The 72,089-nt window shown below is 37.4% G+C and overlaps 1 long non-coding RNA gene and 2 other non-coding genes across 3 annotated transcripts; 1 reads left to right on the forward strand and 2 right to left on the reverse strand.

Moving 5' to 3' along the window:
* Nucleotides 1–8,123: 8,123 nt before the first annotated feature.
* LOC112767869 (small nucleolar RNA R71) lies at nucleotides 8,124–8,231 on the forward strand. The gene has a single exon (XR_003185310.1). It is a non-coding gene; the product is annotated as a small nucleolar RNA R71 (small nucleolar RNA).
* Nucleotides 8,232–23,047: 14,816 nt separating this feature from the next.
* Nucleotides 23,048–23,155, reverse strand: LOC112767933 (small nucleolar RNA R71). Its single transcript, XR_003185372.1, has one exon. It is a non-coding gene; the product is annotated as a small nucleolar RNA R71 (small nucleolar RNA).
* A 16,488-nt stretch (nucleotides 23,156–39,643) lies between these two features.
* Nucleotides 39,644–40,524, reverse strand: LOC140180798 (uncharacterized). The gene is made up of 3 exons (XR_011874764.1): nucleotides 40,423–40,524; nucleotides 39,934–39,995; nucleotides 39,644–39,817 (listed from the first exon to the last, which is right to left on the reverse strand). It is a non-coding gene; the product is annotated as an uncharacterized lncRNA (long non-coding RNA).
* Nucleotides 40,525–72,089: the final 31,565 nt, after the last annotated feature.

Consider the following 72,089-nt stretch of genomic DNA (forward strand, 5'->3'; position numbering starts at 1 on the left):
CATTACGACCTCTAAAACAAAAATCTAGTACGTATAGTAGTGTGAATAAGGATTATAACTAGGAGCCTTTGTAGAAAAAGGGGTAAACAAAAATTGCAACTCGAAAGCGCAACACTCCGGTCGATAACGCAACGAGCAAAGGATAAGTTAACGCGAGATTATATATATACAAAGGAGTGTCAAAAACAGGAATATCGAGACTCAAAATCCGGTTGCAAAGATAACCGGTCCGAGCATAGCAAAATATATATATACATATAAATAAATTAAGGAAACCCCAAAGGAAACCCAAAGGGACACAAATACAGAACCCTATTCTCCAAAAATCTCCTATAAGAGGAGTCATCATAGTTTGTATTATTTAGTGGAGATAAAAGTATCTAAGCAAAACATATAAACCAAAACAGAGTCCCGAGAACAAGAATCTTCGCTAATCCAGAAGCCTCCAGCATGCTTCAGCGAGAAACCTCACGCCCTGCATCTGAAAACCACAAAATCCGCATGGGTGAGAACCAGAGGTCCCCAGCATGGTAACAGCTTCCACATATATAATACATAATAATAATAGAGGAAAGCCGAAGGCAATCCTAGAACTTCCTCCAGATAATATCAAAGCTTATAAACAAACTAAACCGTAAGTGGCAACTGACTAAGGATCCTTCAGTCTAACTAATACTTCCCTTTCCAATTCCTTCAAACCTCCCAACCACCAGCAGGAGTATAATATAGCAAACACAGTTATATCAGACAAGAGATTTACAAATAGGAACAGATAAGGCATTTAGACAATTAGCAAGTAATATGCAGTCAAATAGGCAATCTCAAACAATTCATATAGTATGCATATGATGAATGCCTGTCCCTAGTGGCTGATGATATCATCTGTCGGTTATAGAGTCAACCCGACAAGTCCTGGTAGCTAACTATTGGACTGTCCCTCTGTCGCGCATCCCCAACTCGAGTTATACTCATCATAAACTTGATCATAATCATGATCCATATCCATCACCCTCACTGGTGAATATTTACAGGGGCGAGCTCATCCTGGCCTTTCACAGTACCCGGCCACACTTACGACATAGGGTCAAAGGAGCTTCGAGTCTCAACCTGGAGCACATGGTGGCTAGCCATTGCTTCCTCCCAGGGAAACCCTCATCTCCGATGGTGGAAGTGCAAACATTCACAATTCATTCAACAGCATATATGCATTTATACTTAGCCATAATCATGGCTCCGCCGTAACACGGCAATAATCTAGCCATCCGGCTCACGGTTAAATCCATAACCAGCCAATTCATTAACAATTACGGCCCTTCGGCCCATGGCACAACTAGCACTTCTACCGCCATCCTCCGCATCTCACATAATCATCTTTGATCCTCATTGATCATTCATTTTTCCCTTGCTTCACTCGCAAGTTACCACATTTACTAGTCCCTTTGGTGCACAGAAATTGTGATTATACTTTGATTATGTAAAATTCATTGCTCTTTCTTTCCCTGGTAATGGCGCCAAAAACATGATGCCAATACCATGGTTCACAACTTCGCACAACTAACCAGCAAGTGCACTGGGTCGTCCAAGTAATACCTTACGTGAGTAAGGGTCGAATCCCACGGAGATTATTGGTATGAAGCAAGCTATGGTCACCTTGTAAATCTCAGTCAGGCGAATAATAATTGATTATGTAGTTTTCGAAAATAGAGAAGAAAACAAGGATAGAAATACTTATGTAGATCATTGGTGAGAATTTCAGATAAGCGTATGGAGATGCAATCGTTCCTCTGAACCTCTGCTTTCCCGCTGTCTTTATCCAATCAGTCTTACTCCTTTCTATGGCTGGCTTTATGTAAGGATGTCACCGGTGCCAATGGCTACTTTCGATCTCTCTCGGGAAAATGATCCAAATGCTCTGTCACAGCACGGCTAATCGTCTGGAGGCATCACCCTTGTCGTTGGTTGCATCCTATTCCTCTCTGTGAAAATGGTCCGATGCGCTGTCACTGCATGGCTAATCATCTTGGAGGTTCTCGATCGTACTGGAATAGGATTTACTATCCTTTTGCGTCTGTCACTACGCCCAGCACTCGCAAGTTTGAAGCTCGTCACAGTCATTCAATCATTGAATCCTACTCGGAATACCACAGACAAGGTTTAGACTTTCCGGAATCTCTCGAATGCCGCCATCATTCTAGCTTACACCATGAAGATTCTGATTAAGAGATCTAAGAGATACTCATTCAATCTAATGTAGAACGGAAGTGGTTGTGAGGCACGCGTTCATAGGGAATGATGATGATTGTCACGTTCATCACATTCAGGTTGAAGTGCGAATGAATATCTTAGAAGCGGAATAAGTTGAATTGAATAGAAAACAGTAGTACTTTGCATTAATCTTTGAGGAACAGCAGAGCTCCACACCTTAATCTATGGAGTGCAAAAACTCTACCGTTGAAAATACATAAGTGAAAGGTCTAGGCATGGCCGAGAGGCCAGCCCCCAAAACGTGATCACAGGATCAGAATACAATCTAGGATCCAAAGATGTCTAATACAATAGTAGAAAGTCCTATTTATAATAAACTAGCTACTAGGATTTACAGAAGTAAGTAATTGATGCATAAATCCACTTCCAGGGCCCACTTGGTGTGTGCTTGGGCTGAGCTTGAGTGTTACACGTGTAGAGGTCATTCCTGGAGTTGAACGCCAGCTTTTGTGCCAGTTTGGGCGTTGAACTCCACTTTGTAGCTTGTTTCTGGCGCTGGACGCCAGAATTGGGCAGAGAGCTGGCGTTGAACGCCAGTTTTCGTCATCTAAACTTGGGCAAAGTATGGACCATTATACATTTCTGGAAAGCCCTAGATGTCTACTTTCCAACACAATTGGAAGCGCGCCATTTCAAGTTCTGTAGCTCTAGAAAATCCATTTTGAGTGCAGGGAGGTCAGAATCCAACAGCATCAGCAGTCCTTCTTCAACCTCTGAATCTGATTTTTGCTCAAGTCCCTCAATTTCAGCCAGAAAATACCTGAAATCACAGAAAAAACACACAAACTCATAGTAAAGTCCAGAAATGTGAATTTAACATAAAAACTAATGAAAACAACCCTAAAAGTAACTAGATTCTACTAAAAACATACTAAAAACAATGCCAAAAAGCATATAAATTATCCGCTCATCACAACACCAAACTTAAATTGTTGCTTGTCCTCAAGCAACTGAAAATCAAATAGGATAAAAAAAAGAGAATATACTATAAATTCCAAACTATCAATGAAACATAGCTTCAATTAGATGAGCGGGACTTGTAGCTTTTTGCCTCTTGAATAGTTTTGGCATCTCACTTTATCCATTGAAGTTCAGAATGATTGGCTTCTATAGGAACTCAGAGTTCAGATAGTGTTATTGATTCTCCTAGTTCAGTATGATGATTCTTGAACACAGCTTCTTTATGAGTCTTGGCCGTGGCCCTAAGCACTTTGTTTTCTAGTATTACCACCGGATACATAAATGCCACAGACACATAATTGGGTGAACCTTTTCAGATTGTGACTCAGCTTTGCTAAAGTCCCCATCTAGAGGTGTCCAGGATTCTTAAGCACACTCTTTTTTTGCTTTGGACCTTGACTTTAACCGCTCAGTCTCAAGTTTTCACTTGACACCTACACGCCACAAGCACATGGTTAGGGACAGCTTGGTTTAGCCGCTTAGACCAGGATTTTATTCCTGTAGGCCCTCCTATCCATTGATGCTCAAAGCCTTGGGATCCTCTTTTTTTGCCCTTGCCTTTTGGTTTTAAGGGTTATTGGCTTTTTTCTCCTGCCTCTTGGTTTTAAGAGCTTTGGCTTTTTCTGCTTGCTTTTTCCTTTTCTTTCTATATTTTTTTTCGCCTATTTTTTTTTCTTTTTTTTTTCTGCAAGCTTTGTTCTTTGCTGCTTTTTCTTGCTTCAAGAATCATTTTTATGATTTTTCAGATTATCAAATAACATGTCTCCTAGTCATCATTCTTTCAAGAGCCAACATATTTAACATTCTTAAACAACAACTTCAAAAGACATATGCACTGTTCAAGCATTCATTCAGAAAACAAGAAGCATTGTCACCACATCAATATAATTAAACTAAGTTCAAGGATAAATTCGAAACTCATGTACTTCTTGTTCTTTTGAATTAAAACATTTTTTATTTAAGAGAGGTGATGGATTCATAGGACATTCATAACTTTAAGACATAGTTACTAACTACCAATGATCATGTAATGAAGACACAAACATAGATAAGCACATAACGTAGAAAACGAAAAACAAAGGAAATAAGAACAAGGAATGAATCCACCTTAGTGATGGTGGTGTTTCCTTCTTGAGGAACCAATGATGTCCTTGAGCTCTTCTATGTCTCTTCCTTGTCTTTGTTGCTCCTCCCTCATTGCTTTTTGATCTTCTCTTATTTCATGAAGGATGATGGAGTGCTCTTGATGTTCCACCCTTAGTTGTCCCATATTGGAACTCAATTCTCCTAGGGAGGTGTTGATTTGCTCCCAATAGTTTTGTGGAGGAAAATGCATTTGAGGCATCTCCGGGATCTCATGGTGATGAGCTTCATACGCCTCTTGAGCTCCATGAATGGGCTCTCTTGCTTGCTCCATCTTTTTCTTAGTGATGGGCTTCTCTTCCTTAATAGGAATGTCTCCTTCTATGAAAGCTCCAGCTGAGTAACTTAGATGGCAAATAAGATGAGGAAAAGCTAGCCTTGCCATGGGGGATGACTTTTCGGCTATTTTGTAGAGTTCATTAGAGATGACTTCATGAACTTCTATTTCTCCAATCATGATGGCCCGATCCACAGTAACTTCAGATCGGTTGCTAGTGGGGATGATGGAGCATTGGATGAATTCCAACCATCCTCTAGCCACAGGCTTGAGGTCCAATCTTCTTAGTTGAACCGGCTTGCCTTTGGAGTCAATCTTCCATTGAGCTCCTTCCACACATATGTCCATGAGGACTTGGTCCAACCTTTGATTAAAGTTGACCCTTCTAGTGTAGGGGCGTTCATCTCCTTGCATCATAGGCAAGTTAAATGCCAACCTCACATTTTCCAGGCTAAAATCCAAGTATTTCCCCCGAACCATTGTAACATAGTTCTTTGGATCCGAGTTCTTACTTTGATCATGGTTCTTGGTGATCCATGCATTGGCATAGAACTCTTGAACCATTAGGATGACGACTTGTTGGATGGGATTTGTTAGAACTTCCCATCCTCTTCTTTGAATTTTATGTCGGATCTCCGGATACTCATTTCTTTTGAGTTTGAAAGGGACCTCGGGGATCACCTTCTTCTTGGCCACAACATCATAGAAGTGGTCTTGATGGGCTTTGAAGATGAACCTTTCCATCTCCCATGACTCGGAGGTGGAAGTTTTTGTCTTCCCTTTCCCTTTTTTAGAGGATTCTCCGGTCTTAGGTGCGATCAATGATAATGAAAAAACAAAAAGCTTATGCTTTTACCACACCAAACTTAGAATGTTGCTCGCCCTCGAGCAAGAGAAGAAAGAATATATGAAGAAGAAAAAGAAAATATGGAGAGGAAGGGGAGGTGTGTTTCGGCCAAGAAGAGAAGAGAGGGTTGTGTTGTGTGAAAATGAGGAAGAATGGAGGGTTATATATAAGGATGGGAGGGGGGTGAAGGTTCGGCCATTTTGGGTGGGTTTGGGTGGGAAATTGATTTTAAATTTTGAAGGTAGGTGGAGTTTATGAGCTAGGTTTATTGGGAAGAGTGGATGGATGTGAGTGGTGAAGAGGTGATGGGGAAGAGAGATTGAGGTGATTGGTGAAGAGTTTTGGGGAAGAGTGTTTATGGGATTGTGTGAAAGAGGAGTGAGAAGAAGTGAGTGGAGGTAGGTGGTGATCCTGTGGGGTCCACAGATCCTGAGGTGTTCAAGGATTTACAACCTTGCACCAAATTAGGCATGTAAAATGCCCTTGCACACAACTCTGGGCGTTCAGCGCCAGGTTGGTGCCCATTTTAGGCGTTCAACGCCCATTTGTTGCCCATTTCTGGCGTTGAACGCCAGAACCATGCTTGTTCTGGGCGTTCAGCGCCAGCTCCTCTCCAGGGTGCAATTTTGGCGTTCAGCGCCCAGATGATGCCCATTTTGGGCGTTCAGCGCCCAGATACTGCCCATTTTGGGCGTTCAGTGCCAGAACCATGCTCTGTTCTGGCGTTGAACGCCAGGCAGATGCTTCCTCCAGGGTGTGATTTTTCTTCTGTTGTTTTTGATTCCGTTTTCAATTTTTCTATTTATTTTGTGACTCCACATGATCATGAACCTATAAAGACATATAACTAAGAAAAATATAGTCAGATAAATAAAAATTGGGTTGCGTCCCAACAAGCGCTTCTTTAATGTCAATAGTTTGACAGTGGGCTCTCATGGAGCCTCACAGATGTTCAGAGCATTGTTGAGACTCTCCAACACCAAACTTAGAGTTTGGATATGGGAGTTCAACACCAAACTTAGAGTTTGGTTGTGGCCTCCCAACACCAAACTTAGAGTTTGACTGTGGGGGCTTTGTTTGACTTTGCTTTGAGAGAAGCTTTTTCTGCTTCCTCTCCATGGATGCAGAGAGAGATCCTTGAGTTGTAAACACAAGGTTGTCCTTATTCAATTGAACGATCAATTCTCCTCTGTCCACATCAATCACAGCTCTTGCTGTGGCTAGGAAAGGTCTGCCTAGGATGATGGATTCATCCTCTTCCTTTCCAGTATCTAAGACTATAAAATCAGTAGGGATGTAAAGGCCTTCAACCTTTACTAATACGTCCTCTACTTGTCCATAAGCCTGTTTTCTTGAATTATCTACCATCTCTAATGAGATTTTAGCAGCTTGCACCCCATAGATTCCCAGTTTCTCTATTACAGAGAGGGACATGAGGTTTATCCCTGAACCAAGGTCACACAGAGCCTTAAAGATCATGGTGCCTATGGTACAAGGTATTATGAACTTTCCAGGATCCTGTCTCTTCTGAGGCAATGTCAGTTGATCCAGATCACTTAGTTCATTGGTGAACAAGGGAGGTTCATCTTCCCAAGTCTCAATACCAAATAATTTGGCATTCAGCTTCATGATTGCACCAAGAAACTTGGCAGTTTGCTCTTCAGTAACATCCTCATTCTCTTCAGAAGAGGAATACTCATCAGAGCTCATGAATGGCATAAGGAGGTTCAATGGAATCTCTATGGTCTCTAGATGAGTCTCAGATTCCTTTGGTTCCTCAGAGGGAAACTCCTTATTGATCACTGGACGTCCCAGGAGGTCTTCCTCACTGAGATTCACGTCCTCCTCTCCTTCTTTGGGTTTGGCCATTTTGGTAATATCAATGGCCTTGCACTCTCTCTTTGGATTTTCTTCTGTATTGCTTGGGAGAGTACTGGGAGGGATTTCAGTGATCTTTTTACTCAGCTGGCCCACTTGTGCCTCCAAATTTCTAATGGAGGACCTTGTTTCATTCATGAAACTCACAGTGGCCTTAGATAGATCAGAGACTAAGTTTGCCAAGCTAGATGGATTCTGCTCAGAATTCTCTGTCTGTTGTTGAGTGAATGATGGAAAAGGTTTACTATTGTTAAACCTGTATCTTCCACCATTGTTAAAGCCTTGTTGAGGCTTTTGTTGATCCTTCCATGAGAAATTTGGATGATTTCTCCATGATGAGTTATAGGTGTTTCCATAAGGTTCACCTAAGTAATTCACCTCTGCTATTGCAGGGTTCTCAGGATCATAAGCTTCTTCTGCAGAAGATGCCTCTTGAGTACTGTTGGATGAAGCTTGCATTCCATTCAGACTCTGAGAAATCATATTGACTTGCTGAGTCAATATTTTGTTCTGAGCCAATATGGCATTCAGAGTATCAATTTCAAGAACTCCCTTCTTCATAGGCGTCCCAGTACTCACAGGGTTCCTCTCAGAAGTGTACATGAACTGGTTATTAGCAACCATGTCAATGAGTTCTTGAGCTTCTGTCGGCATTTTCTTTAGGTAAATGGATCCACCTGCAGAAGTATCCAATGACATCTTTGATAGCTCAGATAAACCATCATAGAATATATCCAGGATGGTCCATTCTGAAAGCATGTCAGAAGGACACTTTTTGGTCAGCTGCTTGTATCTTTCCCAAGCTTCATAGAGGGATTCACCTTCTTTCTATTTGAAGGTTTGAATATCCACTCTAAGCTTGCTCAACTTTTGAGGAGGAAAGAACTTGGCTAAGAAAGCCGTGACCAGCTTATCCCAAGAGTTCAGGCTATCTTTAGGTTGAGAGTCCAACCACACTCTAGCTCTGTCTCTTACAGCAAAAGGGAAAAGCATGAGCCTGTAGACCTCAGGATCCACTCCATTAGTCTTAACAGTATCACAGATCTGCAAGAATTCAGTTAAGAACTGAAAAGGATCTTCAGATGGAAGTCCATAGAACTTGCAGTTCTACTGCATCAGAGAAACTAGCTGAGGTTTCAGCTCAAAATTGTTTGCTCCAATGGTAGGGATGGAGATGCTTCTTCCATGTAAATTTGAATTAGGTGCAGTAAAGTCACCAAGCATCCTCCTTGCATTATTATTATTTTCGGCTGCCATCTCCTCTTCCTGTTCGAAAATTTCTGACAGGTGCTTGCTGGTTTGTTGTAATTTAGCTTCTCTTAATTTTCTCTTCAGAGTCCTTTCAGGTTCTGGATCTGCTTCAACAAGAATATTCTTGTCCTTGCTCCTGCTCATATGACAAAGAAGAGGGCACAACAAAATAATAATAGGGATCCTTTTTACCACAGTATAGAGGTCCCTGTGTGAGTAGAAGAAAAGAAGAAGAGAGGGAGAATTGGATTTTTGAAAACAATTTTTTGAAAAAGAGTTAGTGATTTTCGAAAATAAATTTTTTTTTTTGAAAAATGTTAGTAATTTTCGAAAATTAAAAAAATCAAAAATTAAAATAATTAGTTAAAAAAAGAAATTTTGAAAAAGGGGGAAGATATTTTCGAAAATTAGAGAGAGAGGGAGTTAGTTAGGTAGTTTTGAAAAAGATAAGAAACAAACAAAAAGTTAGTTAGTTAGTTGAAACAAATTTTGAAAAGATAAGAAGTTAGGAAGTTAGAAAAGATATTTTGAAATCAAATTTTTGAAAAAGGTGAGATAAGAAGATATTTTTGAAAAGATATGATAGAAATTAGTTTTTGAAAAAGATTTGAATTTTTAAAATCACAATTAATGACTTGATTCATAAGAAATCACAAGATATGATTCTAGAACTTAAAGTTTGAATCTTTCTTAACAAGTAAGTAACAAACTTGAAATTTTTGAATCAAAACATTAATTGTTATTGTTACTTTCGAAAATTTGATGTAAAAATAAGAAAAAAGATTTTTTGAAAAAGATTTGATTTTTGAAAAAGATTTTGAAAAAGATAAGATTTTCAAATTGAAGATTTGATTTGACTCATAAGAAACAACTTGATTTTAAAAATTTTTGAAAAAGTCAATCCAAATTTTTGAATTTGATGAGAGAAAAAGGGAAAGCTATTTTTTTATTTTTGAATTTTTAATGATGAGAGAGAAAAACATGAAAATTATGCAATGCATGAATATTTTTAGATCAAAACAATGAATGCATGCAAGAATGCTATGAATGTCAAGATGAACACCAAGAACACTATGAATGTCAAGATGAACACCAAGAACATATTTTTGAAAAATTTTTAATGCAAAGAAAACATGCAAGACACCAAACTTAGAATCCTTTAATGCTTAGACACTAAGAATTCAAGAATGCATATGAAAAAAAAGAAAAGACACAAAACATGCAAATGCAAAGATCAAACAAGAAGACTTACCAAGAACAACTTGAAGATCGTGAAGAACACTATGAATGCATGAAATTTTTGAAAAATGCAAGATGCACATGCAATTGACACCAAACTTATAACATGACTCAAGACTCAAACAAGAAACACAAAAATATTTTTGATTTTTTTTGATTTTATGATTTTTTTGTATTTTCTTTTAATTTTTCGAAAATCATTTTGAAAAAGAAAAATAAGGATTCCAAAATTTTTAATATGAATTCCAGGAATCTTATGCTCTTTAGTCTAAAGCTTCAATCAAAGGGTCAGGCATGGCTTAATAGCCAGCCAAGCTTTAGAATGGAATTACATTCAGCAGCCAATTTGCTAAGAAAGATAAAGAAGCTCTTCTCTTGAGTACAAAAGAATTGAGACATGGCTTTACAGCCAGCCAGGCTTCAACATGCTTCATGAAACACTAGAATTCATTCTTAAAAATTCTGAAGAAAAATATATTTTGAAAACATTTTTATTTTTTTTTTCGAAAACAGATGAGAAAATTTTTGAAAGATTTTTTTGAAATATTTTTGAAAAGAAAACAAAAAGAAAATTACCTAATCTGAGCAACAAGATGAACCGTCAGTAGTCCAAACTCGAACAATCCCCGGCAACGGCGCCAAAAACTTGGTGCGCAGAAATTGTGATTATACTTTGATTATGTAAAATTCATTGCTCTTTCTTTCCCTGGTAATGGCGCCAAAAACATGATGCCAATACCATGGTTCACAACTTCGCACAACTAACCAACAAGTGCACTGGGTCGTCCAAGTAATACCTTACGTGAGTAAGGGTCGAATCCCACGGAGATTATTTGTATGAAGCAAGCTATGGTCACCTTGTAAATCTCAGTCAGGCGGATAATAATTGATTATGTAGTTTTCGAAAATAGAGAAGAAAACAAGGATAGAAATACTTATGTAGATCATTGGTGAGAATTTCAGATAAGCGTATGGAGATGCAATCGTTCCTCTGAACCTCTGCTTTCCCGCTGTCTTCATCCAATCAGTCTTACTCCTTTCTATTGCTGGCTTTATGTAAGGATGTCACCGGTGCCAATGGCTACTTTCGATCTCTCTCGGGAAAATGATCCAAATGCTCTGTCACAGCACGGCTAATCGTCTGGAGGCATCACCCTTGTCGTTGGTTGCATCCTATTCCTCTCTGTGAAAATGGTCCGATGCGCTGTCACTGCATGGCTAATCATCTTGGAGGTTCTCGATCATACTTGAATAGGATTTACTATCCTTTTGCGTCTGTCACTACGCCCAGCACTCGCGAGTTTGAAGCTCGTCACAGTCATTCAATCATTGAATCCTACTTGGAATACCACAGACAAGGTTTAGACTTTCCGGATTCTCTCGAATGCCGCCATCATTCTAGCTTACACCACGAAGATTCTGATTAAGAGATCTAAGAGATACTCATTCAATCTAATGTAGAACGGAAGTGATTGTCAGGCACGCGTTCATAGGGAATGATGATGATTGTCACGTTCATCACATTCAGGTTGAAGTGCGAATGAATATCTTAGAAGCGGAATAAGTTGAATTGAATAGAAAACAGTAGTACTTTGCATTAATCTTTGAGGAACAGCAGAGCTCCACACCTTAATCTATGGAGTGCAGAAACTCTACCGTTGAAAATACATAAGTGAAAAAGGTCCAGGCATGGCCGAGAGGCCAGCCCCCAAAATGTGATCATAGGATCAGAATACAATCCAGGATCCAAAGATGTCTAATACAATAGTAGAAAGTCCTATTTATAATAAACTAGCTACTAGGGTTTACAGAAGTAAGTAATTGATGCATAAATCCACTTTCGGGGCCCACTTGGTGTGTGCTTGGGCTGAGCTTGAGTGTTACACGTGTAGAGGTCATTCCTGGAGTTGAACGCCAGCTTTTGTGCCAGTTTGGGCATTGAACTCCACTTTGCAGCTTGTTTCTGGCGCTGGACGCCAGAATTAGGCAGAGAGCTGGCGTTAAACGCCAGTTTGCGTCATCTAAACTTGGGCAAAGTATAGACTATTATATATTGCTGGAAAGCCCTAGATGTCTACTTTCCAACGCAATTAAAAGCGCGCCATTTCAAGTTCTATAGCTCCAGAAAATCGACTTTGAGTGCAGGGAGGTCAGAATCCAACAGCATCAGCAGTCCTTCTTCAACCTCTGAATCTGATTTTTGCTCAAGTCCCTCAATTTCAGCCAGAAAATACCTGAAATTACAGAAAAACACACAAACTCATAGTAAAGTCCAGAAATGTGAATTTAACATAAAAACTAATGAAAACATCCCTAAAAGTAACTAGATTCTACTAAAAACATACCAAAAACAATGCCAAAAAGCGTATAAATTATCCGCTCATCACCCTTGCCTCATAGCTAGGCATATTATAACAATTTAAGACATAAGTGGTGAGATCGGAGGCATAGAAGTATGAAATTTGGCTTTTAAAACTCAAAAATCAACTTTGGGATGAAAACAGTGCCACGCGTACGCGCACCTCACGCGTATGCGTGGATGGCCACAAAATCTCATCGACGCGCAAGCGTCATACGCGCGAACGCGCGGGTTGAAAAATAGCCAAACGACGCGTGAGCGTCAACCACGCGTACGCGTGGGTGCTCTTGCGCCCAAGGCACAAAACTGGCACAACTCTGGCACAACTCTCGGGAAAATGGCTGGGCATTTTGTGCAGCGCATCAACGCGCTCGCGCACACCACGCGCATGCGTGGATGGTGCTTTCTTGAAGAATGGCGCGTACGCGCCAAGTGCGCCTACGCGCGGAGGATCATTCTGCTAAAAATTTTCTAAGTTAAAAGCTGCAGAATTTACAGATTCAACCCCCAATCTTCCGACAGACATAACTTTCTCATTTTAAATCGTTTTTCACCCGTTCTTCAAACGGCATGGACATCCCGGATCCAATTTCATTTCTAAACAGATTTGGCACAAATCAGAGATCCGTAGTCCAAGTTATGTCCCGTCAAAGTATGCCTAAAAACCATGTTTTCATACAAAACCATAAAGTGCCATTTTCAAAACAAGCCACTTTCAACTCTTTTCAAAATCAATCAAAACATGCCAATTTCATCCATTTTCTTTGAAACTAATCAAAATGTACCAAAATCAACATCAAGCCATCCTCAACTCACACATTGACATTTTACCAAATTTCCCAAAATCACCATCCAACCCTTTTTAACACTTCTCAATCAAATGGCTAAAGGACGAACACAATATCATGTCATACATCCTCCCTCATCCCAATTTCCAATAATACAATTTTCAATCAACCATCATTATATATAATCAACATCATACTCACCATTAACATGGTACCACCTCCCAATTCAACCTTAATCATTCATCAAGCATATATCACAACATGCATTTTCTCACATATCACAAAATCAAGGCATCAATATTCATAATCACATATATGATCACATCATATATCTCATCCATTTAACAACATCAACAATTCAATGCCTATCTTAGGGCCTCTAGCCTAAGTATTTCCTACCACATTACATATTAGATACGAGAAACCGAGACCATACTTTAGCCGATTTTCCAAGCTCAACCGGAGCACTTCCAAACCACTTGTCCACAAGCTCTCAAGGTATCAACACCTCCAAGAACAGATTTTATCACACAAAACCCTCTCCCAAGCTTTCCAAAGTCACCAATCAAGCTCTAATATTCACATATACACAACCTAAGCCACAATTATCATACCTATACACAACATCTCAATACCCAAACATCATAGAACAACAAATTACACTAGGGTTGAGAATCTTACCACACCCAAGGTCCAAGAAGACAAGATTAACCTTCTCCTTCAAGAGAGTTGGGTCCTATAACATCAAAGAGCCCAAAATCTCAACATTTCATCCATGAAACTCGAAAATAAGGGCTGGAATTTCGAAGAGCAAAACGTGGCTTACCTCAAGATTGATTGTATGGGTTTTTTAGAGCTCTCCGCGGTGAACACGTGGCCATAAACGGTGTGGCAATCGGAGCTCTAGATCAAAAGTTATGGTGGTTTGAAGATCAACCAAGGGAGAGAACTTGAGAGAGTGTTCTTCCCACCATGGCCTCCATTTTCAGCGTGTGAGTGTCTCAAGTGAGGAGAGAGAGTGCTGAAAACTAGGGTTTTGGTTTAGTTTAGTTGGGCCAAGGGCCCACTTTGGGTCCGGTTGGCCCGGTTTGGCCCGTTCGGTCCAATCTTGGTCCGATTTCTATAAAATTGGTACCGAAATTCTCGTCTCAATCTCCTATATCATATTTAGCCATAAAAATCACATTTTTGGCTTTCTAGAATAAATTGTCATTTATGGGTTAATTAGCCGTTAATTAACCGGGTCTTACATCCTACCCACCTAATTGGGAATTTTGCCCACAAAATTCGAATTCAATTACCTGAGAATAAGTGCGGATAATCCGTTCGCATCTCCGACTCAAGTTCCCAAGTGTGTTCCCCAACACCGCCTCGACTCCATGCCACTTTGACTAATGAAACCTATTTTCCACGCAACCGTTTGATACTAGTATCGTCAATTCTAACTGGAGCCGCTGGAAGCGTCAAATCTTCTCTTAACTGAGCCGACTCAGGTTCTAATACATGGCTACCATCAGGAGTGTACTTCCGAAGTTGTGACACGTGAAACACATCGTGCAGGTTCGAAAGATGAGGTGGTAGAGCCATCCGATACGCTACCGATCCAATCCTCTCTAGGATCTGAAATGGATCAATGTATCGAGGATTCAACTTCTTCGCTTTAATCACCCTACCTACTCCTGTGGTTGGAGTAACCTTCAGGAAAACATGATCTCCTTCTTCAAATTCCAAGGGCTTCCACCCCTGATCGGCGTAACTCTTCTGGTGACTCTGCGCCGTAAGCATCCTATCTCGGATTTTCTTGACTTGTTCAGTGGTCTCAGCTATCATCTCTGGCCCCAACAAGCCTTTCTCTCCAGCTTCATACCAACATAGCGGAGATTGACATTTCCTCCCATACAATGCCTCATATGGAGCCATTCCGATGCTCGCATGGTAACTATTATTGTATGCAAACTCCACTAACGACATATACCGATCCCAACTCGCCGGTTGATCCAAAACACCAGCTCTCAACATATCCTCTAGTGTTTGGATCGTCCTCTCAAATTGACCATCTGTTTGAGGATGGTACGCTGTACTCAAGCTTAATCAGGTTCCAAAAGCTTTCTGAAATGCACCCCAGAACCTCGAAGTGAAACGAGGATCTCTATTAGAGATTATAGTAGCAGGTACACCATAGAGTCTCACAATCTCCTTTATGTATAACCGAGCTAGCTCCTCAAGGGTGTAAGTCATCCGAATGGGCAAAAAGTGAGCTGACTTCGTCAGTCGGTCCACAATCACCCAGATAGCATCAAAACCAGTCATAGTCCTTGGCAATCCCGACACAAAGTCCATTGCAATACTTTCCCACTTCCATTGCGGAACCTCTAAAGGTTGCAACATCCCAGAAGGTCTTTGATATTCAATCTTTTCCTTTTGGCAAGTTAAGCACTTTGAAACATATTCCGCCACATCATTCTTCATACCTGGCCACCAAAACATCGCCTTTAAATCATGGTACATCTTAGTACTTCCCGGGTGAATGGAGAATCCGTTTTTGTGTGCCTCCTTTAAGATATCTTGCCTCAAAGTGCCAACATCCGGCACAATGATTCTACCCTTGAATCTCCATAACCCATCTTTTTCTTCCGACACTCTCCACTGTTTTCCTTGCTCGATAGCCGGTAACACCTTCCATAACGCTTCATCATTTTCATGAGCCTTTAGGAGCTCGGACTTAAAATCACTCGAGATTTCTAATCGGCTCAAACACAAGGTTCCAGATACTTCTCGAGCACCAATTTTTAGACTCTCGAATCCCTTGAGCAACTTCTCCTCTTGAAGCATCATCCAAGCCGCATATAACGACTTCCGACTTAACGCATCTGCCACTACATTTGCCTTTCCCGGATGGTAATTCAACTCAAAGTCGTAGTCCTTCAATAACTCCACCCACCTCCTTTGCCTCATATTAAGCTCTTTCTGATCAAAGAGATATTTCAAGCTCTTGTGATCGGAGAAGACTTGGAACTTAACCCCATAGAGATAATGCCTCCACACCTTCAAGGCAAACACGACCGTAGTGAGTTCCAAATTGTGCGTAGGGTAACTAACTTCATGAGGTCTCAACTGTCGTGAGGCATAAGCCACCACATTATGATGCTGCATCAGCACGCTTCCTAGACCCTTTAGTGAGGCATCACAGTACACCTCAAATGGTTCGTTCGGCTCAGGTAACACCAACACAGGTGCAGTGGTCAACTTTTTCTTCAATGCTTGAAAGCTTTCCTCACACTCAGGAGTCCAAACAAACGGAGTGTCTTTGCGGGTTAATTTTGTCAACGGCAAGGCTAATTGCGAAAAGCCTTTGATGAACCTTCGGTAATAGCCAGCTAAGCCCAGAAAGCTCCTTATCTCAGTTACTGTGGTTGGTTGCCTCCAATCCATCACAGCTTCCACCTTAGTTGGATCTACGGCTATTCCCTTCTTACTCACCACGTGACCCAAAAACTTTACCTCATCCTTCCAAAACTCACACTTAGACAGTTTCGCATAGAGTTTCTTCTCCTTTAGAATTTGCAACACGGTCCTCAAGTGTTCTGCATGCTCTTCTTCAGTCTTGGAATAAATTAGTATGTCGTCAATGAAGACAACAACGAATTTATCCAGAAACGGAGGAACACTCTATTCATGTAATCCATGAATACTGCAGGAGCGTTCGTTAACCCAAAGGACATTACAATGTACTCGTAATGACCATAACGAGTCCTGAAAGAGGTCTTAGGGATATCCTCACCCCTCACCCTTATCTGGTGATAACCGGATGCAAATCGATCTTGGAGAAAACCCCAGCTCCTTGTAACTGATCCATGAGATCATCAATCCTCGGCAGTGGGTACTTATTCTTTATGGTGACCTTGTTCAGCTGCCTGTAATCCACACAGAGTCGCATACTTCCATCTTTCTTCTTTACCAGTAACACTGGAGCACCCCACGGGGAAACACTTGGTCGGATAAAGTTCTTACCCAACAATTCCTCTAACTGAGACTTTAGCTCGGCCATCTCTAACGGTGACATTCTATAAGGAGCACTTGAGATTGGTCCCACCCCAGGCACCAATTCAATAGCAAACTCGACCTCTCGGTTAGGTGGAAATTCCTCAATATCATCGGGAAACACTTCCGAAAACTCACACACTACCGGAATCTGATCCAACCTTTGGTCATCACCTGAAACACCCGCGGTTAACAACAGGATACCCTGACACTCGATTCCGGAACAGTTCACCATCATCGAATTCAAGTAATAATTATTCACCACAACCGGCCCTTCTGTATCTTCCGGCATAAAGTACACCGACTTTGTAGAACACTCAAGCAGGACATGGTACTCAGATAACCAGTCCAATCCCAAGATAAGATCAAGACCGATCATCGGTAAGCAGATTAAATTATGGATAAAATCACGCTGCTTGAACCTAAACGAAACTTTCGGGCATCCTAGCCTAGTTACCATGGCTTCATGGGTAGCATTATATACTTTTAGGTCATAACCTAAGGTTACGATCTTCAATCCTAACTCATGGGCTTTCTCAAATGCAATGAATGAATGCGATGCTCCCGAATCAAATAAAGCATTTAAAGTTTGACCAGCCATTTCACAGTTACCTCGAATGAGTGTCTCGGACCCCTCTGCACCCTTAGCTGTGGTGGTGAACACCCGACCGGTCTGTTGTGCTTTCCCAGCACCTTGCTTCTGTTGCTCCAGAAAACTTGCGGCTCTATGCCCCGCCTTTCCACAATTGTAGCACAAACCCCATTCGGCCTTGCATGGTACTCCCGGATGGTGACTCCCACACCTAGTACAAGCTTGGTCATTCTGAGGCTACTTCCCAAACCGTTTCCCTTGGGAGTAGTTGTTGTTGGGCCTCCTAAAGGAACCTCCCCTCTTGAAAGACGGACCTCTAGGTGCAAAACTCTTCCCTCGGTTCTGTGGAAATGATCCTTTGTGACTTCCTTTTTCAGTGGCTGCCCTCTTCACACACTCTTCAGCAACCCTACACTTGTTCACCAACTCGGAGAAAGTCCTAATCTCCATTGGCCCCACCGAACCAAAAATATCGCTCTAGAGTCCTCTTTCGTACTTAACACACTTCCATTCCTCATATTCCACCGGAGTCCCTTGACACATACGAGAGAATCTGAACAGCTCCTCAAACTTGTCAGTGTACTTAGATACGAACATAGTACCCTGCTTCAGCTGCAACAATTCAAGCTCCTTGGCCGTCCTAGCAGAAGTCGGAAAGTACTTCTTATAGAACTCCTCTTGGAAGACATCCCAGGTGATATAATCATCACCCTACTGCAGGAGGCGTCGGATTCCTTGCCATCAATGCGACGCTTCCCCAGTGAGCAAATAGGTATCGAACTCCACACGCTGCCCTTCAGGTACCACTTGCGCTTGCAGTGCTCGTTCCATGGCCTGAAACCATGTATCGGCCTCAGTCAGGCTAGTGGTCCCCTTGAACTTAGGTGGATTAACCTTCAAAAAGTTTGCCAGTGTCATCGGGCCCTGAACTCCACCTCCGTCATTACCATGGTTGTTCATCTGTTGACCAAGAGCCTCAGCAGTGGCTTGCATAGCAGCAGCCATGTTCTCCAATGCAGTCATAAAGTTCACCGGGTCATTAGGGTTAATCTCCGGCGCACGAGCATTCGTATAACCGCTCCTACGACCTCTACCGCATCCACGAGGTGCCATCTGGTTCCTATACACACCAAACAATCGATATTAAGTTGATCAGTCTCAATATCGAAAGTCTAGCACTTCAAAGTCCCAAATGCATGCTTATGAACGTTTATGCCAACTATATCAAGTAGATATATGATGAGCGGATAATTTATACGCTTTTTGACATTGTTTTTAGTATGTTTTTAGTAGAATCTAGTTACTTTTAGGGATGTTTTCATTAGTTTTTATGTTAAATTCACATTTCTGGACTTTACTATGAGTTTTTGTGTTTTTCTGTGATTTCAGGTATTTTCTGGCTGAAATTGAGGGACTTGAGCAAAAATCAGATTCAGAGGTTGAAAAAGGACTGCTGATGTTGTTGGATTCTGACCTCCCTGCACTCAAAGTGGATTTTCTGGAGCTACATAACTCGAATTGGTGCGCTTCTAATTGCGTTGGACAGTAGACATCCAGGGCTTTCCAGCAATATATAATAGTCCATACTTTGCTCAAGAATAGACGACGCAAACTGGCGTTCAACACCAGCTCTCTGCCCAATTCTGGCGTCCAGCGCCAGAAAAGGATCCAAAACCAGAGTTGAACGCCCAAACTGGCACAAATGCTGGCGTTCAACTCCAAGAAGGACCTCTACACGTGCAACACTCAAGCTCAGCCCAAGCACACACCAAGTGGGCCCCGGAAGTGGATTTATGCATCAATTACTTATTTCTGTAAACCCTAGTGACTAGTTTATTATAAATAGGACCTTTTACTATTGTATTAGATATCTTTGGATTATCTTTTGATCTTTTGATAATCTTTGGACGCCTGGTTCTTAGATCAGGGGGGCTGGCCATTCGGCCATGCCTGGACCTTTCACTTATGTATTTTTAATGGTAGAGTTTCTACACTCCATAGATTAAGGTGTGGAGCTCTGCTGTTCCTCAAAGATTAATGCAAAGTACTACTGTTCTCTATTCAATTCATCTTATTTCGCTTCTAAGATATTCATTCGCACTTCAACCTGAATGTGATGAACGTGACAATCATCATCATTCCCTATGAACGCGTGCCTGACAACCACTTCCGTTCTACCTTCGATTGAACGAATATCTCTTAGATTACTAATACAAGGGACCGAGTCCGAGATATTGGGATCTTCGTGGTGTAAGCTAGAATGATGGCGGCATTCAAGAGAATCCGGAAAGTCTAAACCTTGTCTGTGGTATTCCGAGTAGGATTCAATGAGTGAATGACTGTGACGAGCTTCAAACTCGTGATTGCTGGGCGTAGTGACAGAATGCAAAAGGATAGTAAATCCTATTCCAGCATGATCGAGAACCGACAGATGAATAGCCGTGCCGTGATAGGGTGCGTTGACCATGTTCAGTGAGAGGATAGGATGTAACCATTGACAAGGGTGATGCCTCCAGACGATTAGCCGTGCCGTGATAGGGCATTTGGATCATTTTCCCGAGAGAAGACCGAAAGTAGCCCTCGACAATGGTGATGCATTACATAAAGCCAGCCATGGAAAGGAGTAAGACTGATTGGATGAAGACAGCAGGAAAGCAGAGGTTCAGAGGAACGAAAGCATCTCTATTCGCTTATCTGAAATTCTCACCAATGATTTACATAAGTATTTCTATCCTTTATTATTTATCTTTTAATTATCTAATCCAATCACATTTGACCCTACCTGACTGAGATTTGCAAGGTGACTATAGCTTGCTCCATACCAACAATCTCCGTGGGATTCGACCCTTACTCACGTAAGGTATTACTTGGACGACCCAGTGCACTTGCTGGTTAGTTGTGCAAAGTTGTGAACCATGGTATTGGCATCATATTTTTGGCGCCATTACCAGGGAAAGAAAGAGCGATGAATTTTACATAATCAAAAGTATAATCACAATTTCTGCGCACCAAGTTTTTGGCGCCGTTGCCGGGGATTGTTCGAGTTTGGACAACTGGCGGTTCATCTTGTTACTCAGATTAGGTAATTTTCTTTTTGTTTTCTCTTCAAAAATTTTTCAAAAATCTTTCAAAATTTTTTCCTTTGTTTTCGAAAAAAAAAAGTTTTCAAAAATAAATTATTCTATGGTTTCAAAACTTTCAAGAATGAATTCTAGAGTTTCATGGTAACATGTTGAATCCTATCTGGCTGAAAAGCCATACCCAAACTTCTTTGGGATTGGTCTTCAACTAATCACCTCAATGGATGTAAATCCATTCTAAAGCTTGACTGGCTATTAAGCCATGTCTAACCCTCAGATTGGAGCTTTAGACTAAAGAGTACAAGATTCCTAGAATTCATATGAAAAATTTTGAATCCTTATTTTTTTTCTTTTTCAAAATGATTGTCGAAAATTTTAAAATAAAAATACAAAAAAATCATAAAATCATAAAAAAATCAAAAATATTTTGTGTTTCTTGTTTGAGTCTTGAGTCATGTTATAAGTTTGGTGTCAATTGCATGTGCATCTTGGATTTTTCGAAAATTCTCATGCATTCATAGTGTTCTTCATGATCTTCAAGTTGTTCTTGGTAAGTCTTCTTGTTTGATCTTTGCATTTGCATGTTTTGTGTCTTTTCTTGTTTTTCATATGCATTCTTGAATTCTTAGTGTCTAAGCATTAAAGAATTCTAAGTTTGGTGTCTTGCGTGTTTTCCTTGCATTAAAAATTTTTCAAAAATATGTTCTTGGTGTTCATCTTGACATTCAAAGTGTTCTTGGTGTTCATCTTGACATTCATAGCATTCTTGCATGCATTCATTATTTTAATCTAAAAATTTCATGCATTGCTTCATTTTTCTTGTTTTTCTCTCTCATCATTAAAAATTCAAAAAATAAAAAAAAATATCTTTCCCTTTTTCTCTCATCAAATTCGAAAATTTGGATTGACTTTTTCAAAAAAAAATTTTAAAATCAAGTTGTTTCTTATGAAGTCAAATCAAATTTTCAATTTGAAAATCTTATCTTTTTCAAAATCTTTTTCAAAAATCAAATCTTTTTCAAATTTCTTAATTATTTTCGAAAATTCCAGAAATATTTTTCAAAAATATTTTTCTTAATTTTACATCATATTTTCGAAAATAACAATAACAATTAATGTTTTGATTCAAAAATTTCAAGTTTGTTACTTGCTTGTTAAGAAAGATTCAAACTTTAAGTTCTAGAATCATATCTTGTGATTTCTTGTGAATCAAGTCATTAATTGTGATCTTAAAAATCAAATCTTTTTTTAAAAAAACTAATTTCTATCCTATCTTTTCAAAAATATCTTCTCATCATATCTTTTTCAAAAATTTGATTTCAAAATATCTTTTCTAACTTCCTAACTTCTTATCTTTTCAAAATTGACTTTCAAAATTTGTTTCAACTAACTAACTAACTTTTTGTTTGTTTCTATCTTTTTCAAAACTACCTAACTAACTCTCTCTCTCTCTAATTTTTGAAAATATCTCCCCCTTTTTTAAAATTTTTTTTAATTAACTAATTATTTCAATTTTTAAATCTTAATTTTCGAAAATTACTAACATTTTTCAAAAACTATTTTCGAAAATCACTAACTCTTTTTCAAAAATCATTTTCGAAAATTCCCCTTCTCTCTCATCTCCTTCTATTTATTCATTCATCTACTAACACTTCATTTCGCCCAAATTCGAACCCCCTCTTCCATCTGTGTTGGAATTTCTTCTTCTTCTTTTCTTCTACTCACATTGGGACCTCTATACTGTGGTAAAAAGGACCCCTATTATTATTATTTTTCTGTTCTCTCTTTTTCATATGAGCAGGAGCAAGGACAAGAACATTCTTGTTGAAGCAGATCCAGAACCTGAAAGGACTCTAAAGAGGAAACTAAGAGAAGCTAAATTACAACAATCCAGAGAGAACCTTTCAGAAATTTTCGAACAGGAAGAGGAGATGGCAGCCGAAAATAATAATAATGCAAGGAGAATGCTTGGTGACTTTACTGCACCTAATTCTAATTTACATGGAAGAAGCATCTCCATTCATGCCATTGGAGCAAACAACTTTGAGCTGAAACCTCAATTAGTTTCTCTGATGCAGCAGAACTGCAAGTTTCATGGACTTCCATCTGAAGATCATTTTCAGTTCTTAACTGAGTTCTTGCAGATATGTGATACTGTTAAGACTAATGGAGTAGATCCTGAAGTCTACAGGCTCATGCTTTTCCCTTTTGCTGTAAGAGACAGAGCTAGAGTGTGGTTGGACTCTCAACCCAAAGACAGCCTAAACTCTTGGGATAAGCTGGTCACGGCTTTCTTAGCCAAGTTCTTTCCTCCTCAAAAGCTGAGCAAGCTTAGAGTGGATGTTCAAACCTTCAGACAGAAAGAAGGTGAATCCCTCTATGAAGCTTGGGAAAGATACAAACAGTTGACCAAAAAGTGTCCTTCTGACATGCTTTTAGAATGGACCATCCTGGATATATTCTATGATGGTCTGTCTGAGTTATCTAAGATGTCATTGGATACTTCTGCAGGTGGATCCATTCACCTAAAGAAAACGCCCGCAGAAGCTCAAGAACTCATTGACATGGTTGCTAATAACCAGTTCATGTACACTTTTGAGAGGAATCCTGTGAATAATGGGACGCCTATGAAGAAGGGAGTTCTTGAGGTTGATACTCTGAATGCCATATTGGCTCAGAATAAAATATTGACTCAGAAAGTTAATATGATTTCTCAGAGTCTGAATGGAATGCAAGCTGCATCCAACAGTACTCAAGAGGCATCTTCTGAAGAAGAAGCTTATGATCCTGAGAACCCTGCAATAGCAGAGGTGAATTACTTAGGTGAACCTTATGGAAACACCTATAACTCATCATGGAGAAATCATCCAAATTTCTCATGGAAGGATCAAAAGCCTCAACAAGGCTTTAATAATGGTGGAAGAAACAGGTTTAGCAATAGCAAGCCTTTTCCATCATCCACTCAGCAACAGACAGAGAATTCTGAGCAGAATCCATCTAGCTTAGCAAACTTAGTCTCTGATCTATCTAAGGCCACTGTGAGTTTCATGAATGAAACAAGGTCTTCCATTAGAAATTTGGAAGCACAAGTGGGCCAGCTGAGTAAAAGGATCACTGAAATCCCTCCTAGCACTCTCCCAAGCAATACAGAAGAAAATCCAAAAGGAGAGTGCAAGGCCATTGACATAACCAAAATGGCCGAACCTAATGAGGGAGAGGAGGACGTGAATCCCAAGGAGGAAGACCTCCTGGGACGTCCAGTGATCAATAAGGAGCTTCTCTCTGAGGAACCTAAGGACTCTGAGGCTCATCTAGAGACCATAGAGATTCCATTGAACCTCCTTATGCCATTCATGAGCTCTGATGAGTATTCCTCTTCTGAAGAGAATGAGGATGTTACTGAAGAGCAAACTGCCAAGTTTCTTGGTGCAATCATGAAGCTGAATGCCAAATTATTTGGTATTGAAACTTGGGAAGATGAACCTCCCTTGTTCACCAATGAACTAAGTGATCTGGATCAACTGACATTGCCTCAGAAGAGACAGGATCCTGGAAAGTTCATAATACCTTGTACCATAGGCACCATGATCTTTAAGGCTCTGTGTGACCTTGGTTCAGGAATAAACCTCATGCCCCTCTCTATAATAGAGAAACTGGGAATCTATGGGGTGCAAGCTGCTAAAATCTCATTAAAGATGGCAGACAATTCAAGAAAACAGGCTTATGGACAAGTAGAGGACGTGTTAGTAAAGGTTGAAGGCCTTTACATCCCTGCTGATTTCATAGTCTTGGATACTAGAAAGGAAGAGGATGAATCCATCATCCTAGGAAGACCTTTCCTGGCCATAGCAAGAGCTGTGATTGATGTGGACAGAGGAGAATTGATCCTTCAATTAAATGAGGACAACCTTGTGTTTACAACTCAAGGATCTCTCTCTGCATCCATGGAGAAGAAGCATAAAAAGCTTCTCTCAAAGCAGAGTCAACCAAAGCCCCCACAATTAAACTCTAAGTTTGGTGTTGGGAGGCCACAACCAAACTCTAAGTTTGGTGTTGAACTCCCATATCCAAACTCTAAGTTTGGTGTTGGAGAGTCTCAACAATGCTCTGAACATCTGTGAGGCTCCATGAGGGCCCACTGTCAAGCTACTGACATTAAAGAAGCGCTTGTTGGGAGGCAACCCAATTTTTATTTATCTAACTATATTTTTCTTAGTTATATGTCTTTATAGGTTCATGATCATGTGGAGTCACAAAATAAATATAAAAATTGAAAACGGAATAAAAAACAGCAGAAGAAAAATCACACCCTGGAGGAAGCATCTGCCTGGCGTTCAACGCCAGAACAGAGCATGGTTCTGGCGCTGAACGCCCAAAATGGGTAGCATCTAGGCGCTGAACGCCCAGAACAAGCATGGTTCTGGCGTTCAACACCAGAAATGGCAACAAATGGGCGTTGAACGCCCAAAATGGGAACCAACCTGGCGCTGAACACCCAGAGATGTGTGCAAAGGCATTTTACATGCCTAATTTGGTGCAAGGTTGTAGATACTTGAACACCTCAGGATCTATGGACCCCACAGGATCATCTCAGGATCTGTGGACCCCACAGGATCCCCACTTACCTCCACTCACTTCTTCTCACCCCTCTTTCACACAATCCCATAAACACTCTTCCCCAAAACTCTTCACCAATCACCTCAATCTCTCTTCCCCATCACCTCTTCTCCACTCACATCCATCCACTCTTCCCCATAAACCTACCTCATAAACCCCACCTACCTTCAAAATTCAAAACCAATTCCCCACCCAAACCCACCCATATGGCCGAAACCTTCCCCCCTTCCCTATATAAAGCCCTCCATTCTTCTTCAAATTCACACACCACAACCCTCTCTTCTCTTCTTGGCCGAAACACAACACCTTCCCCCTTTCCTCCATATCTTCTTCTTCTTCTTCCTCTATTCTTTCTTTTATTGCTCGAGGGCGAGCAATATTCTAAGTTTGGTGTGGTAAAAGCATAAGCTTTTTGTTTTTTCATTACCATTGATGGCACCTAAGACCAGAGAATCCTCTAAGAAAGGAAAAGGGAAGACAAAAGCTTCCACCTCCGAGTCATGGGAGATGGAAAGGTTCATCACCAAAGCCCATCAAGACCACTTCTATGATGTTGTGGCCAAGAAAAAGGTGATCCCTGAGGTCCCTTTCAAACTCAAAAGAAATGAGTATCCGGAGATCCGACATGAGATTCAAAGAAGAGGTTGGGAAGTTCTAACAAATCCCATCCAACAAGTCGGCATCCTAATGGTTCAAGAGTTCTATGCCAATGCATGGATCACCAAGAACCATGATCAAAGTAAGAACCCGGATCCAAAGAACTATGTTAAAATGGTTCGGGGGAAATACTTAGATTTTAGTCCGGAAAATGTGAGGTTGGCGTTTAACTTGCCTATGATGCAAGGAGATGAAAGCCCCTACACTAGAAGGGTCAACGTTAATCAAAGGTTGGACCAAGTCCTTATGGATATATGTGTGGAAGGAGCTCAATGGAAGATTGACTCCAAAGGCAAACCGGTTCAACTAAGAAGATTGGACCTCAAGCCTGTGGCTAGAGGATGGTTGGAATTCATCCAATGCTCCATCATCCCACTAGTAACCGATTTGAAGTCACTGTGGATCGAGCCATCATGATTCATAGCATCATGATTGGAGAGGAAATAGAAGTTCATGAAGTCATCTCTAATGAACTCTACAAAATAGCCGAAAAGTCATCCCCCATGGCAAGGCTAGCTTTTCCTCATCTTATTTGCCATCTATGTTACTCAGCTGAAGCTTTCATAGAAGGAGACATTCCTATTAAGGAAGAGAAGCCCATCACTAAGAAAAAGATGGAGCAAGCAAGAGAGCCCATTCATGGAGCTCAAGAGGCGCAAGAAGCTCATCACCATGAGATCCCGGAGATGCCTCAAATGCAATTTCCTCCACAAAACTATTGGGAGCAAATCAACACCTCCCTAGGAGAATTAAGTGCCAACATGGGATAATTAAGGGTGGAACATCAAGAGCACTCCATCATGCTTCATGAAATAAGAGAAGATCAAAAAGCAATGAGGGAGGAGCAACAAAGACAAGGAAGAGACATAGAAGAGCTCAAGGACATCATTGGTTCCTCAAGAAGGAAACGCCACCATCACTAAGGTGGATTCATTCCTTGTTCTTATTTCTTCTGTTTTTTGTTTTCTATGTTATGTGCTTATCTATGTTTGTGTCCTCATTACATGATCATTAGTAGTTAGTAACTTTGTCTTAAAGTTATAAATGTCCTATGAATCCATCACCTCTCTTAAATAAAAAAATGTTTTAATTCAAAAGAACAAGAAGTACATGAGTTTCGAATTTATCCTTGAACTTAGCTTAATTATATTGATGTGGTGACAATGCTTCTTGTTTTCTGAATGTATGCTTGAACAGTGCATATGTCTTTTGAAGTTGTTGTTTAAGAATGTTAAATATGTTGGCTCTTGAAAGAATGATGACTAGGAGACATGTTATCTGATAATCTGAAAAATCATAAAAATGATTCTTGAAGCAAGAAAAAGCAGCAAAGAACAAAGCTTGCAGAAAAAAAAGGAAAAAATAGGCGAAAAAAAATAGAAAGAAAAAGAAAAAGCAAGCAGAAAAAGCAAAAAGCTCTTAAAACCAAGAGGCAAGAGCAAAAAGCCAATAACCCTTAAAACCAAAAGGCAAGGGCAAATAAAGAGGATCCCAAGGCTTTGAGCATCAGTGGATAGGAGGGCCTAAAGGAATAAAATCCTGGTCTAAGCGGCTAAACCAAGCTGTCCCTAACCATGTGCTTGTGGCGTGTAGGTGTCAAGTGAAAACTTGAGACTTAGCGGTTAAAGTCAAGGTCCAAAGAAAAAAAAAAGAGTGTGCTTAAGAACCCTGGACACCTCTAATTGGGGACTTTAGTAAAGCTGAGTCACAATCTGAAAAGGTTCACCCAATTATGTGTCTGTGGCATTTATGTATCCGGTGGTAATACTGGAAAACAAAGTGCTTAGGGCCACGGCCAAGACTCATAAAGAAGCTGTGTTCAAGAATCATCATACTGAACTAGGAGAATCAATAACACTATCTGAACTCTAAGTTCCTATAGATGCCAATCATTCTGAACCTCAATGGATAAAGTGAGATGCCAAAACTATTCAAGAGGCAAAAAGCTATAAGTCCCGCTCATTTGATTGGAGTTATGTTTCATTGATAGTTTGGAATTTATAGTATATTCTCTTCTTTTTATCCTATTTGATTTTCAGTTGCTTGGGGACAAGCAACAATTTAAGTTTGGTGTTGTGATGAGCGGATAATTTATACGCTTTTTGACATTGTTTTTAGTATGTTTTTAGTAGAATCTAGTTACTTTTAGGGATGTTTTCATTAGTTTTTATGTTAAATTCACATTTCTGGACCTTACTATTCGTTTGTGTATTTTTCTGTGATTTCAGGTATTTTCTGGCTGAAATTGAGGGACTTGAGCAAAAATCAGATTCAGAGGTTGAAAAAGAACTGCTGATGCTGTTGGATTCTGACCTCCCTACACTCAAAGTGGATTTTCTGGAGCTACTGAACTCGAAATGGCGCGCTTCCAATTGCGTTAGAAAGTAGACATCCAGGGCTTTCCAGCAATATATAATAGTCCATACTTTGCTCAAGAATAGACGACGCAAACAGGCATTCAACGCCAGCTCTCTGCCCAATTCTGGCGTCCAGCGCCAGAAAAGGATCCAAAACCAGAGTTGAACGCCCAAACTGGCACAAATGCTGGCGTTCAACTCCAAGAAGGACCTCTACACGTGCAACACTCAAGCTCAGCCCAAGCACACACCAAGTGGGCCCCGGAAGTGGATTTATGCATCAATTACTTATTTCTGTAAACCCTAGTGACTAGTTTATTATAAATAGGACCTTTTACTATTGTATTAGACATCTTTGGATTATCTTTTGATCTTTTGATCGTCTTTGGACGCCTGGTTCTTAGATCAGGGGGGCTGGCCATTCGGCCATGCCTGGACCTTTCACTTATGTATTTTTAACGGTAGAGTTTCTACACTCCATAGATTAAGGTGTGGAGCTCTGATGTTCCTCAAAGATTAATGCAAAGTACTACTGTTCTCTATTCAATTCATCTTATTTCACTTCTAAGATATTCATTCGCACTTCAACCTGAATGTGATGAACGTGACAATCATCATCATTCCCTATGAACGCGTGCCTGACAACCACTTCTGTTCTACCTTCGATTGAACGAATATCTCTTAGATTACTAATACAAGGGACCGAGTCCGAGATATTGGGATCTTCGTGGTGTAAGCTAGAATGATGGCGGCATTCAAGAGAATCCGGAAAGTCTAAACCTTGTCTGTGGTATTCCGAGTAGGATTCAATGAGTGAATGACTGTGACGAGCTTCAAACTCACGATTGCTGGGCGTAGTGACAGAACGCAAAAGGATAGTAAATCCTATTCCAGCATGATCGAGAACCGACAGATGAATAGTCGTGCCGTGACAGGGTGCGTTGACCATGTTCACTGAGAGGATAGGATGTAACCATTGACAAGGGTGATGCCTCCAGACGATTAGCCGTGCTGTGACAGGGCATTTGGATCATTTTCCCGAGAGAAGACCGAAAGTAGCCCTCGACAATGGTGATGCATTACATAAAGCCAGCCATGGAAAGGAGTAAGACTGATTGGATGAAGACAGCAGGAAAGCAGAGGTTCAGAGGAACGAAAGCATCTCTATTCGCTTATCTGAAATTCTCACCAATGATTTACATAAGTATTTCTATCCTTTATTATTTATCTTTTAATTATCTAATCCAATCACATTTGACCCTACCTGACTGAGATTTGCAAGGTGACCATAGCTTGCTCCATACCAACAATCTCCGTGGGATTCGACCCTTACTCACGTAAGGTATTACTTGGACGACCCAGTGCACTTGCTGGTTAGTTGTGCGAAGTTGTGAACCATGGTATTGGCATCATATTTTTGGCGCCATTACCAGGGAAAGAAAGAGCGATGAATTTTACATAAGCAAAAGTGTAATCACAATTTCTGCACACCAATATACTAACAGCACATAACACACATACAGAGAATGCACAGAAGCATAGTCAGTCCGTCCCTCAGGCTCTACAGGAACGAAATGCTTTGATACCATAATGTAACACCCTACCATACAGAGTCTTATGCTTAAGTCATAATCCAGAGATGGCAAGGCATTACGACCTCTAAAACAAAAATCTAGTACGTATAGTAGTGTGAATAAAGATTATAACTAGGAGCCTTTGTAGAAAAAGGGGTAAACAAAAATTGCAACTCGAAAGCGCAACACTCCGGTCGATAACGCAACGAGCAAAGGATAAGTTAACACGAGATTATATATATACAAAGGAGTGTCAAAAACTGGAATATCGAGACTCAAAATCCGGTTGCGAAGATAACCGGTCCGAGCATAGTAAAATATATATATACATATAAATAAAATAAGGAAACCCCAAAGGAAACCCAAAGGGACACATACAGAACCCTATTCTCCAAAAATCTCCTATAAGAGGAGTCATCACAGTTTGTATTATTTAGTGGAGATAAAAGTATCTAAGCAAAACATATAAACCAAAACAGAGTCCCGAGAACAAGAATCTTTACTAATCCAGAAGCCTCCAGCATGCTTCAGCGAGAAACCTCACGCCCTGCATCTGAAAACCACAAAATCCGCATGGGGGAGAACCAGAGGTCCCCAGCATGGTAACAGCTTCCACATATATAATACATAATAATAATAGAGGAAAGCCGAAGGAAATTGATAAACCACTATTTTATGGTTTATCTTGTGCTCAATTGAGTGGATTTCATCAACTCTTTACCCACTTATTCATAATATTTGCATGGTTTTACATTTACCTTCCTAATTATGTGCTTTGATTGAAAACATGCTTCTTTGGTCTTAATTTGCTAATATTAATCCTCTCTTATTACCATTAGATGCCTTGATATGTGTGTTAAGTGATTTCTGAGATTACAGGCCAGGAATGGCTCAGAGGATGAAAAGGAAGCATGCAAAAGTGGAAGGAATACAAGAAGTTAGAGAAATTGCTAAGCTGTCCAGCCTGACCTCTTCGCACTCAAACGGCTATAACTTTAGCTACAGAGATCCAAATGACGCGGTTCTAGTTGTGTTGAAAAGCTAACGTCCGGGGCTTCGATTTGATTAATAATAAGTTATATTTTCCCTGACGTTAGGTGATGCGACCGCATGATCCATGCGGCCGTGTCGCAGTGACGGAAATCCAGCGTGGCAAAATTCGAAACCAGCGAATTCTGGACTGTTTCTGACCCAGTTTACGGCCCAGAAAACACAGATTAGAGGCTATAAAGTGGGAGACTGCATCCATTCATGAGAGGGCTCTCATATTTACAATTTTAGGAGTAGATATAGTTTTTAGAGAGAGAGGTTCTCTCCTCTCTCTTAGGATTAGGATTTAGGATTTCTCTTAGTTTTAGGAGTGACTCTCAATCCCAGGTTCTTTATTTTTATTTATTTTCTCAATTTAATTTATGAACATCTATGCCAGATTTAATTTCTTTTGTTAATGCAATTCGAGGTATTTTCAGATTTAAGATTGCTTTGCTTATATTGATGCTTTTAATTTAATTTAGATATTTTTCTCCCTTTTGGCTTTGGTCAAGTGATTGGTAGTACTTGAGTTATCAAACTCAGCAAGTGATTGAAATTGGCAGATTTTGCTTTAGCTAGGATTGCTCTAACACTAGTCTCTCCACAGGAGTTGACTAGGACTTGAGAATCAAGCTAATCAGTCCACTTAACCTTCCTTTGTTTAATAAAGGCTGACCAAGTGGGATTAAAATCCAATTCTATTCACACTTGATAAGGATAACTAGGATAGGAATTCCAATTCTTATACCTTGCCAAGAGATTTTATTATTATTATTTTATTTTACTTGTCATATAACATATTCCCTCCTTACTTCCAAAACCCCAATTTACAAACTCATAACCAATAATAAGAACATACCTCCCTGTAATTCCTTGAGAAGACGACCCGAGGTTTGAATACTCGGTTATCAATTTCAAAGGGGTTTGTTACTTGTGACAACCAAAACATTTGTATGAAAGGACTTTTGAAGGTTTAGAAACTATACTTGCAACGAGGATTTATCCGCAAATTTCTAGACCACGCAAAAGTTCTCTCATCAGCAATCCTAGAACTTCCTCCAGATAATATCAAAGCTTATAAACAAACTAAACCGTAAGTGGCAACTGACTAAGGATCCTTCAGTCTAACTAATACTTCCCTTTCCAATTCCTTCAGACCTCCCAACCACCAGCAGGAGTATAATATAGCAAACACAGTTATATCAGACAAGAGATTTACAAATAGGAACAGATAAGGCATTTAGACAATTAGCAAGTAATATGCAATCAAATAGGCAATCTCAAACAATTCATATAGTATGCATATGATAAATGCCTATCCCTAGTGGCTGATGATATCATCTGTCGGTTATAGAGCCAACCCGACAAGTCCTGGTAGCTAACCATTGGACTGTCCCTCTGTCACGCATCCCCAACTCGAGTTATACTCATCATAAACTTGATCATAATCATGATCCATATCCATCACCCTCACGGGTGAATATTTACGGGGGCGAGCTCATCCGGGCCTTTCACAGTGCCCGGCCACACTTACGACATAGGGTCAAAAGAGCTTCGAGTCTCAACCTGGAGCACGTGGTGGCTAGCCACTGCTTCCTCCCAGGGAAACCCTCATCTCCGATGGTGGAAGTGCAAACATTCACAATTCATTCAACAGCATATATGCATTTATACTTAGCTATAATCATGGCTCCGCCGTAACACGGCAATAATCTAGCCATCCGGCTCACGGTTAAATCCATAACCAGCCAATTCATTAACAATTACGGCCCTTCGGCCCATGGCACAACTAGCACTTCCACCGCTATCCTCCGCATCTCACATAATCATCTTTGATCCTCATTGATCATTCATTTTTCCCTTGCTTCACTCGCAAGTTACCACATTTACTAGCCCCTTGCTCATAGCTAGGCATATTATAACGATTTAAGACATAAGTGGTGAGATCGGAGGCTTAAAAGTATGAAATTTGGCTTTGAAAACTAAAAAATTAACTTTGGGATGAAAACAGGGCCACGCGTACGCGCACTCCACGCGTACGCGTGGATGGCCACAAAATCTCATCGACGCGCAAGCGTCATACGCGCAGACGCGGGGGTTGAAAAATAGCCAAACGACGCGCGAGTGTCAACCACGCGTACGCGTGGGTGCTCTTGCGCCCCAGGCACAAAACTGGCACAACTCTGGTACAACTCTCGGGAAAATGGCTGAGCATTTGGTACAGGGCATCGACGCGCTCGCGTACACCACTCTCTGGTACATTCTACTAAAAATTTTCTAAGTTAAAAGCTGCAGAATTTACAGATTCAACCCCCAATCTTCCGACGGACATAACTTTCTCATTTTAAATCGTTTTTCACCCGTTCTTTGAACGGCATGAACATCCCGGATCCAATTTCATTTCTGAACAGATTTGGCACAAATCAGAGTTCCGTAGTCCAAGTTATGTCCCATCAAAGTATGCCTAAAAACCATATTTTCATACAAAACCATAAAGTGCCATTTTCAAAACAAGCCACTTTCAACTCTTTTCAAAATCAATCAAAACATGCCAATTTCATCCCTTTTCTTTGAAATCAATCAAAATGTACCAAAATCAACATCAAGCCATCCTCAACTCACACATTGACATTTTACCAAATTTTCCAAAATCACCATCCAACCCTTTTTAACACTTCTCAATCAAATGGCTAAAGGACGAACACAATATCATGTCATACATCCTCCCTCATCCTAATTTCCAATAATACCATTTCCAATCAACCATCATTATACATAATCAACATCATACTCACCATTAATATGGTACCACCTACCAATTCAACCTTAATCATTCATCAAGCATATATCACAACATGCATTTTCTCACATATCACAAAATCAAGGCATCAATATTCATAATCACATATATGATCACATCATATATCTCAACCATTTAATAACATCAACCATTCAATGCCTATCTTAGGGCCTCTAGCCTAAGTATTTCCTACCACATTACATATTAGATACGAGAAACAGAGACCATACTTTAGCCGATTTTCCAAGCTCAACCGGAGCACTTCCAAACCGCTTGTCCACAAGCTCTCAAGGTATCAACACCTCCAAGAACAGATTTTATCACACAAAACCCTCTCCCAAGCTTTCCAAAGTCACCAATCAAGCTCCAATATTCACATATACACAACCTAAGCCACAATCATCATACCCATACACAACATCTCAATACCCAAACCTCATAGAACAACAAATTACACTAGGGTTGAGAATCTTACCACACCTAAGGTCCAAGGAGACAAGATTAACATTCTCCTTCAAGAGAGTTGGGTCCTATAACATCAAAAAGCCCAAAATCTCAATATTTCATCCATGAAACTCAAAAACAAGGGCTGGAATTTCGAAGAGCAAAATGTAGCTTACCTCAAGATTGATTGTATGAGTTTTGTAGAGCTCTCCGCGGTGAATGTGTGACCGCAAACGGTGCGGCAATCGGAGCTCTAGATCAAAAGTTATGGTGGTTTGAAGATCAACCAAGGGAGAGAACTTGAGAGAGTGTTCCTCCCACCATGGCCTCCATTTTCAGCGTGTGAGTGTCTCAAATGAGGAGAGAGAGTGCTGAAAACTAGGGTTTTGGTTTAGTTTAGTTGGGCCAAAGGCCCACTTTGGGTCCGGTTGGCCCGGTTTGGCCCGTTCGGTCCAATCTTGGTCCGATTTCTATAAAATTGGTACCGAAATTCTCGTCTCAATCTCCTCTATCATATTTAGCCATAAAAATCACATTTTTGACTTTCTAGAATAAATTCTCATTTATGGGTTAATTAGCCGTTAATTAACCGGGTCTTACACCCACCATGTTCAAACTAACCTCATTTTCTTTTTTTTTTTGTTTTATTTTTTATCCAAAATAATTTTTTTTAATTTGAAAAAAATAAAAAAATTCAAAATTTTCATGTATTATATATAATATTTTAAATAAATGATATTTTTATAAATATTTTAAAAAAAATTATATTATATAATAATGTTTTTAAAAAGTAATTAGTTAATAAAATTTTAATATAACAATCTAATTATTTGTGAAAAAATATAAAATAAAATTTAATTATTTTATATTTTTATGTTACATTTTAGAATATTATTTTAATATAATTTTTTAATATTATAAAAATTTTATTGCAAAAAAAATTATTTTAATAAATAAAAAATTTGTCTTTTTTTTAATTTATATGTTTTATATTTATTATTCAAAAATAAAAAATTATGTTTGTCATTTAAAGTATTGTATTTTAAAAAATATTTATTTATTTATGTACTAGTGACGTCTAGTGTATTCTATAGTAAAAATGTGGCACATCTAATACCTACAAAGTTGTTATGCTTATTTTAGACATACTCTTATGAAAAGAGTAAGGCTCCGTTTGGATAAACAGTTTAATTAAACTCCTTTTGAAAAAATAACTTAAACAATAAATGCTTATATTAAAAAATTTATAAATAAATTATTTTGTATTTGATTTTTTTTTTTTGTTTTAAAAGTGCTTATTTTAAAAGAAATGTGATTAAAAATATTATTATGAGAGAAGTCATTTTTATTAATTTTTCTATAAACACTTAAATAGCTTTTTAGAAAGCTACCATTTGATTTTAAAAATTGCACCAGACATTAATACTACTATTTTTTATAAGCCAAAAGTTAAAAAAAGTAACTTTTAAAATTTTCCAAACAGGCCATAAGTGTTGGTTTAGATTGGCTTTTTTTTTTAATTAAAAAGTAATTTTTTTTCAAAAATAAAATACTTTTGTTCAATTTTAAACCTATTTAAATACACTTTTTTATAAAAATACTTTTATTAAGAAAAACAAATTATTTAATTTTCTAAAAGCTAATAATATTTTACTTAAGAAAAAAACAGAAAAAAATATTTTAAAAAAATACTCTTAAATTTTAATTTTATTATTTTAAATTTATATCTATAATATTCTGAATTATCTTAAAAATCTAGGAATAATAGAAGAATCTGACTATTATAAGATAAGTATATTAGTTGACCATGAAAAACAAGTCATTTTTAAATTTGAATTAGATTTAAAAGCAAATGAAAATTTCAACAAAAAAGTCGTTAACAAAATTATTTAATAGAAAGAACATAATATATTATGGAAAATTCCAACTAGGAGCACTTATAAAAATGCAATATGGTAATAGACAATTAGAAATAGCATTAATAGATGATGAAAAAATTTATTTACTTAATATACTAAAATAATTTTTTTTAATTAATAAAAATGAGGTGTCAATTCTTTATAAATTTATTTTTTCTTTAAAATAAAAGTACTATTTTCTCTTTTAAATTTATTTTAGAAAAATATCTTTATTATAATTATATTACAATTAGCATTTAATGAATAATATATAATTATATTAATTTAGAAAAATATTTTTATTATAATTATATAAAATTAATATTTAATACATTATTAAACTAATTATCAATTAAAAATATTTTTAATGATTTTAATTATATTGATACTATTTTAATTCTCATTCATTATACAATAATTTTATTAGTAGCAAATTGTTACATTAATGGTGACCCATTTATAATGATATCAATTGATGATGATGATGATGATGATAATGATGATAGATATCAATAATTAAATGTTAAAATAATTGTCAAATATTGTCTATCGAGTTTAAATTAGTTAACAAATTTCATTTTAGTTGCTATGTTTTATTTTCTATAAAATTATGTTAATTATTAATTATTATACATCAAATTAGCATTTAATACATAATTATGGTAATTGTCAACAATTTTTTTATAATTATACATCAAATCGGTATTTAATACATAATTATGTTAATTGTCCATAATTTTAATTTTCAATTATTATAATATAATTTTACATCACAACTAGAAAATGGATTAATACAGACAGATTTACAGACAGATTTAGTCTTAATTATAGACGAATTTTTGGTTACCGACGAAATTACTGACGGATTTTGTCCCTCTGTAAAAGTCCTGCCTGAAATTATTTACCGACGAATTTTTTCCGTCAAAAAATTACCGACGGATTTTTACCAGTTACCGACGGATTTTTCCTCTGTAAATTCTTTTTCTGTTTGTAATTACAGACGGATTTTCAGACGAATTTTCCATCTGTAATTACAGAAGGATTTTCAGACGGATTTTCTGTCTGTAATTACAGACGAATTTTCTGATAGATTTTCCGTCTGTAATTTGAACTTTGAAAAATCATCTCACTCTGATTACAGACAGAAAATCCGTCTGTAAATCTGTCATAAGGTAAAATAAAATTTTTTTTATTTTTTTAATTACAAAATAAACTTGTTTTCATACAAAATAAATATAAATTTAATACAAATTTTTATCTAATTTATATTCGAATATTTATATTTCATAAAATAAACAAATTTATCGTATTATCAAACTAAAAGAAAAGTACTATAAATAAGCAAGTCAATATAATTCAAAACATAAACAAAATGTATTGATCATTAACTATAATTCCTAGTATATTGTTCAACCATACTAAAACGATCTGCTATAATCTTCAGTGTCATCTTCATCGTCATCATCATCATAGTCTTCATCCGAAGACATTGAGGGTGGCGGCGGTGGCGGTGGTAGTGGAACTACACTAGAACTACTTGACTCTCTAACCTTCTCATAATAGCTAACATAAGCCTCATTCCATCTCTTCTATTTCAGCTCCCGTTCCAACTTTTCTAACTTCTTTTGAGTCTTTTCTAATTTGAAGCTCCAGCACAGTCACCTCTTGTTTAAAGTTGAATAGTGGTGGAAATGGACGACCATTTGGCAAGCGAGCATTGGGTTCACGGAGTTCATCAAAGAATGGGTGTGCACAAGCTTCTAGCTGTAGAAGAAAAGTAGAACCATCCTCAAACTTCTAAATTATCTTTTCATTTATGCATATGTAAAATTCCTCAACTTTGATTAGATGTGCCTTTCTATCTACTCAACTTTGATTAGATGAAAAAACATGTCGCAGAAGGGAGATAGAAATGCAAACCTTGTGCCATGGGTGTGCTTTTATCTGTGGAAACCTGAAGTTGTTGTAGTTTGGATTCATGCAGTGGACTTTTTCTCGAGTGGGTGTGCCAAGGACCTGAAACCACATAATATTATAGGTCTAAATTCTTATGACAATAATGACATGGTAATACCAGAATAGAAAAGTAGAAACATAGCAGGTGGCATCAATTGTAGCACCTTGACATGGTAATACCATTTGTATATCAGTTGACATATAGGTAGTAGATAATAACAAAACCAGAGATTGTTTGCATGATTCGCAATAAATGCCACATTGAAACACTCAGAGAAAAATCATATATAAACTTGGCCCAAAAGCAGTTCAGCAAGGACACAACCAGCTGACCAAATATCAATTGAAGTAGTATACTCAATAGCATTAAGACTGTCAACAGAACAAAAGTCAGAAATCACAATTGTGCCTAGCATGCAAAAACCAAGTGAATTACCACACAAAATTCAGCTCAACAAAGATGCACAACTGTATATATTAGGAAATATGAACATGATTCACCTATTAAAGGACAAACATTCTTGAAGCCAATTCTTAAAGCTACATAAATTGAATAGAAAATGACATTTAAAATTCAGCAAATTCTTCACACATTTCAATTACACTAACCTGACATTCTGTTTCTGTTCTCAGGAAAGTATAACCTAACTTTTATGTTTTTGTTTAATGAGAGAATAGAGTAAGAAAACTTGGTGAATGTCACCAACAGGAAATCAAAGAAATTTTAGGTGTCCAAACTCCAAAGGTCATGATGATCCTAATCAAAGTACCAAATATGAAAGGATAGCTCATAACAACTGATATACATGGTATTACATAGGAGAAATCAGACAGCACATGTTGAATAAATATGAAGCATACCTTCACCTCACCACTATCATCAGCTGCAGCAAGAAATGAGGATTTCAAGTTGCATACAACCTGCAAGACCATGAAAATTTGAACCATAAGGCCACTCCTTAACAAATGAACGTGCACCTCCAACTTTTTTTTTTCTTTTAAAAAAAGAAGAGAGAAAAGAGAAGGGGGGGAAGAAAGAAAGAAAGTGCACCTCCATACAACGAATCAAGGATAGAAGGATCAGTTTGTATTATATTAGAATCGAAGAATATGCAAGCAAATATTAGTTCAGGTATAATGCTACAATCCAATTTAACGATTCAATAGTTTGTGTAGATCAAGAAACCACAGAACCAAATTAGTGTTCACAACAATGATTAATATCCATTTCAAAATCTCATGCAAGAAAACCAAGAGACAAACATGGCATCTCAAACAAACACTACACTTAACATTTCTGAGCTACATGTAGAAGAGAGTGTGAAGTAGTGTCTACAAATACACCACAATTTATTTTATATTAATTTTTTTATTTACCACTTGTCCAACTAAATGACTTGGAATTTATAAAGCTTAGGAGAATTTGACAAATATTTGCAAGAGAAAACACTAGAAGAAGAAACTGATGGGAAAATTATGCATGGTAAAATGCTGAAATAGGTGAGGCAAAACCATGAAAATGTTACATTATTCATTCAGCCTTTTACATTAACCTGTGTTATGCAAGCATTTATTTACAGGTGGAAAATCAGATATATAAGACACAGTGTTTCGTTTTCACATGCCAAGAGAGCAGCAGAAACACTCAATAAGATCAAGAAAATGCATAGCAATATAACTGAATACAAGTCATACTGTTTACCTTGTTTATCTCCTCTTTGTTATAATTATAATTCTCCAGCGGCTTCCATTCTTTTGTGGCCTTCAGCAGGACAGAACATAATATACAGGGACCCAGTATAGAAAGTGGAACGCAGAAGAGTGTATGATTTTGTAAAACTGGAAATCAAGCCTCTTTGTTGCTCATAAATTGCTTACCAGACGCACATCAAAACACTTGATTTCTGTTCCTGAGGAAGCATAAATCATATCTTCATTCCCTGTTTTCAAGCAAAAGTACTTTTGTCAGCTAAAAAACATTTTACTTCTTAGGGAATATAAAGTGTTAGTTAATGGTATAGGAGTTGTTAAATTTAGGATCACAAACATGTTGACAAGCTGTTCATAAAAGAAGTTATATTGGAAGCCCTCAATGAAGACTATCAAGCCAAAGAATACATATGAAACCGCATGATGTATCTTTCAAGCTGCCACTAAGTTCTTGTATTATTAATCTTTTGAGTCAAGGTATTAACATGTTATTAGTGTAAATATGCACCACCAAGCACAACTATATGCAATCAGTAAAAGATTAGTTAATCACTTTTCAGCTTGAAAGAAAGAGTTTATGACTAGAATCCCTTGTGAAACAGATACTAAAACAAATATTAAGAACAAATGACATTTAAAAGAAGAAAATGGTCTCACTAGTCTTGAAACACAAGGAAGTGACGGGTTCCACGCTAACATCCATAACCAGTCTCGCCACATCTTTGCACCGCATGTCAAACCAGCAAACACGACCATCCTTTTATTTTAATATTTTCAATTAAGAAACAGATAAAAATTAATGCGTTAAATCAGAACAAAATAGTTAAATTTATAAATTGGAGATCTCAAGATAAAAGTGGAAGCTACGATGAATGAATCTCACCTCAACTAAACTGAAAAGATGGTTGCAAATGTTGTTAGAGTAAGATTGATAATGTTGTTCCTAGGATTTGCAAAAGTTGTGAGATTAAGATTGATAAAGTGAGCTCGGAGAGTGTGAGATAGAGTGAGCTCGCGATGAGAGTTTGAGACAGAGTTACCTAAAATCAGAGAAGAGAAGGGGCAACAGCCAAAAACGGCGAGGAGCAGTGAATCAAAAACGACGCACGGCGAGGAGGGGAGGAACCCTTCGCGACAGCGACTCCACAAGCTCAACTCAGAACTTCGTGCGACAACGAGGAGAGGAGGAACGATGCGAAGAGGGCCGAGTAGAGCTTCCCCAGATAACGAAGGCACCCACGGTCTATCCACGCCGGCGGCGACAGCACCTTCTACCGGAGGAGAAGAGTACTCGACGACAACTTTGAAGAGGGATAAGGGTGAAAATGAGAAAATGAGTTCATAGGTCAGGAGTGTGAATGGAGCTCGAGAGGGTGGTGATAAAATTAGGGTTAACTCAATGTTTCCGACAGAAAATTTTAAATTACAGACGGATTTTCCGTCTGTAATAATTTAATAAAACGCAGCATTTTATCTATTTAATTACACACGGATTTTCCGTCTGTAATCATTTTCCACGGAAAAAAATTAATTTTACCGACGAAATTATCGATGGATTCTGTTTTCTGTCTGTAATTTATGCTAATTCATTTTTTTGTTTTCCGACAAAAAATCTCTCTGAAATTCTGTCTGTATTTTCGTGGGATAAAATCCGTCGGAAATATCCATCTGTAATAACTAGTTTTCTAGTAGTGAATTAATCGTAATTTTCGACAAGTTGATATTGATATCTATCTTAAAACATTAAAACAAAAATCTATAAATCTAATCATGATAAAAATGCATATGATATGATAATTGCTGATTCAATCACGGCAAATATATGATGTATAATATAAATAATAAAAGATTAACTTAATAATAACTTATTTATATAATTATTTTTGTTCTAATAAAGGTGATATATAGTATTTTTTGTGGTTCGTAAGTCTAGATCTGAAAGTCAACTAATTTTTTTAATTTATTATTCTTTCTTGATTAATTCATAAAATAAGAATGTATTCTTCGTTTTCATCGAAGTTGATCCTTTTAAGATGCAATTTATTTTTTTATAATATTTTTATATACTCATTCTATTATACTATTCTTTTGATAATTTAATAATTGTTCTTACACCAACTTATTCTTTTCATCTAATGTTCTAATGTGATTATCTTTTGTTGCAATCGTTTATAATACACCACATCCATCAAACTCTATCTCAAGTTGTATTCACTGATTCGAGTTCTAATTATATGGATGTAAGCATCCAACAAAGGAGCAGTAAACTCTATTTTACCGAAGGATGGTTGGATCTACTCACATGTTATGACCAACTTAATAGAATGTGGGTAAAGTTAGTTTTCTTGGGAGGAGCTCGATTTTTTATTGAGGAATTGTTTTCACAGAATTTTGTAAGCCATGTTCAAGTTCCATCCCATCCATGCTTTTTACCTCTACCAGAAAATCTTCGAAGTGTAGTACATAGTGCTTGTTTGGGCGCCATTATCTTGATAAAAAAAATATTTTTTCAATGAAAAAAGATACTTTTTTATTTTTTAGTGTGTTTGACAAATTTTAGTAGTGAAAGTAAAAGTACTAGAAAAATAAAAAAGTCATATTTTTTGAGAAGCTGTAATTTACATCTTTTTTTAAAAGATCTTTTTTCATTAAAAAAAATATTTTTCATGTAATAAACAAATAAAAAAAAACCTTTATATTGTTGACTCAAACATAATTGATAGATAAAAAGATCTTTTGGAATGAGATATCCAAACATAAAATTAATTTTACTTTTTCGTAAGATCTTTTAAAAAAAGATAATTCGAAAAAAGATCTTTTCTTAAAAGCTCACCCAAACAAGCCCATAATGAGATTGAATTTTCTCAATTTAAGTTCAGTTTTGGTAAATTTGTGTCAAACTCGAAAAGGCAATTTCAACGATTGGTAATATATTCAAATTTTCTTATTTTAAAATTTTCGTAATTAAAATAATTTTATATCATATTGCGATTTTTTTTTCAGAAATTATCTGCCTTCTTTTGTATCAATGCAATGCCATTGAGGGGAATAAATATCAATTTAGTTTCTTGGTATGACAATTTTATACCTTGCCGCATTGTATGGATAACGGATGATGAAGCTTATTTAAAAAGGGAATGGTCTGAATTTGCACGAATTCTAAATGTTCGAACATATGATGTTGTTTCAATTGGTTGTCGTTACGAGAATGACTCTAATCTATACGTGTTTAAGGACTAGAATAGATTAAATATTATTTAAGCAATTCATTTCTAATATTGGTATTTGATTAAATTAGATTTAAATAAATTTAAATTGTTGCCTCAATTTATATATTACGACTATTCTTCTTGGATATGTTATTTTTAAAATTTTTAATATAAAATTTCTTTTTTTTCCAATTTTTATGTTTATTTTTTTGGATATATGTATCACCTTTTTTTTGTATTTCAGATTAGTAATGCAATTATTAAAATAAATGTAATTTATCAATAGATTAGAGTGATTAAAAGTTTAATTATATTGTGTGGACACGAGATTCATTAAGATTAACGCATGGTAAAGAAAAAGAGTCACGATACGTGATTTTACTTTTTTTGCTAACATATGAAAATACAAAAGAAAAATTAAAACATCACTATTTAAAAAAAAATTGTTAATCATGCGCATGAATGAGGATTGGAGAATATAGATGAATATAAAAACTAAAAATATACATGAATATATAAGGAAATAATCATAACAAAAAATAATTAATATGTGATTTAAATGTTTTTATGTATAATTAATATATATGTATGCATAAATATAAAATATTTAGAATTATTTAACAAAATTAATATATATGTATACATAAATAAAGATACTACTATAATTTATGAAGATTACACATACGATGACATTAATGATAAAGAATAAAAAAATTATTGAATGATTGTAGGCTCAAAAAAAATAATTAATATATATGACTTAAATATATTTGCATACAATTAATATATATGTATAAACTAAATAAGAAAATATTTAAAATTATTTAACAAAATAAATATATTCTAAGAATAAGGAAACTATTAACTAAACAAATAATATATATATATATATATATATATATATATATATATATATATATAAGAAAATTACTATGATTTACAAAAATTATTACACGAATGATGATATTAATTGAATAACAAAATCATTAAATGATTGTAGACTCAAAGAAAAATATTTATAATCAAAAAATCAAAAAATAATTAACATACGTGACTTAATATATATGTATACTTAAAAAAGGGTTAAAATTATTTAAACAAAATAAATAAATATATCCTACGAATAAAAAAACTATTGACTAAACGATCAATATATACGGGTAACATAAATAAGAAAACTATTTAATAAAAAAGAAATAGTATGCTTTTTATTTTAGGGATAAAATGAAAATAATTATAATATAGTGATTTGTTTAATTATTAATATTTATAATTGTTATTTCAATCATAAATTTAGAAAAAGAAAGTAGATTAACAAAAATGATTAATAACTACATTAAAATTGATACACTTAACACCAGATTAAGAAAAATCGAACGCATAACATGTTACTTTTTTTTATTAATCAAATTATTACAATTCAAATTAATTTCAATAAAATAATTTAAAATTATAATCTCAACCTTATCACGTACATGGTACGAGTTATTGAACAATTTATTATCACATGCATGACACGGATTATTAAATAATTCCTCATGTGTTTTTTCCCTCCAAATAAAAATACTATTTTTACCCATAATTATTATTCTTTATCAAATTTTTTATTTCTATTTCTCACATTTAATTTATTAAAAATATCTTTTCAATCATTGTTATTTGATTTACTTATTTTAGATATTATTCATTAAAATTTATTAGGCAATATAAGATAAAAGTAATTAAAAGGTCATTGGTCAATCTCATTACAAAAGAATAAATTTTAATTAAATGCTAAAATAATTGCCAACTATTATTTACTTTCAATCATTTAATAAGTTTAATTTTAATTGATATTCTTTATTTTTTACTGATATTTCTATTCGCTAGTTATTATACTCTCTATATTTACAATAAATATTGAATATAAAAGACTAAAAAATAATTTTAATTGTTATCTATTTTAATTATTTAAACTACTAATTAAATTTATTATAATTATAGCAAGTATCTACAATTAGTAAAAATATATTATTTTAAAAGAGCCAAATAGGAGAAGTTGGCAAAATAGGAGAAGCAAATAATGAATAATAATAATATAATTAATGTATATAATATATATAACAAGTATTTGTATTAAATTAATCATAAAGATTAATAATAAAACATAATAACATCATTTAGACATAATTGTGAAAAGTATATCCATAAAAAATATTGGAGTATATAGTTAGCATATGTGTAAATATATATATAAAATGAATAATAGTAAATTTTTTTCATGTTTATCATTTAAAAAATTCATAATTCAAAAATAGTTTTAATTCTGTTTTTTATTTTTCATATCTAATATAAGGTTATGTGATGAGAAAGTATGAAAAATAAAGGTAAGAAATATAAGGTTACGAAAAGTTCTATCCAAATTTGATAAAATTAAGATGGCTTATATAAAAATGGTTCTAATAGATGATAAGGCTAGTTGATTATTTTCATAATTCTTTCAAGTGATGCTAGGTTTATAAATATTTTTTGTTCGTATTTTAAGTTTATTTGATAAGTAAATCTTTACACGAGTCAAAAACAGTGCAATTTAATAGCTTTATAAGTGCTAATAGTTTTTATATTTAATTTATTTTGTAATGTGATAAAATTCATTGTTCAATCAATAATTTTTTTGTCAAAGATGTTTGAGAATGAACTAATAAGGGAAACGTATATCTTCTCAAATTTTGCGATTGAAAAATCAAGTAGAATATATCTTCTGACTGTACACGTGTGCAGAATAACTTTTAAGAAAGAGTCACGTATAGTGAATATGGTTGATGATCATAAAAGTCTTCATAATCATTTCAATTTTCTGGCTCATGCTGCTATATTAAAACAAATAAATAAACGATTCCAGGTACATGTTTTGCAGGCATTGATGCGTGCACATCATGTTGTGTTTTTCTATACTTTTTCATATAAGAAATAAATGCATAATGCTTAATTATGAAGAGTTTTGGTGCTCAAATTGGATATTTTTTTGATCTTTTTGGTTTTATGATTCTTGTAGGGAATTGTTAGAAAAAAAGAAGCAAAAGAACAAGGAGGAACCAAGAACTAAAGACAAGTGCAAAGAGGATTTGTGGATGCTGTCGACCCTGACCTCTTCACACTTCAATGAGAATAACTAGGGCTACAGAGGTCCAATTGACACGGTTCTAGAGACATTGGAAAGCTAACTTCCAGAAATTTCCAACGATATATAATAGTCTACACCTCTCTTATAGAATTACTGCCTTGGTGGCGCCAAACTTGGAAGATCCAAAGTTTGGCGCCATGATCATCACAATGCCTTCCCTTGTTTGCTGCCTTGGTGGCGCCAAACTTGGAATTTTCCAAGTTTGGCACCACAATGAAGGAAATCAATGAAGAATTGCTTGCGGCTGGGTTGGCGCCAAACTTGGCAATCTCCAAGTTTGGCACCAACAATGAAAAAAAAATGGTGGTCCCCACTTGATGACGAAAAGCACGAGAATATTTCACTATTTATTTATGTAATCTTATTTTATTTTAATTAGAAATAGAAAAAGATATTATTTAGTTTTAGAAAAGATATTTTACATTAATTAGGATTAGATAAAAAAGGAGAAGAGATATTGACCTAGGGCTCTCTCCTAATTTTTATTCTGCACTTTTATACTTTTCTCGACTAGGGTTTATTTTCTCCATGAGGAACTAAGCCTCTATTGTTAAGGTTAGGAGCTCTGTCTATTGTATGGATTGATACTATTATTTTTCTATTTTAATTCATGTACTGATTTCTATTTCAATAATTGTTTTTGTTCTTTATCTTATGAATCTGGGTGGAACAGAAGTATGACCCTTGTTCTAATTGAGTTCTTGTAAAACTTGGAAAAGCTCTTTACTTGAACAACAACTTGAAAATATATTCTCTTAAACTTCTAATTATATGGACTTAACGGGATATGTGACATATAATCCTCTTATATTTGGGTGATTAGGGTTTCTGTGGCACATAAATTAGATTTGAGCTTTACCCTCTAATTGGAATCAAGGGACTAAGGAATTAGCGGCTGATGAAGGTTAGAGGAGACTAAAAAGGTCTAAGGAATTAGGGTTTAGTCACATATAGTTTTTCCTGAATTGAATCTTGCATGATTAAAATAGTTAATAAGAAAAGTCAACCAGGAAGATAGATATCTCTGAAACCTTAATTGTTTTCTCCATATATATTTAACCTCAATTTACTGCTTGTTTTCTAATTCCCTAAATTACTGTTTGATGCATTTGAACTCTCAACACTATTTTCTGTTTGTCTGACTAAGTAAATCACGCAATCATTGTCGCTTAGTCCATCAATCTTTGTGGGATCGACCCTCATTCACTTGAGGTACTACTTGGTATGAGCCGATGCACTTGCCGGTTAGTTTGTGGGTTATAAATTCTGCACCAAGTTTTTGGCACCATTTCCGGAAATTGACTGTGATTGACAACTACTGGTTGTTTGATTTCTTAGATTAGGCGTTTTTGCTTTAATTTCATTTAACTTATTTCTTTAAATTTTTGAAAAAATTGATTTATTTTATTTAAATTTTTTTCTTAATTTCTAAAATTAAGTTTGGTGTCCCCATAGTTGTTTTATTCTTCCTAGTTGTTTTACTTATTGAGTATAAATTTTATACTCCTTTTTGTTTATTAGTTATTTTATTTTCTTAATTATTCAGTTTATTTTTTTATTTTTATTTTCTTTTATATTTTATTTTATTTTCCTTTATGTTCTTTCTTCTTTGTTTGCCTGTTTACCACATAGTGCGTTTAATTCTGTTAGGTGCTTTGTGCTAAGGAAAATAATGGAGAGAGATCACATGGGTTACTACTCACACCCAAGGAGTGATTCTTATTATTGTGGATGGAGGAACTACCCGAATTTTGGTTGGCAAAGTCAAAACCAAAGAAACTTCAGTGATCCATGTTCCAACTATCAAGAACTACCATCTCCATATTCATACCAAGAATCACCACCTCTCTATCCATATCAAGAACCATCATCTTTCTGCCCATATCAAGAGCCACCATCTCCCTATTCATACTAAGAACCATCCTCTTTTTACTCTTATCAAGAACCATCATCTCCTTCTTATTCATAGCAAGAGCTAACATCTCCTTATTCATATCAAGAACCATCAGCTCTTGAGCTTCTCATGAAAGAATGCATACATGATATGAGGATGAGTGTAAAAAATAAAGAGAAATACGTGGAGTTGATTATCAAGCCCCAGGAAGAGGAACAAGCAAACTCCTTCCCAAGAGATATAATGCAAGATCCTATGGAAGAAAGTGAGGAAATCAATCCAAAGAGTTCATACTCTAGTGAATTAGAGAACTCTTCACCCTCACACATGAAAGAAGAGGAAGATGCACAAATAAATGAGGAAGATGCAAAAATAAAGGAGGAAGATGCACAAACAAAGGAGGAAGATCCACAAACAAAAGAGGAAGCCATGCACACTCCATGCATGCTGTAAAATACGATCAAACCGTAATTAATTAAATAATAAATTAAATAGGAGCGAATATGGTTGGAAAATCTAGCAATCGGAATTTGATAATTTAAATATGATATTTGGACTCAGTGGATTTTTCTGAGTCGGAAAACATAGTTTTCTGTGTAAAAACGCGCACTGAAATTTTGTCCGACAGTACCGGCTGAGATCTATCTGGTACTGCAGCTGAGAAAATTGATTATAAGTAAATAAGGTTAAGAAATTAGGATTTATAATTAGGAAAGGTAGAAATATTTAAAATGCAATTTAAAGCGCTAATCTTAAAAGTTTTGGCTCAAAATTGGATCAAAGCCCATCATATATAAGCCTTAACTTAAAGGCATTCAGCCATCACAACCCTCATTTAGTGTGGTTGTTGCTGAAATGGAAAGAGAGAGATGAGAAGAGAGAAACCCTAACTCTCTTTGATCTTCAAATCATCATAACTTTTTCTCCGTAACTCCGATTGACGAGCCATTTACGGCCACACGTCGCTCTTCTCATCCTCTTCGAGTCTATCTAACTTTTGTGGTGAGTATCTAACTCTCATCTGTCCAGTTTTGATTTTCCTCTTATATTTCGAATTTGGTTTGGGTTTTGAGGAAATCTTGTAATTTTGGTTATTTAGGAGTGCTCTAGTATTTGTCATTGGTGATATTCATCACAAACTTCAGTGGGTTAAGGTAAGAAACCCTCCAACCCTTGTGATTTATCCTTTTCATGAACCCTAGGTTGATGTATATATGTGAAATTGGTTATGTTAGTGTATTTGGTGATTTTGGTGCACAATTGGGAGGTTGGTGTTGCTTGTGGAGCTTTGGTGAGGCTTGGAGCTAAGGGTTGGTGGAGACTCTCAAGAAGAAGCTCAATTATTTTGGCTACAAGAGGTACGGTTTAAGTTTCATTTAAGTACCGTGTGGTGTGATGAGAATTCCTAGGCTAGATGCCCCTAGGATTAAGTTTGGATTGTGTAAATGGTTGGTGCTAATATGCATAGTTAATATGTAATGTGAAATAATGATTGAGTTGAAAATTGTGTGGATTTGTATGTTTGGTGTATTGAGAATTTGATGAATTGGATAATGAATATTCGTTTGTGGAATATGCATTCAAATTGTGAATTTGGGCCGGAGGCCGTGGATTTTGGGCCGGAGGCCAAAAAGAGGTAAGGAAGATAAGTTGATGTGTGTAATGTGTGATGATATAAGAGATTGGATGGATTTTAGATATTGAATGTGTGAATAATTGGTTTGGTTATTGAATAATAAGGTTTGAGGAATTGAGGTGTGGAATTTGATAGTTTTGGGTGAAATTGTGTAGATGAGGTAGGTTTGGTTTTGGTTGAGTGTAATTATGTGAATGTGGTTGGGTTGTGGTCATTTGGATGAGTGGAAATGAATTTGGCTTGTGAACATTGGAAAAATTGGTGATTTCTATGTTTGGATAAAAACTGATTTTTGACCAACTTTGGCGGTCCGTAATTCGGTCCATGGGGTTTGGATTTCTTCAAAATTGGATCTTTATGGACGTTTATTCAATGATCTTTCCAACAGAAATAGATGAAAAAGAAATTTTGCAGAAGAAGTTATGTGTGTTGGAAGTTTGGGGTTTGAAAGTGAAATTATATAGCTTTTTAACTTAGTAAAAATTTTGAAAAATTGTGCTTTCACGCGCACACGTGGTCGACGCGCACGTGTCAGTCTCAATTTTAATCACCCACGCGTGCGCCTGGCCGACGCGTATGCGTCGATGCACGGATGCGAATGCTTCATAGAAAATCCAGAGAGTTGTGCAGGTATTGTGCTGGTTTTGTGCGAGATACACAAAACGCACCCACGCGTACGCGTGGCTGACGCACACGCATCACTCTGCTTTTCTGACTCCCACGCGTGTGCATGGGCGATGCTCACGCGTCAGTCTACTTTTCATCCTTCCACGCGTGTGCGTGGGTGACACACACGCGTGACCCTGTTTTCACCCCAAAGCTGATTTTGAGTTTTCAAAGCCGAATTTCCGACTTCTAAGCCTCCATTCTCACCCTTTATGTCCTAAATCTTTATAGTATGCCTAGTAATGAAAAGAAGTTAGGACATGTGGTAACTTGTGGATGTAGTAAAGTGAGAATCAATGATGAATGATGAGTAATAATGATTGTATCAGTTATTGAGGGTGATGATGGAGGTGCGGTGTATGCCGTGAGCCGAAGGGCTGTATTTAATAATGATTATTGGCTAGTTATGGGTTATGTTATGAGCCGGATGGCTATGATGAATATTGATTTATGGATAGAAATGAAAATATGATTTTGAATGATTGTTTTATCTTGAGCTCTCTTTCTCGAAAGTGCGACCCCAGAGAAATGGAGGAAGGTGAGGATCCCCTTCCTTGTTCTTCCTGGTATTATAAAATTGCCCCCAACGAGATGGTGGAAGGTTAGGATCCCCTCCTTAGTTCCTCCTGGGCATATGAGAATGTACCTCCTAGGTAGATGCAAGGGTTGTGGTTGCGCCCCACTTGTTCCAGGTTGGTTAGTATAGAGGCTCCCTGGGTAGATGCAAGGGTTGTGATTTCGCCCCACTTGCCTCGGAATATGATGAGATATACCTGCCTGGGTAGATGCAGTGGCATTGATCCACTTGCTCCGGGTATGAGATGAGAAAGGAAAATTATGATAAATGAATTTAATTATGGAGTTTTGAATGAATGTGTATTTGTCATACCTGGGTAGTAGCAAGGGTCGTGGTTTGTCCCACTTGCTCCAGGTCATTGTTTGAGAATTGGTAATAATAAAGAGTGATTATGAATGAATGTGGTAAATGAATAATGATGGAAAATGTTGAATGTGAGTAGGCTTGTATTTTCTCTCTGGTTGTAAGGGCGACAGGGCGCATATACCCTCTAATGGCGACAGGGCGCATATACCCTCTAATGGCGACAGGGCGCATATATCCTCTAATGGTGATAGGGCGCAGATACCCTCTAATGGCAACAGGACACGGATACCCTCGAATGGTGATAGGGAAAGTATTCCCTCTAATGATATTAATGCGCAACAGAGAGACTATGCCCGGGTTAGCTACCGGACACGTCGGGTTAGCTTGATAGCCGACAGATGATATCATCAGCCATAGGGTAGGCATACATCATTTGCATATGTTTGAATTATTTGGGTTTGTCCATTTGTTTGGATTGCTATATCATATATGCTATGTTACCTGACTATATGCTATCTGTTCTACTTGTATCTTAATTGTGTGTTATTTGTCTGTATTGATTGTGTTTGTACAACTGAGAGGTCCCTCATGCTGGTGTCGGTTGACGATGAGGGCTGTTCTTGCCGAAAAGAAATAATGATATGATTAATTTAAAATGATGATTATTGGATGAGATAATTTGAGTTCCCTGGGTAGATACAGTGAAGTGATTTCACTTGCTCTAGGTTGATGATGAACAGATTTTTGCTAGTAAAGAATTCACAATAAATTCTCGTTGCTAGTATAGTTTCTAAACTAACAAAGAATCCTTTCATACAAAAACTTGTTTGTCACTAAAGCAAACCCAACAAAATAAACCGAATTATTTAAACCTCGGGTTATCTCTCAAGAAATTGCAGGGAAGTGTAGTTTATTATTGGTTGTGGAAAAATATCTTTTTGGGTTTTTGAAATAAGGAACAAGGAAATAAAATGGCAAGAAACTAAACTAATAGCTAAGAAAACTCTTGGCAAGGTATGAGAATTAGAAGTCCTATCCTAGCTATCCTTATCAATTGTGACATCAATTGTCCATTGCTACCACTTAGTTAACCTCTAACTATGAAGGAAAGTCAAGTGGATGAATCAATTTGATTTCTCAAGTCCTAGTCAACTCCTAAGGAAAGACTAGCTTTAGAGGGATCCAAATCAACTAGCAAATTTCAATTATCAATCAACAAAGGAGTTTGATAACTCAAGAGTCTCCAGTTACTCAACCAAAGCCAAGAATACAAAAACCCAACTTAAAACTCTCCCAAGCATTTTATCAAACACTTGGAAGGCACAACATAAAATCATAGAAAAGCAATAGGAAAATGTAAATACTAAAACCAATAATTTCAAAATCAATGACAACAAATAATAGAAGAAGCAATAAATATGAAATACCTCAAATTGCATTAAATAGAAAATCAAATCTAACATGGAGTTCCTAAACCAAATTGGGGAAATAAACAAATTAACAATGGAAATAAATAAACTAGAATACTAGAACAAGTAAGAGTAGAAGAGAAACTAAATTAAAGTAGAGTAGAAATATGAAATAAAAAATAGCTAAACCTAAGAATCCTAAAACCTAGAGAGAGGAGAGAGCCTCTCTCTCTAGAAAACTACATCTAAAACCTAAATTATATGAATGATTCGATGATTCATGATTCCCCCACTCTGCAGCTTCTATTGAGTGTTCTCGGGCTTGAAACTGGGCTAAAAGGAGCCCAGAAATTGCCCCTAGCGCTTTCTGCAAATTTCTGCATGTGGCGCATGTCACGCGTACGCGTAGGTCACGCGTGCGTGTCGTTTGGCGAAATTCCTTGTCACGCGTATGCGTCAGTCATGCGTACGCGTCAACTGTCTCCTGCGCTAGGCACGCGTACGCATCGTCCACGCGTGCGCGTCGCTGCCAGCTTTCCAAAACTTCATTTTCACGCGTTCCTCCCACTTTTGCATGTTTCCTTTCCATCCTCTAAGCCATTCCTCCCCTATAAAGCCTGAAAACACTTAACACACAGATCATGGCATCGAATGGTGATAAAGGATAATCAAAATTGACAGTTTAAAGGTCTAGGAAACATGTTTTCAACTATATCACATAATTAGGAAGGAGTTATAAAACCATGCAAATTATATGAATAAGTGAGCAAAGAGCTGATAAAATCCACTCAAATTAGCATAAGATAAACCATATAATAGTGATTTATCAATCTCCCCACACATAAACATTAGCATGTCCTTATGCTAAACTGACGGGAAATTATAAAAGAGTGAAGGCAGAATGGTGGAACTTATGCAATGCAACCTATTTAAATGTGAGCTACCTACATACATCATGCAATTTCTAATTACTATATATATATATATATATATATAGTAATTAGCATACACGTGGTCAAATTGAGTCAAATTTTCAAGAAATCATATATGCACAATCAAGGGCTAATTCAATTATATCAAAATACATTCACAATTGAGTTGAGTTAATCAGAAGAGTTCACAAACTTGCAAGACAATAAATGATCAAATATGGACATATGGAAATTGAGCAATTGAACCCTCACTGGATTTGTATATGCACTCTAATCATTCAAGTGTTTGGGGTTAAACAACTCAACTCTTCTCTAGTCATGCTTTCTAAAACTTTGTTCTTCATCTAACCAATCAACAAATATTTAGTATACCAGTGCAAACATCCTGAGGTCTTTTTAAGGTTGTAATGGTGCTAAGATAAGGGTGGGGATATATGTATGGCCAAGTGAGCTAAAATATGAATCTTTGACTAACCTAAGCTTTCACCTAACATACACACATACTCTATGTAATTCTAAAATTATGCCCAGTTACCCAAAATCTCATTTTTGCATTACATACTCATGTATTAAATTTTTCTTTAATTTCACCACATATACATTGATCTTTTATTAAACTTAACAGTGGGGGTTATTTTATCCCCTTTAAAATATTTTTTTATGAACATGAAAGCAAACATAATCATGTCAATGCATATGATTTTTCTGATCTCTCATAAGTATGTACCCAAATTTCAAATTTTCAAATAAATTAGAAACATAGTACATTCCCATTAACCCAGGTTCCCACAGTTCCCCATACTTAATTGATACACAATCTCTATCTTAAGCTAACCAAAGATTCACTTGGGGTAATTAATTGTTTTTCCGCTTAAGGCTAGTGATGTGGTAAAATATAGAACAATTGGGGATTGAAAGGCTCAAAGTGGCAAACAAAGGTAATTGGAATGGTAGGCTGTTTGGGATAAGTAAGCTAATAACAATTGATGGCCTCAATCATATGTGTGCATGTAAATACACTAACAATGGACATATAGAATGGAACAAAGTAAAGTCTACAATCATAGTGAAGAAACACACATGAATAAAATATTATGCTTAAACAGTGTAACCATGTAATTAAGCTCAAATTTCACGGGTTGTGTATTCTTTAGCTGAAAAACCATATTCCAATTATATATATCTTGCAAGTTACCAAAAGCTTTTAACTTAAATCAATGTGAATCTTAAATGCCTTTCCTAGAAAAAGATATATTCGCTGGAAATGTCATCAATTAACCAACATTTATCATATATATACTAAATGAAATGTTGTGATTATGAAAACTAAAAGTTTTTTTAGTTTACTCCCTATTTTCAATCAAATCAATTTCTCATATGCAAAAGGGTAAACTAAACTTAATAATCCATGTTTTTCCATATCACAACTAATGAACTAAAAGTGCAATTCAAGCTAAATATCTAAGATATATACAGTGCAAAGTGCAAAATGTAACAAAGTAAAAATAAACAGAAGTACAGTAAAATAAAAATGTGCAAGAACCAAAAGGAAAATAAAATAAAAGAAAGCAAAATACAAAATAAAGCAAAATAGGATAAAAAATCTGAAACAGTTCACCAAAATATAATCTGTCGGAGACGGCGACCTTCCCACACTTATATCTCAGCAGCGTCCTCGATGCTCTCAGTCAAGCCGAGTGTGAAGGGTCATCACCTACTGAAGGGTCTGCTGCTGGCTCTGTGGGCTCTGGCTGTGCAGGTGCCTGAGGCTCTGCAGGCTGCTCAAGCTGAGGCTCCTCGTGTTGTGCCTGCTGCTGGTCCTTCTCCTGGGCATCCTCCTCCTACTCATCCTCCTCCTCCTCAGAGTGCTCCGATGGTGTGTCAGGCTCGGAGGGGATGTCATTATGTCCCGACCTCATCATCAACTTCAGATGCTCATAGCGTCGCTTATTGCAATGCTCAGACCACTCATAACGCCGCTGGTTGCGGCGCTCCATTTGATCCAGGCACTCAAAGAGGCGGTGCACGAGATGGTAGACTGGCTGGGAAGCGGATGATGGTGCGGTGGATGTGGGTGGTGCAGCAGGCGCTGAAGGTGCTGCGGAGGATGTGGCCACGTCAGTAAAGGCAGTAAGAAAAGGTGGTATGTGGCCTAGAGGTCCGAACCGCTTGCCATGTAGAATAATCTTTTTACAGTCGCAACCGGTGGCTTCTCATCCTCAAGCTCCCAAGGCACCTCAGCTCGGCGGGCCATCTGGGTGACCAAGTAGGGAAATGGCAGGGTGCCTTGGACATGAACTCGAGACATGTACTTCCTGACAGGTCCTTTCCTTCCATAACGCACCAAATGAGGATAATCATAGCAGCTGGCACCTCTGACTCATGAGTGCTAGGCATAACATAGTTACTCAGTATTTATTGTCATAGCCTAGCTTCATCATTGAGATAAATAATCTTGATACCCCTGGGAGTTACCGTTGACTTACCCATAGCCCATGGAACAGCAGGATCAATGGCTTTGGTACGCCTGACAGTATCCCAATCAAAACTCATAAATCTAATGGACTCCTCAGCCTTCTGATAACCATCCTTATCATCTGATTTAGGCTAGAAATGGAGGATATCCTCTATTGCCTCCTCTGTAACCAAGATCTGCTTGCTCCTAAGCTGCACAGCATCAAGGGTCGTCTTGTAGTAGTTACAATAGAATTTTCGGACCCAAGATGCATTAACCTCTGTCAGATTGCTCTCAAGAAATATTCAACCTCTCTGTTTGATCTGCTCTTCAGTGTACTTCTTTAGCTCGGTTGGTATTTTGAGTGTCTTTTCTAAGTAGAGGTGCCTTTTTTCCGCAAAGACCGGAAATTTGAGTTCACAGTAGAGATTTGCAAACTTGATTGGGTTATTCGTAGGCATAATTTGGTCAGCCTTTTCTTGATCCGTGAAGTTCTTTTCCTTCCAAGATTCATCTGCTAGAATATCTGCTAGAGCGACGGATAACTGTCTTCTTTTCCTCTTGCCGGTGCTGGCCTTAGCCTTGCCTTTTTCTTTCGGATCAGACATCCTGAAAAACAGAAATTCCAGGGTACAATTTATCAAACTAAAGTAAAGAAACAGAAAGGCAAACAGTATGCAAGCATAACAAGTAGTAGGTGGGAAAAAGAGGAATGAAAGCCAAAGCATAAAGTAAGCCATAAAGAGATAAAATCTTGGAATGAAAGAAAGGTAGGATTTACAGAAATCAATCAGAAAGCACAATCCAAGAATTTATTCAATGAAAGCTAGAGTGCTTGTATGCTAAGAAATAACAATAAGCATGCCTTGAAAGTGACTAAAAGTGTTAGTTTGAAAAAGGGTGAAAAGGAAAAAGAAAAGTGAAAAAGTCAATTTAGTTAAAAATTAGAGAAGTAGGTTAGAATTAGTGGCATGGTAATGTAATTCCTAACTAAAATAAGTTCAAAAGGTTTAGAAACAAGCAAGCTCACATTCAAGCATATAATGCAGATCATTGATGATATGTAATGAAAAAAGCACAAAAAGAAATAAAAGCATCAACATTGAAATTCAAATAAGAAGGGAACCAGAAGGAATGGGAATGTGAGCCCATTATCCCATGAATTGGCTTGGTTGAAACCAAATAGTGCACAATTCAAAAGTACCAAAGCCAATTCATGAATGGAAGTTGGGTAAAACAATTTTCAGAAAAGTTGGGCAACATTCCGGCAGTAGTATAAACGTCCCCAAAGTAAATAAATAGTAGTAGATCAACAAGTCAAGTCAAGCTTGTATGAAGTTCAATATTTGGCAATTAGCATGAAAAACAAGAATTTCATATGGTTCAGGCATTATAAAGCAAAACAGAGCAGCTGGTGAGTCCCAAATTCAGGTAACCAATTTGGACTTCCTATGAATTCATTAACCATTAAAAACACCAAAACCATATGTAAATTCATAAGAATTTGGCAATTGAGCCAATAAAGCAGCAGTAAGCAATGATTCAATAATCAATTAAGCACGTGCCGCATGCTTTCTTTGATCAATGAACAGATTAATGGGTGAACCATGGCACTAATGCAGCAAAAATTGGTCGACAAGGTTCTAATTGACTTAGAATTTCATCAATTAGTTCCTTGATTCTAGCAATGACGAATGCACATGAGAGGGAACCAAAAGAAAGACGGAGATGCTGATCTAATGAAATATGAATTGAACCTGGCCAAAATAAAGTGTACCAAGGCAAAAATAGTACCAAATTTAATTCACAATTTGCGACTTAATAGTGTAGTTTCAAAAATTGTTTTGAAAATTTTGGCAGCATCCTGGCAGTATTTGGGTGTTCCCGAATTAAAATAAGTAGCAAAAATTCAGTTCATATGGAGTCAAAGCAGTGCAGAAAAGAGCAGCAATCAGTATGTCATATGAACTCAGAGCGACAAATTCAATCAGCAGTAACAGTTTCAGCTCATGTGAAATGACGTCATTAAGCAAAATAGCATCAAACAGTAATCAAACAGCATACCAGCAACATCAACAGCAAAGCAATTTTTAAAATCAGACAATCCAGATAGCAAGAACGGGGCACTTATCAGACCTAAATCCACTAACCACATCCTAGCTACCTAACCACCTAAAATCCACTAAGAACATGCATCCCTAACTATTCTAATGCTAACAGAATTCAAATTAAATAAACTAACTTAAATAAACAGAAGAATGAAATTGAAATGCAGGGGTGGAAACAGGGGAACCTTAGGCAAATAGAAACAGAACTAGAAGAGAGGGGAGAAGGAAAGTGTTGCCCAGGGGCGGTGGCGGCACGGCGGCGCAGGGCTGTCCGCGGCGGTGCGTGGGTTTGGCGGGAAGGGCTGAGAGGATAGAGAAGAAGGAGAAAGGAGGGAGAGGGAGGGGCGGTCAGCGGCGGTTCGGGGTCGCCGGTGGTGGCTGTGGTGTGAGGTTGATGGTGGTGGGTGGTGGTTGGTGCAATGGAGGGAAGAGACGAAATTGGAACGTTGAGGGAGAAAGAATTTGGGTGACGCAAATGGGTTAGGGTTCTCGCGTCAGGGGGTTAATGAAATCAAATCCACGCGTACGCGTGGATCACGCTTGATCGTGAATGAGGCAAAAATGCATCGACGCGTACACGTCATAGACACGAACGCGTGAAAAGGGATAAATGAAGATGACCCATACGCGTGAAGCACGCATACGCGTCGACCAAATTGTGCTAAATGCACAACTCCAGCATCATTTTTGTGCAACTTTCTGTTCAGATTAAGGGGGAAAGGTGTTCATGCGACGCGTGTGCGTCGCGGACGCCCACGCGTGGGGTGCCAAAAATGAAATTGACGCGTATGCGTCAGGGACGCGTACGCGTGGCTCGAATTGTGCCTCTACTACACCAGCCGCACGATTCTATCACAACTTTCTGTTCGTTGGATGGAAGCGCCGAATTGGGATCTATGCCCACGTGTGGCCTACGCGCACGCGTGGGTTGTTTTTTTTTTTAAATGCATAATGCAGGTGATGATGCAGAAATTATGAATGAACACTGATAAGAATAAAATAAAATAAAACTAAGAATAAAAATGAAAGATCATACCATGGTGGGTTGTCTCCCACCTAGCACTTTTAGTTAAAGTCCTTAAGTTGGACATTTGGTGGGCTCCTTGTCATGGCGGCTTGTGCTTGAACTCCTCTTGAAATTACCACCAATGCTTGGAGTTCCAATAAGCTCTGTCTATTCCAAGTAAATTTCCCAAGCCTTGATGGAGTTCTTCACGAGCTTTGAGCTCCCAAAGTCGATCCTCTTGTATGCCCGGATCCTAAATCTTATTTCTACACCCGTCTTGAAGTGGATCACCATTGTCCCAACCGGGTGGCAAGCAATCTGAATTCTCAATAAGGCATCCAAACAACTTCCTAGACCCATTCAATCGAGCTCTACACCAATCCTTGCACTTTCACTTGGAGCATACAACCATATTGAACCTTGCATGACGACTCCAACCACTGACCATCTTCCTCTTACACTTAATGCCACACAGAGCTCTAAGCTGACCATCTGTCTCAAGTAAACCATATTCAAGTGGAATGAGAAAGCCAAGAGATATAAATTTTACCCACTTGAATGTTGTGGAGGATGATGGGGACTTAGGTGGCGAGGTCTCCAAAACCTTTGGCGAAGTTATTTCAAGCTCCGCTTCCTTGTGTTCTTTCTTGACAATTCCCAACTCTTTGCAAGCTTCTTCAATATCAACATCTTCCTCTTGATTGCTTTCTTCCAATTCAATCTCTTCTTCATTACTCACCAAGGGCATGGGAGGTCATGCTACTTCTTCTTTAATCTCCATGTCAAGACCAATAGGAGAGGATTCAATTGTAGATAAGAATTCATCAATGATTGAATCCATCTCTTGATCATCCCCTTCAAAGTCTTCAACCATGATATGCCTTGGAGGTTGTACACCCTCCTCAACATCAATTTCAAACGTCTTGGAAGGAGGCTCGATGACTTGAGTTTCTCGTGGAGGTTCCGCATCTCCTAGGTCTTCAACCACTGCCTCTTCTTCTATAATTTCGGCTTTCTCCACTTGCTCTAATACAAAATCGAAATCCTCGATGTCTTCCCTCACCAATTCTTCAGCTACTCCTTCATCTTCAAGGGTCTCTACTTCCACATTTTGGGCCTCCTCGTGCTTCCTTTGAAGTATGGGTACGTGAACCCGATCCATTAAGTCCCTAAGCCGATTCCTTCTCTCTTGTTCCATGTCAATAGCATAATTGGGATCATGTTGCTCTTGGATTGATGGATGTGGGTGCTCTTCCATGGAGGGTGGTGATGGGATGGAGAGATCATTATGTGGTTGAGAAGGAAGTGCACCAGAGCTTGAGGGTTGAATGTTAGGGATAAAGGATGATTCCACACAAGATATAAGAGCTTGGAGAGTAGAGGTGAGACCGGTGAGAGCAAAGGCAAGTGTGGTTTGAAGCTCCTGTTGCTCTTGATGAATAACACTAAGGGTAAAATCTATGGGAGCTTGGGGTGGATAAGAGGGTTCATTTGTTGGGAGAAAAGGCTCATAATACGGAGGTGGTTCTTCTTGATAAGGGTATAGAGATGGTGTATATTGAGGTGGTGGTTCTGGGTATGGTTCATATGGTTTGTATGATGGTTGGTGTGGTGGATAGGGGTTAGGGTCATATGGAGGTGAATGGTGGAAAAGGGCTTGTGAGTAAGGTGGTTCATAACTATGTTGAGGAGGGGATTCATATGCATATGGTGGGGCTTGTTGGTAACTACAAGGGGTCCATCATATCCATCGTCTTGGTATGCACCTTGGAATGGCTCTTGCTCATAGTAATTTGGTGGAGGTTGGTTGTCACGAAAAGGTCCACCATAACCACAGTCTTGGGATGCATCGTAGAATGGTTGTTGCTCGTGGCACATCGAAGGGGGTTGTTGCCAAGAGGGTTGATTAAATCCTTGTGGCTCCTCCCATCGTTGATTGTTCCAAACTTGATACATGTTCTCATTATAGCTTCCATTCCCTACAACATAATTTGAACTAAACTCATAGTGAAAGGGGTGAGAATTCATAGTAACAAGAGAAAGTAAAAACAAAAGCTAACAAAAATAAGCAATAAAGTCCCAAAACTAACAAAAACTAACAAATAAGCAAAAGCAAATATTTACAATAACCAAAAATAAGGCACACATTTGCAATTGCCCGGCAACAGCGCCATTTTGATGAACGAATTTTTGCTAGTAAAGAATTCACAATAAATTCTTGTTGCTAGTATAGTTTCTAAACCAACAAAGAATCTAGTCATACAAAAACTTGTTTGTCACTAAAGCAAACCCAACAAAATAAACCGAAGTATTTAAACCTTGGGTTGTCTCTCAAGGAATTGCAGGGAAGTGTAGTTTATTATTGGTTGTAGAAAAATATCTTTTTGGGTTTTTGAAATAAGGAACAAGGAAATAAAATGGCAAGAAATTAAATTAATAGCTAAGAAAACTCTTGGCAAGGTATGAGAATTAGAAGTCCTATCCTAGCTATCGTTATCAATTGTGACATCAATTGTCCATTGCTACCACTTAGTTAACCTCTAACTATGAAGAAAAGTCAAGTGGATGAATCAATTTGATTCCTCAAGTCCTAGTCAACTCCTAAGGAAAGATTAGCTTTAGAGGGATCCAAATCAACTAGCAAATTTCAATTATCAACCAACAAAGGAGTTTGATAACTCAAGAGTCTCCAGTTACTCAACCAAATCCAAGAATATAAAAACCTAAATTAAAACCCTCCCAAGCATTTTATCAAACACTTGGAAGGCACAACATAAAAACATAGAAAAGCAATAGGAGAATGTAAATACTAAAACCAATAATTGCAAAATCAATGACAATAAATAATAGAAGAAGCAATAAATATGAAATACCTCAAATTGTATTAAATAGAAAATCAAATCTAACATGGAGTTCCTAAACCAAATTGGGGAAATAAACAAATCAACAAAGGAAATAAATAAACAAGAATACTAGAACAAATAAGAGTAGAAGAGAAACTAAATTAAGGTAGAGTAGAAATCTGAAATTGAAAATAGCTAAACCTAAGAATCCTAAAACCTAGAGAGAAGAGAGAGCCTCTCTCTCTAGAAAACTACATCTAAAACCTAAATTATGTGAATGATTCGATGATTCATAATTCCCCCACTCTGCAGCTTCTATTCTGTGTTCTCGGGCTTGGAACTGGGCCAAAAGGAGCCCAGAAATTGCCCCCAGCGCTTTCTGCAAATTTCTGCACGTGGCGCATGTCACGCGTACGTGTAGGTCGTGCGTGCGCGTCGTTTGGTGAAATTCCTTATCACGCGTACGCGTCAGTCACGCGTACGCATCGCTTGTCTCCTGCGCTAGGCACGCGTATGCATCGTCTACGCGTGCGCGTCGCTACCAGCTTTCCAAAACTTCATTTTTGCGCATTCCTCTCACTTTTGCATGTTTCCTTTCCATCCTATAAGCCATTCCTGCCCTATAAAGCTTGAAAACACTTAACACATAGATTATAGCATCGAATGATGATAAAGGATAATCAAAGTTGACAGTTTAAAGGTCTAGCAAACATGTTTTCAACTATATCACAGAATTAGGAAGGAGTTATAAAACCATGCAAATTATATGAATAAGTGAGCAAAGAGCTGATAAAAACCACTCAAATTAGCATAAGATAAACCATAAAATAGTGGTTTATCAGTTGATAATAAGATCATAAGAGTTCCTTGGGTAGACGTAGTGAAGTGACTTCACTTGCTCCAGGTGAGGATATAAAGTATTGATATAGAATTCTTGAGACCAAGTAACTGGTGATGGTTTGGCTTATGATTCTAATTCTGATTTGTTGGAGAGTTAGAGAGAGTTAAGAAGCATGAAGATATGATTTAGATTTAGCATTCCCTTATGGCAGTTGCTTGTTTATGGACTGGTGAGAACATAAGGTGAATATTTGGTGAAAGGAAGTTTAGGATTCTTAGTGAGTTTTTATTGCAATGAATTGTATTTATTTGGCACTTTTACCATACTGGGAACCCATGGGTCAGGGGTTCTCATTCCGTATATACTCTTGTTTTTCAGATACAGGTTCAGGTGCTCAGAAGTGAGCTGTGGTTCATCTGAGAGATGGCGAAGATCTTTATATTATCTACTTTATATCTTACTTAGAATCTGTCCACCCTTACTTTGAAAAGCTTATGTTATGTATTGAGCTCTTTTGAACTTGCGTATAGAGGCTCTTATGTTTCTTTTGGGAGAAATTAGGAGTTTCTGTTGTCAACTACTGTTATACTATACCCTAGCCGGCCTAAACTTTGCTGGTCGCGACTAGTGACTATTTACTTAGGTTATATATCTATATACTGTCTTTCTCTTACTCTCTTTCATACCTTTATCTGCATATCGTCTTCGACTTCACGCTTTATCTTTTAGTTGTTGAAACGTGAGTGATGCGACTTCATGGTTTTATTTTACTCAATTGCAGGCTTCTCGGTTAATACTCCCTTCAATTTTACTTATAACTATATATTAAAAATCCACCTTGAGAGTTGTACCACCTTATTATCATTGACTTATGACTCGAGCATAATGATTTGAATATTAGGGTGCTACATTATGGTATCAGAGCAGTTCGTCATCGTGAGCCTGAAGGATGGAACTGCTTATGCTTCAATGCATACTCTGAGTCTGTGCCTATGCTAGTTAGGGTATCTAACTGATACGTCTAACATGAAGTTCATAAGTGTACCTTTGGTAATTTGAAGCACTTAACTTGAGATATTGAGACTGATAACCTTGATATCGCTTGTTTTGTGTGAACAGGAACCAAATGGCGCCTCGTGGATGTGGTCGAGGTCGAGAGGGAGGTCGTACTAGTGCTCAAGGACCGGGAATTAACCCAAATGACCCGGTAAATGTTATGGCGGTGTTGGAGATCATGGCTGCTACTATGCAGGCCACTGCGGAGGCTCTTGGGCAATAGATAAACAATAATGGCAATGCCAGAAGTGGAGCTCAAGACCCGATGACACTGGCAACCTTCTTAAAGGTTAATCCACCTAAGTTCAAGGGAACTACCAATCCGATTGAAGCCGATACTTGGTTTCAGGCTATGGAGTGAGCACTGCAAGCGTAGTTGGTACCTAAAGAGCAGTGTATTGAATTTGCTACCTATCTGCTCACTGGGGAAGCATCGCATTGGTGGCAAGGAGCCCGACGTCTCCTATAGCAGGGTGATGACCCTATCACTTGGGATGCCTTCCAGGTGGAATTCTATAAGAAGTAATTTCTGAATTCTGCCAGGACGGCCAAGGAATTCGAGTTACTGTAGCTGAAGCAAGGTGCTATGTCTGTATAGGAATATACAAACAAATTTGAGGAGCTATTCAGGTTTTCCCGCATGTTGATGAGCGTTTAATTTATACCCTTTTTGGCATTGTTTTTACATAGTTTTTAGTATGTTTTAGTTACTTTTTATTATATTTTTATTAGTTTTTATTCAAAAATCAAATTTCTAGACTTTACTATGAGTTTGTGTATTTTTCTGTGATTTCAGGTATTTTCTGGCTGAAATTGAGGGACCTGAGCAAAAATCTAATTCAGGATTGAAAAAGGACTGCAGATGCTGTTAGATTCTGACCCTCCTGCACTTGAAATACATTTTCTCGGGCTACAGAAACCCAATTGGCGCGATCTTAATTGCGTTGAAAAGTAGACATCCTGGGCTTTCCAGCAATATATAATAGTTCATACTTTGCCCGAGATTTGATAGCCCAAACTGGCGTCCAAACTCACACCAAAGAATTCTGGCGTAAAACGCCAGAACTGGCACTAAAACTGGCGTAAAACGCCTAAACTGGCACCCAAGCTGGTGTTTAATTCCAAGAATGGCCTATGCACGTGAAAGCTTCAATGCTCAGCCTAAGCACACAATAAGTGGACCCCGGAAGTGGATTTCTGCACTATCTGCACTTAGTTACTCATTTTCTGTAAACCCTAGTAACTAGTTTAGTATAAAAACTACTTTTAGAGGTTTATTTTAGAAGATCTTTGAATCAGAGGATGTAACTTTTATCATCTTTTCACATTGGAAGGCTGGCCTCACGGCCATGCCTAAACCTTTTTCACTTATGTATTTTCTACGGTGGAGTTTCTACACCCCATAGATTAAGGTGTGAAGCTCTGCTGTTCTTCATGAATTAATGCAAGTACTATTGTTTTTCCTTCAATTCATTACTACTTCTTCTCCAAGATATACTCTTGTACTTAATTCAGTTAAGTCAAAATGAATGGGTGTCCCGTGACAATCACCCACTATCTTCGTTACTCGCTTAGCCAAGATCTGCGTGCCTGACCACCACAAGTGGTCTACATGATGTTCAACGTAGTCATTAGATGACAGCCGGAGTATATTCTCTTGGAAATCTAATACACGGACCGAGTCCGTGAGATTAGTATCTTCGTGGTATAGGCTAGAACCAATGGCAGCATTCCTGGGATTCGAAAAGTCTAAACCTTGTCTGTGGTATTCCGAGTAGGATCTGGGAAGGGATGACTGTGACGAACTTCAAACCTGCAAACGTTGGGCCCAGTGACAATGTGCAAAAGGATCAATAGATCCTATTCCGACGCTAGCGGGAACCGACAGATGATTAGCCATGCGGTAGCTGTACCTGGTATTTTTCATCCGAGACGAGAAATCCGACAGTTGATTAGCCGTGCAGAAACCATAGAGGACCATTTTCACTGAGAGGATCTTACAGCTTGCCATGGAAGGGAGCACGCATGGTTGGAAGAGGGCAATAGGAAAGCAGAGGTTCAGAAGTAACAAAGCATATCCAGACGCTTATTTGAAATTCTCACTAATGAATTACATAAGTAACTTTATTTTATTTTATGTTTTATTTATCTTTTAATTATTAAAATCTCATAACATTTTGAATCCGCCTGACTGAGATTTACAAGGATGACCATAGCTTGCTTCAAGCCGACAATCTCCGTGGGATCGACCCTTACTCATGTAAGGTTTATTACTTGGACGACCCAGTGCACTTGCTGGTTAGTTGCACCGGAGTTGTGAAAAGTGTGAATCACAATTTCGTGCACCAAGTTTTTGGCGCCGTTGCCGGGGATTGTTCGAATTTGGACAACTGACGGTTCATCTTGTTGCTTAGATTGGGTAATTTTATTTTATGTTTAAGCTTTTTATTTATTATTTTCATAAAAAATTAATAAAATGGTTAATTTTCGAAAATTCATCAAAATTTTTAAAAATGAATTCCATCTTCGAGCTTCATGATGGTATGTTAAAGCTTGGCTGGCTATTAAGCCATGTCTAATCTTTTGGACCGGAGCTTTAACTTATCATGTTCATTGGATTGTTGTATGTATTTGTTATGCTAAAGCTTGGCTGGTCATCTGGCCATGTCTAACTCTATTGGACCGAAGCTTTAGAATAACATTGCATCAGCTTTGGGATTCTCAATTATAATTCTATGCTAAAGCTTGGCTGGCCATTGGCCATGTCTAATTCTTTTGGACTGGAGCTTTAGACTAACATTACATGAATCCTGGAATTCTTATTAAAAATTTTGAATTTCTTTATTTTCTTTTTCCAAACATAATTTTCGAAAAATACAAAAAAAATTTAATAAAATCATAAAAACCAAAAATTTTATGTTTCTTGTTTGAGTCTTGTATCAAATTTTAAGTTTGGTGTCAATTGCATTCTTTTAATTTTCTTGAAAAATTTTCGAAAAATTCATGCATGTGTTCTTCATGATCTTCAAGTTTTTCTTGATGATTTTCTTTGTTTGATCTTTATATTTTCTTGTTGTGTCTTTTCTTATTTTTCATATGTTTTTTTGAATTATTAGTGTCTAAGGTTTAAAATTTTTTTTAAGTTTGGTGTCTTGCATGTCTTTGTTTTCTTAAAAATTTTTAAAAATATGTTCTTGATGTTCATCATGATCTTCAAAGTGTTCTTGGTGTTCATCTTGGCATTCAAAGTGTCCTTGCATGCATTATTAGTTTTGATCTTAAATTTTTATGTCATGTGTCATTTTGTTGTTTTTCTCTCTCCTCATTAAAAATTCAAAAATAAAAAATAATATCTTACCCTTATCTCACTCATAAAATTCGAAATTTTCAGTTGATTTAGTCAAAAAATTTTAAAATTTAGTTGTTTCTTATTAGTCAAGTCAAAATTTCAATTTAAAAATTTTATCTTTTCAAATCTTTTTCAAAAATCAAATCTTTTTAATTTTTATATATTTTCGAAAATTTTAAAAGTGATTTTCAAAATCTTTTTTTTATTTTTGTTTCATATTTTGGAAATAATTGCTAACATTTAATGTTTTAAGTCAAAAATTTAAAGTTGTTGCTTGTCTATTAAGAAAGGTTCAATCTTTAAATTTTAGAATCATATCTTTTTAGTTTCTTGTTAGTCAAGTCATCAACTTTAATTTCAAAAATCAAATCTTTTAAATTTCTTTTTCAAAATAAATTTCAATCATATCTTTTTCAAAATTCAATTTCAAAATCTTTTCTAAGTCCTTATCTTTTCAAAATTGATTTTCAAATCTTTTTCAATTAACCACTTGATTTTTTTGTTTGATTTTAAAAGCTTACTATTTATTATCTTTTTCAAAACTACCTAACTATTTCTCTCTCTAATTTTCGAAAATAACTAACATCTTTTTCAAAAATCTTTTTTTAACTAATTTTTTTAAATTCTAATTTATTTTATTTCTTTTAATAAATTCGAATTCTAACTTTTAATTAAAATAAAAATAAAAATATTTTCCTTTTCTTTTAAACTAATATTCAAATTTCTTCTCCCTCTCATCTCTTTCTTTTTATTTTATTTATTTACTAACACTTCTCTTCTTAAAATTCGAACCCCCTCCCTCTCTTTGTGTTCGAATTTTTATTATTCTCTCTCTACCTCATTCTTCTATTCTTCTACTCACATAAAGGAATCTCTATACTGTGACATAGAGGATTCCTCTTATTTTTTGTTTTCTTCTTTTTTATATGAGCAGGAACAAGGATAAAGATATTCTTGTTGAAGCTGATCTTGAACCTGAAAGGACTCTGAAGAGGAAGCTAAGGAAAGCTAAAGCACAACTCTCTGGAGAAGACCTTACAGAAATTTTCGAAAAAGAAGAAGACATGGCTGAACCCAATAACAATGGTGGAGATGCAAGGAAGATGCTTGGTGACTTTACTGCACCTCTTCTGACTTCTATGGAAGAAGCATCTCAATCCCTGCAATTAGGGCAAACAACTTTGATCTTAAGTCTCAATTAGTTTCTCTAATGTAGCAGAATTGCAAGTTTCATGGACTTCCATTGGAAGATCCTCATCAGTTCTTAGCTGAATTTTTGCAAATCTGTGACACTGTTAAGACCAATGGGGTTAATCCCGAGGTCTACAGACTTATGCTTTTCCCCTTTGCTGTAAGAGACAGAGCTAGGACATGGTTGGACTCACAACCTAAAGAAAGCCTAAACTCTTGGAAAGCTTGTCAATGCTTTCTTGGCCAAGTTCTTTCCACCTCAAAAGTTGAGTAAGCTTAGAGTGGAAGTCCAAACCTTCAGACAGAAGGAAGGTGAATCCCTCTATGAAGCTTGGAAAAGATACAAGCAATTGATCAGTAGGTGTCTTTCTGACATGCTTTCAGAATGGAGCGCCTTATGTATATTCTATGATGGTCTGTCTGAATTGTCCAAGATGTCATTGGACCACTCTGCTGATGGATCTCTTCATCTGAAGAAGATGCCTAAAGAAGCCCAGGAACTCATTAAAATTATTGCAAATAACCAGTTCATGTACACTTCTGAAAGAAATCCTGTGAATAATGGGATGACTCAGAAGAAAGGAGTTCTTGAGATTGATACTCTGAATGCCATATTGGCTCAGAATAAAATATTAACTCAACAAGTCAATATGATTTCTCAGAGTCTGACTAGAATGCAAGCTGTATCCGGCAATACTAAAGAAGCCTCCTCTGAAGGAGAAGCTTATGACCCTGAAAATTCTGGAATGGAAGAAGTGAATTATATGGGAGAATCCTATGGAAACACTTACAATCCTTCATGAAGGAATCATCCTAATCTCTCATGGAAGGATCAACAGAAGCCTCAACAAGGCTTCAATAATAATAATGGTGGAAGAAATAGGTTTGGCAATAGCAAACCTTTTCCATCATCTTCTCAGCAACAGACAGAGAATTCTAAGCAGAGCCTCTCTGACTTAGCAACCATATTCTCTGATCTATCTAAGACCACTCATAGTTTCATGACTGAAACAAGGTCCTCCATTAGAAATTTGGAGGCACAAGTGGGTCAGCTGAGTAAAAGAGTTACTGAACTCCCTCCAAGTACTCTCCCAAGCAATACAGAAGAGAATCCAAAAAGAGAGTGCAAGGCCATCAACATGTCCAACATGGACGAGCCTGTAGAGGAGGGAAAGGCAGTGATTTCCAATGAGGAAGACCTCAATGGACGTCCAATGGCCACCAAGGAGTTCCCTAATGAGGAACCAAAGGAATCTGAGGCTCATATAGAGACCATAGAGATTCCACTGAACTTACTATTGCCATTCATGAGCTCTGATGAGTATTCTTCCTTTGAAGAGGATGAAGATATTGTTGAAGAGCAAGTTGCTCAATATCTAGGAGCAATCATAAAGCTGAATACCAAGTTATTTGGTAATGAGACTTGGGAGGATGAACATCCATTACTCATCAATGAACTGAATGCTTGGGCTCAACTAAAATTACCTCAGAAGAAACCGGATCTCGGAAAATTCTTGATACCTTGTACTATAGGCACCATGACCTTTGAGAAGGCTCTGTGTGACCTGGGGTCAGGAATAAACCTCATGCCACTCTCTGTAATGGAGAAACTAGGGATCTTTGAGGTACAATCTGCAAGATTCTCATTAGAATTGGCAGATAAAACAAGGAAACAGGCTTATGGACTTGTAGAGGATGTCTTAGTGAAGGTTGAAGGCATGTACATCCCTGCTGATTTTATAATCCTAGACACTGGGAAGGAAGAGGATGAATCCATCATCCTTAGAAGACTCTTCCTAGCCACAACAAAAGCTATGATTGATGTGGACAGAAGAGAGTTAGTCCTTCAATTGAATGAGGACTACCTTGTGTTTAAGGCTCAAGGATCTCCATCTGTAACCATGGAGAGGAAGCATGGAAAGCTTCTCTCAATATAGAGTCAAACAGAGCCCCCACACTCAACTTTTAAGTTTGGTGTTGGGAGGCCACCATTAAGCTCTGAGTCTCTGTGAAGCTCTCTAAGAGCTCACTGTCAAGATATTGACATTAAAGAAGCGCTTAATGGGAGGCAACCCAACTTTATTTAATTATATTTCTTTATTTTCCATTGTCATTTTATGTTTTCTTTAGGTTGATGATCATGTGAAGTCACAAAAACAACTACAGAATAAAAGCAAAATAAAAAATAACATTAAAAACAGCACACCCTAGAGGACAGACTTACTGGCATTTAAACGCCAGTAAGGATAGCAGAATGGGTGTTTAACGCCCAGTCTGGCAGCATTCTGGGCGTTAAACACCAGAATTGGCAGGCAGACTGGCGTTTAACGCCAGAAAAGGGTGTCTAGCCAGCGTTAAACACTAGAAAGGGGTAGCAGACTGGCATTTAGCGCCAGGAAAGGTAGCAGAGCTGGCGTTAAATGCCAGAATTGGCACACAGAGGGCGTTTAAACACCAGAATGGTGCAGGGAGCAGAATTCCTTGACACCTCAGGATCTGTAAACCCCACAGAATCCCCACCTACCCCACCTCTTCTTCTCTCCTCTTCACACCTTTCTATAACACTCTTCCCCAAATACCCTTGACCAACCCAATCAATACCTCTTCCCCAAATACCCTTGACCAATCCAATCAATACCTCTTCCCCAAATACCCTTCACTATCAAATCCTACCTTCTTCTCCATACTCTCTTCACCACTCACATCCATCCATCATAAAACCCCACCTACCTCACCATTCAAATTCAAACCATTTCCCTCCCAAACCCACCCCTTCATAACCGAATTCTCTCTCTCTCTTACCCTATAAATACCCCTCCTTACCACCTTCATTTCACACATCATACACATTTATTACCCCCTTAGCCGAACCCAACACACTCCTCCATCTCCTCCATTTCTTCTTCTTTTCCTCCTTTCTTTCTTTTTTTGCTCGAGGACGAGCAAACATTTTAAGTTTAGTGTGGAAAAAGCTTTGCTTTTTAATTTTTTCCATAACCATTAATGGCACCTAAGGCCAGAGAAACCTCTAGAAAGAGGAAAGGGAAGGCAATTGTTTCCACCTCTGAGTCAAGGGAGATGGAGAGATTCATCTCAAAGGTCCATCAAGACCACTCCTATGAAGTTGTGGCCAAGAAAAAGGTGATCCCCGAGGTCCCCTTCATGCTCAAAAAGAGTGAATATCCGGAGATCCGATGTGGGATTCGAAGAAGAGGTTGGAAATCTCTCACCAACCCCATCCAACAAGTCGGGGTCTTAATGGTTCAAGAGTTCTATGCTAATGCATGGATCACTAAGAACCATGATCAAAGTGTGAACCCGAACCCAAAGAATTGGCTCACAATGGTTCGGGGGAATACTTGGATTTCAGTCCAGAAACTGTAAGGTTGGCATTCAACTTGCCAATAATGAGAGGAGATCCTCATGCTTTCACTAGAAGAGTCAACTTTGATCAAAGATTGGACCAAATCTTCATAGACATCTGTGTGGAAGGAGCTCAATGGAAGAGAGACTCAAGAGGCAAGCCGGTTCAATTGAGAAGGCTTGACCTCAAACCTGTGGCTAGGGGATAGTTAGGGTTCATCCAACGCTCTATCATTCCTACTAGCAACCGGTCTGAAGTTACTGTATACTGGGCTATCATGATCCATAGTATCATGATTGGAGAGGAAGTAGAAGTTCAT

The sequence above is a fragment of the Arachis hypogaea genome, chromosome 17 (assembly GCF_003086295.3).
Source record: "Arachis hypogaea cultivar Tifrunner chromosome 17, arahy.Tifrunner.gnm2.J5K5, whole genome shotgun sequence".
Taxonomy (NCBI): Eukaryota; Viridiplantae; Streptophyta; class Magnoliopsida; order Fabales; family Fabaceae; genus Arachis; species Arachis hypogaea.